Source organism: Castanea sativa, chromosome 3, assembly GCF_040712315.1.
Source record: "Castanea sativa cultivar Marrone di Chiusa Pesio chromosome 3, ASM4071231v1".
NCBI lineage: Eukaryota > Viridiplantae > Streptophyta > Magnoliopsida > Fagales > Fagaceae > Castanea > Castanea sativa.
Window position 1 is genome coordinate 24,632,409 of NC_134015.1, and position 72,089 is coordinate 24,704,497.

A 72,089-nucleotide genomic window follows, 5' to 3' on the forward strand; every position below is an offset into this window, starting at 1 on the left:
TTATAACATTATTCTTTAATGCAACTTACATTTTCGAATTCAAAATATTTTTCTTTGGACACAAAGGCTTAGATCTGTGTAAAGAAGCTATTTATTTGGTTCATGAGAGTCCTATTGTGCTTAATAGCATGGTCATTTGAACCTTCCCCATGTATACTCTCTCCGTCCTAAAAAGATCTAAAGATGTGGCATGCTCTTTTCACAATTAATCTAGAGCATAATTGGTTCAAATTAACATAGAATTGAAAATATTTTTCTTCAAACACAAATAGGAATGGCGAAAATTGCCTGACCCGCGGGTACTCAACCTGACCTGACCCGACCATAATGGGTCTGGTAAAACCCAAACCGCTAAGTGAATGGGGTGGGTTTGGGTTTTAGAAACCCAACTAGAAACAGTTTCGGGTCGGGTGCGGGTATTGTGCATAGTCACCCCAAACCCAATCCGCATACATTTCTTTTTTTAAAAACCCCAACTATAAATACTAACTATTTCTAACCTTAATCCGAATCCTTCGTCACTCACTCTCAAGTCTAGCCACCTCCCTCTCCCTCAATCTCACTCCCACTTACTACTGCCACCCTTCTCCACCTCGTTGTCACCGGTCTTCCCTCCACCTCACCGATCCATCCTCCCTACCTCTCACTGTGTCGCTCACTCCTCCACCTCGTCGCTCCCTCCCTGCCTCTCACTACGCCTCTCACTCCTTCAACTTGCCGCTCCCTCCTCCTTGCCTCTCTCACTGCGCTACTTACTCCTTCACCTCACCACAGACGCTGCTCCATCCACTTTGCCTCCCTCACATCACCTTGATTGGAAAAATGAGGGATTTTTGTTGGGTTTTCCAGGTGTCATGTGGTTTTGTTTTTGGAGTTTTTGAGGGTCTAAAATAGTGGTATCTTTTAAGTTGTAAAAGGCAGATTTTGTTGTTTTGTGTCGGTGTAAAAGGAAAAAGGAAGAATTTTTATGTATTTGGGTTTGTGGTTGTTATGTATTATTTCATTTTCAAATGTATTTTGAAGTTTATGTATTTAGGATTTCTATATTTGGGTTTGTGATTTTGAAAGGGAAAATGAGAAATCTAAAATTCAATAATTGTAAACTTGTGTGATTTTTCTATCAAATGCTACTGATTTTTTTTTTTTTTAAATTGGGTCACAGTTCAAGCCCTTCATGGACTTAAGATTGAGCCTTAATGTGGCAAATCTGGGCGAAGCCCGTGGGGGCTAGATAGGGCGGGTTCAGGTTTCAAGGGTGGGTTCGGACATAAAGAAACCTACTCTGAACCCGACCCGTTTCCATTCTTAAACACAAAAGCCTAGATGTGTGTGAAGAACAAAATTATTTATATATATTTAAGATAGCAATTATTTTTTGAAGTAGTATCAAACCATCTATTAAAATTTAGAATAGTTATTTAACATATGACTATCTATTTAGTATGATAATGTCAACAGTATTAAAATTTAATAAGTGTGAGACATATCAGCAAAAAATAACTAATCCATCAACTCCTAGGATATGTGCCCTTTAAATCCTATTACATGATGTTATGTATGACATTATGTTATGATTAATAAAGTTGTTTTATTATTATCTAAAATAATGGTAGCATGAATATTTGGACATTATCAGATAGTCCATGAAATGTATAGTATGTGATTTATGTGATTTAGTCATGGAAGATATAAATCACAAGTTCTTTATAAATTCAGAATTTTAGTTCGTAGTCGGCGATGAAATTGAGCATTTCATCTGCGAAGACTATAACATATCAACTAAGATGATTTATCTTGATCATGGAAGTGGAGACCTCTAGTTGATATATTGATATGTTTTAAGAGTTAAGATATATTGAACTAGACCACTGTGAGATTAATTATTCTACCAATGACTGTCAAATGAATAATAAATCTCACGACTTCTATTTACATGAACTCTTAATCTTGAGAAAATAATGAACTTGATCATAAAGTGCAGGTTGCTTTGATATATCAAGAATGGGATCTAAAGTCACAATCAAAATATCAGTATGTTGGGCAGCCACATTTAATGTTGATGGAACATATATTCTCAAGATGGAATTCATAATCTCTTAACGGAGATATAAAATATTCCCTTGAGATTAGTTTAATGGGTTTGGTTATTCAGAATATTAGATCTAACTACTTTAATAAGGAGTAACTAAAGTAGATATTTATGAAATTGGATTTCATAAATATATGATAAATAACTTAAAGGATTAAACCGGGTACTCAAGGATTAAGATGTAATAATCTTCAAAGTGGCAGTCAATATTCATGACTTTGTATTACTACGAATATTTTTATGAAGTGGTTACATGTATAATAAAGTCTTGGGATATAATTTATTAATAAGACCTAGAATTATATTTATATAGTGGTATTAAATATAATTAATGGTAACTTTAAACTTGTCAAGGGTTGACAGAAAAGCCTAAGGCCCATTGAAGCTAGAGTTTTATTTGTTTCCTTTTGGTCCTACTCCAAGCCATATATAAAGCCCAATTGGAATGGCCTAAATGGCTAGTCCAATTAGATTATTAGTTAGATATAAGGAAAGAAATATACAGAATTTCATAAGATTTTTAAGAAATGAAATGGTGTGTATGTGAGTGTAAGCCATTCTATTATTCTCCCTTGAACATATACGTGTAAACTGATTGAGAGACAACACTTCTTGGGTGGAAGTGGAATTAGAGTGAAGATTAAAAGTGTTACCGAGTACTTATAATCTTTGGTTTTGAATTTCACTGTACCAAGGTACTCTCTCTTGTTCTTGAATTCTGAAATTTACATAGTACATGTTAACAATTGTGAATGAAGTAGATCCGTTAATTTTCCGCTATGTATGTTTTGTATTCAATACAAACTATATTTTTCCAACAATTGGTATTAGAGCAATCTTCAATTTCAAATTTGTATAACATGTTTTATGAGTTTTGGAATCAAAGATAGTAATTTCATGTTGTTAGAAGATTATACAATCAATTTTCTACATGATTATTGAAATAATTGTTTGATGAAAAATGATATTGATGTTATGATGTTGTTTAAGTTTGATATTATGTGTGTTAGATTGAACTTTAAGGTTATAGCATCAATGGAATTCAGTTTTTGATCTCAAACTCAATCTATTATGTTCATATGATAGAAGTTTAGTCATGAAAACCGTTGAAAACTGCTTCAGAAAATTTCTTGAAAATTCAAGTTTCACGTGTTTCAATCGATCAAGTGAGACGGAACCTTCTGTCCAATTCGATTAACTCTCAATTGCTAGTCGATTGATCGAATGTTCTTTTTCGATTGATCAAGCAGCGATTGAGTACCAATCGAGCCAGGCAGAAAGTTTGGTACGAATTTTTTTTTTTAATTTTTTCGATCGATCGAGAAATACATTCGATCAATCGAAAGCTACGAATTTTGAATTTTTCTAAGTGTTTTCACACTTTCAAAGTGCAAGGCTATATGTGATGAGATTACACATGTTTTCCAAATAAAAACCTTTCTTTCAAGGGTTGACTCTCACAGCCTCCATTATCGGTTTATAGTAGTGTGATTAAGCACCTCGCCTTGGCGTAATGCGTTGCTCCCAACGGATGGTGTTTAATTCATGGCACTTCAGATTAAACTTCTTAATGATGAATGATATGTGTTTTTACATTAAGAACAACCACGCTACCATGGAGTTACTTAATGACTTACATAGATTTCAGGCAATGGTGTACACTAGACTAAGTTTAATATTAACCTCCCTACGGAGCTATGTCATTATTACTTAGAGGCTAAAGGAAATATGGCATGTTATTAGTATTTGATAAGAGTTATCATAATAGCACTAATAATGAGTATAGTTCTCAATCAGTCATAGTATTTATAATTTACTTGCTACTAAGGAATTTTAAACATGGGATTGGGTTGTCATTGCATATTTTATGTTATGGTTTTATTGAGGTTCCATATCATATGTTTATATGCTAAATTGATAATTTTCGGTTTACTTATTATGTTCATGTTTGTTATTTTCAGATTTAAATCATAGCATCTTTTAGCCCACTTGTTGCTATTCTTAATCAAAACAAATTGACTAGATACAACTATGTTGACTGAAAAAGAATTTTAGACATTGTTCTTACTACTAAAAAGTACAAGTATGTGCGTAGTCAACCTTTTCCTAACTTTCTATCATTAGATACCCCTCTTGAGGAAAAACAGTGATATGATCATTGGCAGAAATCCAATGATATGGTCAAGTGCTATATCCTAGCATCTATTTCAAATGTTCTACAGCATCAAATGCAAGATGTAGAACTAACTTCGGACATAATGCAAAGTCTGAAAGAGATGTTTGGTGAGTAAGTTCATTCTGCTAGGCAAGAAATTATGAGGCAAATTTATAATACTAAAATGGCTGAAGGTACTTTAGTATTATCTTAGGATGATCTCTCATCTGAATACACTAGAGGTTTTAGGTGCTGAAATTGATGGAGAATCCCAAGCGGATATGATACTCCAATCACTGTCAGAATCATTCAAGGAATTCAAAATTAATTATAACATAAACAAAAAGATTTATACATTATCTGAATTAATGAATGAGTTGGTGGTGGCGGAAGGCATTCTTGGTACATCCAGTGTTGATGCTAATATGGTTGAAGCTTCTACTTCTTAACCTAAGTCGAAATGCAAGGGTAGAAAGAAGAAGAAGAAGGACTTCACTAAGCTAGATGGTAAACAAATTGCCTTAGGAGTTGCCAACAAGGGAAAGAAAAAGGATTACGCCAAAGGAAAATGTTTTCATTGTGAAGAGAAAGGTCATTGGAAGAGGAATTGTTCAATATTCAGAGCTGCCAAGAATAAGGGTACGAAAAATTCATTCCTTCTTGAAATATGTTTAGTACAAAATTCCACGGGTTTTTGGTGTGTGGATTCAGGTTGTACTAATCATATCTGCAATTCTTTGTAAGGGTTCCAGGAGACCAAAAAGCTGAATGAGGGAGAATTGTTTCTTACTTTGGCTAATGGGAGCAAAATTCCAGTTATAGCTGTTGGAGTGTTTAATTTATGCTTTGATTCTAGAGTTTTAATATTGGAAGATTGTTTGTATGTATCTAATGTTCATAGGAATTTAATTTCTGCAACTTATTTAGGTAAACAGGGATGTTGTGTTATCCTGAAAGACAATGTTGTAATAAAGAAGGATAAAGTGTTTATCTGTTCTGGCAATATTGTTGATGGCCTTTATATTTTAACTCTTGATAAGCATGAATTATACAATTATGAATTAGATAATAATTCACACGTAAAATCATTAAAGAGAAAGTTTCCTTCTACTAGTGATGCATATCTTTGGCATTTACGTTTGGGTCATATTAATTTAAATAGGATCCAAAGACTGGTTAAATATGGGCTTTTAGAACCCTTAGATTTTGATGAATTTCCAATCTGCGAATCTTGCTTGGAAGGTAAAATGACTAAAACACCTTTTAATGCAAAAGGAAATAGAGACAAAGATTTGCTAGAACTAGTACATTCAAATGTATGTGGTCCTATGTCGACCTAAGCGAGAGGTGGTTGTGAGTATTTCATTACTTTCACTGATGATTACTCTAGATTTGATTATGTATACCTAATGAAACGGAAGTCCGAAACTTTTAAAAAGTTCAAAGAGTATAGGGCTAAAGTTGAGAATCAATTAGGTAAACGCATAAAGGCCATTTGATCTGATCGTGGTGGCGAATACCTTCTTGGGAATTTCAAGGATTACTTAACTAAAAATGGATCTCAATTGACAACACCTAGAACACCAAAACAAAATGGTGTAGCAGAAAGAAGGAATATGACTCTTTTAGATATGATTAGATCTATGATGAGTTATTCGACTCTACCAATTTCTTTTTGGGGGTATGCCTTGAATATAGCAATACATCTTTTAAACTTAGTTCCATCAAAATCTATTCCCAAAACACCCATAGAATTGTGGAGTGGGCGTAAGCGTAGTATGAGATATCTCCACATTTGGAGTTGTCCAGCACATGTGCTAAAAGGGAAGCTTGATAAATTGGAATCAAAATCAAAAGTATGTTTGCTTGTGGGTTATCCAAAAGAAACTAGGGGTTATTTATTCTATAATCGTAATGATAACAAAGCATTTGTTAGTACAAATGACAAATTTTTGGAAAATGACTATATGAATAATTTTACTCCTAAAAGTAGAGTTGTTTTGGCTGAAATGAATGAACTTATAATTGAACAATCGTTGGATGAAACTAAGAATGATGTGGTTGTATCAGATACAACACAAGATATTACTGATGAAATGACTAGTACACAAGAGCCTCATCGTAGTGGGAGGATTGTTAGGCCACCTATAAGATTTATAAGTCTAGGAGAAACTTATGAAGCTATCCCAAAAGAGGCTGAATTTTATCCTTACACTTATGAAGAGGCAATAAAAGATATAGATGCACATCATTGGGTCAAAGCTATGAAATCTGAATTGGATTCTATATATTCCAATCAAGTATGGGATCTAATAAAGGCGTCTAATGGCATAGAACCTGTTGGTTGCAAATGGGTTTACAAGAGGAAGAGATGGATAGATGGAAAGGTTGAAACCTTTAAAGCAAGGCTAGTAGCAAAAGGGTATACACAAAAAGAAGGTATTAACTATGAGGAAACTTTTTCGGCAGTAGCCATGCTTAAATCTATTAGAATTCTCTTATTCATTACTGCTCATTATGATTATGAGATTTGGCAAATGGATGTCAAGACTGCATCTCTTAATGACAATCTTAAAAAAGAAATCTATGTGATGCAACTGAAAGGTTTCATAGCAAAGAACCAAGAGCATATGGTATGCAAGATGAAAAAGTCCATTTATGGACTTAAGTAAGCATCTAGATCATGGAACATCAGATTTGATCAAGCAATCCAATCATTTTATTTTGAATAAAATCTTGATGAACCATGTGTGTACAAAAGACATCGAGATAAAGTAGTAATGTTCCTAGTGCTTTAAGTTGATGATATTCTACTTATTGGAAAAGATGTAGGGGTAATGTTATCAGTAAAGATTTGGTTGTCAAGTCAATTTAATATGAAGGACTTAGGCGAAACTAAATTTATTCTAGGAATCAAGCTTTGGTGAGATCTAAAGAATAGAATGTTAGGCTTGCTACAAGCTGGATATATAGATAAGGTTCTAAAACGGTTTAGCATGCAAAACTCCAAGAAAGGGTTACTTCCTTTCAGACATGGAGTTCCTTTATCTGATGACTAAAGGCCTAAGACCCTTGAGGAAGAAGATATGATAAGACAAGTTCTCTATGCTTCTGCAGTGGGAAGTCTCATGTATGTCATGCTATGTACTAGGCCAGATATCTGTTATTCAGTTGACATGGTCAGCCGCTATCAATCAAATTCAGGACTTAAACATTGGCAAGCTATAAAGAATATTCTCAAGTATCTAAAGAGAATGAGAGACTGTATGCTTGTTTATCGATGTGAAGATTTGATACCTATTGGTTATATAGATTAAGATTTTCAATCAAATCTAGATTTTAGAAAGAAAATACCACATCATTCGAGATATTGTTGCACAATAGTAGAGCGGTTGCACAATCCAAGTATCCAAGGAATCACAAGAAAGGAAAGCACATAGAAAGAAAGTACCACATCATTCGAGACATTATTGCTCAAGGAGATGTAGTAGTAGCAAAGATTGATAGTACAAGTAATTTAGATTAGTGCAGAATAGTCTTTAGGACAAGTGGGAGATTGTTAGGATATATGCCCTTTAAATCCTATTGTATGATACTATGTATGACATTATGTTATGATTAATAAAATTATTTTATTATTATCTGAAATAAAGGTAACATGAATATTTGGACATTATCATTGTAGAGAGGGAAAATTCCCGACCTATCACAAGATGACACATCATACTACCAAGTCCACAAAATACAACCAATTACAAAGCGCCACGTACTGCTGCTAGGTTTTGCCATCACTATTCAGAAAACCAATAGAAATTTGCCAAGTGTCATTAAAATAAAGGCATGAAACGCATCAGCATGCGTAAGCGATGACACAAGAAGCCCTACACGTGTAAGCGATGACACAAGCAATCCAGCATGTGTAAGCGATGACATAAGCAAACCAATCAGGCTGTGACATGTGTCACCAATCAGACTCCGCCACGTGTCGCTCACCCACCCCCAAACTCCTATAAATAGAAGCCTTCCTAAGACATTTGGCCGGACGGAGGAAAAGAGATCTTGAGTTCAGAAATCCAGAAGCTCTGCCGGAATCAAACCTCGAATCCTCCAAGAATTTCAAGAACTTCAACCTCGAATACAGACAACATTCGAAGCAAAATCATCCAAACTACTCGTCTAGGTCTCAAAGGTCATTAGAATCAAGCTCAAAAGCCTCAAGGAACCTCAACACACCATAAATCAACGAAGCTCTATGGAATCAAGCCTCTAAAGCACCGAAGAACTTCCACCACAAACCTTCAAATACGAAGAACACATGAAGAACACGAAGAACACACGAAGAACACGAAGAACAAAGAATTTCTAACAAGATTATAGCCAGAGATTAGTTGTGATTCCGTTTCAAAGATCTTTGATCCATTCCTCAGCCAAATTGAAGGATATCTTGTGTTCAAATCAAAATCACATTATCACAATTCCAATCAACAAATCTTTCAAGGAGATTGAATCAGAGGATCACTCTTTTGTAATTGCAGAGAATTGTACCACATATTCATCAATACAAATTCGCATTTGTGAAACTATTTTACTTGTTTGATTTATTTCGAACTAAGAATTTAGTCGTCTACAAATTCTGGCATGCCCAGTGGGACATCTCTGCCTCTCATCTCTTTCTCCTTCAAAAGAAAAGAAATTCGATTTGCTACTAACTTCGATGGCCTCTAACAAGAATGCTCAAAAATTGGTGATGGATGCTTCCGTTGCGGATGATTATGTCGGCCCAATCACTCGTAGTCGATCCAAAGCTCTTGATCAACCGCAACCCCAATCAACCAAAGAAAGCAAGCTTCATAATACCATCTCTCTGGACTTTCTTGCAAAAAGGAAAGCTACCGCTAAGGATTCATTTGTCTCAAAAGATTTTGAGATCAATGATGAATCATCCACAACAAAGACCTTTTCTATCAACTCTTCACCCGTGATGAGAAACTTAAGGAACAAAATGCCTTTGACTCATCCTGTCTCATCGTTTTCTCCATCATATCTAGAGGTCATGCCAGTAATGATGACCAACACCTCTACTATGGAAGAAAAGATGGCTGAAATGGAACAAAGGATCACTCTTCTCACAAAAGCACTTGAAGATAAGGATGTTCAAATTGCAACCCTGATGAACAAACTAGAATTCCAAGATTCGGGTGAATCAAATCTTGACCTTGAGCACCCTCTTGGCTTTACCTTGAAGGGAGAAAACGCTAAAGGTGATAAGGGAAAAGGAGGTGAAGGCACTTCTCAACAAGGATATTCCACCTCAATGGCCTCGATATCTGTCCAACAACTGCAGGACATGATAATGAACACCATACGAGCACAATATGGAGGTTCTTCTACACATTCTCTCATATATTCAAAACCTTATACGAAGCGCATTGACAATATGATAATGCCAAATGGGTATCAACCCCCCAAGTTCTTGCAATTCGATGGCAAGGGAAACCCTAAGCAACACGTTGCTCACTTTGTAGAACCTGTGAGAACGCAGGGACTCAAGGAGGCCTCTTTGTAAAGCAGTTTGTTCGTTCATTGAAAGGGAATGCCTTTGATTGGTATACGGACTTAGAACCTGAGTCAATTAATAGTTGGGAACAGTTGAAAAGGGAGTTCCTTAACCGGTTTTACAGCACGCGCCGCATGGTAAGCATGATGGAGCTTACCAATACTAAGCAGTGGAAAGACGAGCCCGTTATTGACTATATCAATCGGTGGCATTCTTTGAGTCTAGATTGTAAGGATAGACTGTCTGAAATATCTGCTGTAGAAATGTGCATCCAAGGCATGCATTGGGGACTTCTGTACATCCTGCAAGGGATAAAGCCCCGAACATTCGAAGAATTGGCAACTTATGCGCATGACATGGAAGTATCTCTTGCCATGGAAATATGAAACCTCCCGTACCTGAAGAAAAGAAAGAAAGACGGGAAATAAAGAAAAATGACAGGAATACGAAAAGTAATGTCAAAGACTCCATGAATATCAACCCTGCCCCAGTCAAAATTTCAACAGGAAATGTGAAGGCTAATGAGAAGAGGCCTGAGGGAGGCCAATGACGCAAGACGCGTCGCTCATCACTCAAGGAATGGGAATAAAAGGTGTATCCTTTCCTTGACGCTGATATGCCCGAAATGCTAGAACAACTGCTCAACTTGAAATTAATTGAATTGCCAGAATGCAAAAGACCGAAAGAGGTAGGAAAGGTTAATGACCCAAACTATTGTAAGTATCATCGCATCATAAGTCATCCAATCCAAAAATGCTTTGTTCTTAAAGAACTCATCATGAAGCTAGCCAAGGAAAGGAAAATCGACTTAGATGTTAGTGATGTTGCTCAGTCAAACCTTGTAACATTTGCTTGCGGGTCGCCTAGTTGCATGTCTCCAACTACTAAGCAGGGGGCAAATACCACGTTCATCCGATTTGGTTCTTTGGAACCTATTCAAGTTCAGCTCTCACAAAAAGCATCTGATTATAACTCAAATGATGATAAAAAGTCAACAGTGGATGAGGAAAAGGGTTGGACGTTGGTTACTCGTAAAAGATGGAAGAAGAGACGAGCATTCCCTCTTTATTTGATCACCCAAGAGTCCAGAAGAGCACAAAGCCAAATTCAGCCGCAGTCAAGAAGAAAGAATGATAAAAGGAAAGAAAGACTAAGAACGGAAATGTATGATGATTAGACACAAACCCAAAAATTTTGAAGTCTTGTCACATTGGAAGAATTCTTCCCCATAAAATTCTTTCAAAACAAGTCAGCGGAGGCTATTCACACGGTCTCTCGTTGTGAAGTTGATGAAAAACAAAAAGGTGTTAACCATGGTAGTTCAAATGAGACTTTGTCATCTTTAGAACAACTCAAATCTCAAGTTGATGAAGTTGAACCCTCGCAATCCTCCACCTCACCAAAAGAAGGGATCACCCAAGCTCTTGAAGAGCCAAAGATTTACACTCCTTGTACTAATACACTTCAACAAACACAGGAATGTTGCGCGTGCTCTCTAGACTTAACTTTCACTGACAAGGATCTATTGTTAGGCTCTAAGCCTCACAATCGTCCACTTTATGTCTCTGGTTGTGCTCGTGAACAAAAGATTGATTGCATTCTCATTGATGGAGGTTCAACTATTAATATACTACCGAAAATGACAATGAGACGACTTAGTCTTGCTATGGAGGAATTATCGCACAGTCGCTTGGTCATACAAGGTTTTAACCAAGGAGGACAACGCGCCATCGGCATGATCCACTTGGAGCTAATCATTGGAGAATTGACAAGCAACGTTTTGTTCCATGTCATTAATGCCAAGACAACCTACAACATGTTCTTAGGACGTCCATGGATCCATGGGAACAGAATAGTGCCGTAAACTTTGCACCAATGTTTCAAGTATCTTCAAAGTGGAATAAAGAAAGTCGATGCTGACTTGAAGCCTTTTTTCGAGACTGAAGCTCACTTTGCTGACGCGAAGTTTTATGTAGAAGATGATATCCCTAATGAAGTTCTCCCAGTTGAAATCCTATCCATGAAAAGTAAGCAGGGTGAAAAGAAGCATGTTAAATTCATCACTAGAAAGGATATTCCTTCCCCAAAGGAAGATCCAGGATATGGGAATAGCCAGTCTAGTGAATCTACTAGCAATTCAGAGAGAGCGGAAAGTTCTACGCCTTCCAATAACCCTCCATTCCTTTGTTATGTACCATTATCATGCCGCAAGAACAGACAATCACCATTCGCGGAATGACTTCAATCTACAATGGACATACGAAGACCTCCTACAAAGCTCACGATGAAGGATGTAGCCATATTGAAAGAAAATCATGTTATGCCTTTAACTTCATCCACAAATCCTTTGCCCTCGAAGCCACTAAATGGATTCGTGAGGTCTTCACAAAGTCTGACAGAGCATGGTATTCTACCAAGTAAACGGACGAAAGAATGGTTTGACCCAAAGGCATATAGGCTATTAGCCAAAGCAGGCTACGATTTCTCAAAACAAAACAGCCTAGGGAAACTAATTCTAGAAGCCACCGGAGAAAAGATGCACGGCCTTAGTAAAACACAAGGGAAAATGTGGCTTGAAGGGCATGAAATTCCTATCCCAAATATCGGAATAGGTTATACTCCAGAACCACCGACTCAAATATGGATCAATAAAAGAAGCAATGCTTCAAGTTCCCAATATGTAACAGTAAAGGTTGACGAAAGTTTGAATCAAAGAAAAGATCACTCTTCATCACGCATCTCAGTATTCGATCGCATTAAGGCTTCATCGTCACGAATTACAGTGTTCGACAGGTTAAATACGACTTGTTTAACGCAAAGTCAGGACACTTTTGCATGTGGATCAGTCTTTAATCAATTGGGGGCAACGAAAAGGCCCATTGATAGTTGCTCTCAAAGCTCAATAAACTTTGAGGTTCAAAAGGAGGAGAAAGCTAATGATGACATCCGCAGTAGTATTCCTTCACGCATGAAGCGTAACTTTATCTTAGATATTAGCACTGAAGAAGCTCTCAAAGTCAAAAGGTGAACGATTGTACACACAAGTCAGTCACTCGTCCACAATAAGCAAATTGAAAAGGTATCATCCTCGTTTCATATTACAGTAGAAGAAGATACACTGTCAGATATTGAAGCCACCAAGGATGAGGTCGATGAAGCTCCCCTAGCCTTGGAAGATGGAGTACAGGCTACGATGAACTTAAAGAGATCAATTTAGGAACTACTGAAGAACCTCGACCAATTTTCATCAATGCCCTTCTCACTCTTGAAGAAGAAAAAGGATACCTCTAGCTCCTAGTAAAGTATAAAGATGTGTTTGCTTGGACTTATAAAGAAATGTTTGGGCTCAATCCAAGTATTGCTTTACACCATTTGGCAGTAAAGAAGGGCGTGCGCCCAGTAAAACAAGCTCGAAGACGCTTTTGGTCGGAGCTTATCCATCAAATAAAAACTAAGGTCAATAAGCTGATTGAGGCAGGCTTCATTCGTGAAGTACAATATCCGGAGTGAATCACCAATATCATCCCTGTCAAAAAGAAGAATGGGAAAATCCGGGTGTGCGTTGACTTCAGTGATCTGAACAATGCATGCCCCAAGGATGATTTTCTGTTACCTATCACTGAGATCATGGTTGACGCCACTACTGGTCATGAAGCCTTATCTTTCATGGATGGCTCTTCTGGTTATAACCAAATTCGAATGAATCCTAAGGATGAAGAGTTCACAGCTTTTCGTACCCCTAAAGGCATTTACTGTTACAAAGTAATGCCTTTTGGATTAAAGAACACTGGTGCTACTTATCAACGAGCCATGCAAAAGATCTTTGATAATGTACTTCATAAGTACGTGGAGTGTTATGTCGATGATCTGGTGGTTAAAACAAAAAGGAGGGAAGACCATCTAGTAGATTTGCGATCTGTGTTCAACTGCTTAAGAAAGAATCAGCTTAAAATGAACCCTCGCAAATGCGCTTTCGGCGTAACATCCGGGAAATTTCTTGGTTTCATTGTGAGGCATCGTGGTATTGAAATTGACCAGTCCAAAATTGAAGCTATCCAAAAAATGCCAGAGCCCAAGAACCTGCGAGAACTTAAAGGCTTGCAAGGAAAACTAGCTTACATACGACGATTTATTTCAAACTTGGCAGGTTGATGTCAACCTTTCAATAGATTGATGAAGAAGGATGCACACTTTAAATGGGATGAGGCTTGTAGCAATGCTTTTGCGCGCATCAAAAGATACTTGCTTAATCCTCCAGTTTTAGGTGCTCCTATCCCTGGAAAGCCTTTAGTGCTGTACATCACGGCACAAGAAAGGTCTCTAAGTGCTCTTATGGCACAAGAAAATAAAGAAGGGAAAGAAAAAGCCATTTATTATTTAAGTCGAACTCTCAATGGAGCTGAATTAAATTATTCTCCTATTGAAAAGATGTGCCTCGCTCTTTTCTTTGCCATAGACAAACTGGAGCACTACATGCAAGCACATACGGTCCGTTTGATAGCAAAGGTGGACCCAATTAAATATGTCCTCTCCAAGCCAATGGTTTCGGGTCGCATAGCTCGATGGGCAGTCTTGCTGCAACAATACGACCTTGCATATGTTCCGCAAAAAGCTATCAAAGGACAAGTATTGGCAAATTTCTTAGCTGATCACCCAGTTCCATCTGATTGGGAGTTCTCTGATGATTTCTTGGACAAAGACGTGTTTTACATTGAAGTAATGCCACCATGGATGATGTTTTTCGATAGGGCTGCACGTCAAGAAGGAGTGGGGGGCAGGTGTAGTGTTTGTTTCTCCACAACGACAAATACTTCTCTATTTGTTCTCATTAAGCGAACTTTGCTCTAACAATGTAGCCGAATATCAAGCATTGATCATTGGTCTACAAATGGCCATTGAGATCGGCATATCGCAACTCGAGATCTTTGGGGATTCCAAATTAATTATCAACCAAATCTTGGAGCAGTATGATGTCAAGAAAGAAGACATTGTCCCTTATTGCAAATATGCAAAGAAGTTGCTCTCAAATTTTGAGACAATCACATTGGAGCATATACCAAGGAAGGAGAATAGACAGGCTGATGCTTTAGCCAATTTGGCTACTGCCTTAGCATTATCCCAAGAAGAGACAGCCAAAATTGTTATTTCCCAAAGGTGGGTGGTGCCTTTCGTGGTTGAAGAAGAGGAAGAAGAGGAGCAAGCCAACGTCATTTCTGTATGCCTTGTCGAAAAGGAAGATTGGCGACAAACGACCATTGAATACCTTCAACATGGAAGACTCCCAGATGATGTACGCCACAAGACTGAAGTTCGGCAAAAGGCTGCTCGATTCATTTACTATAAAGAAACTCCCTTCCGCCGTTCATTTGATGGTTTGTTTCTCCATTGCTTAGGAGAGGAAAAGGCTAAACAAGCCTTAGAGGAGGCTTATTCTAGAATATGTGGTGCACACCAATCAGGTCCTAAGTTACACTACAAGATCAAGCGAATGGGTTACTATTGGCCTACGATGGTGCAAGATTCCATGGAGTATGCTAAGAAGTGCGAAGCTTGTCAATATCATGCAAACTTCATCCATCAGCCACCAGAACCTCTACACCCAACTGTAGCTTCTTAGCCTTTTGATGCATAGGGGCTTGACGCAATAGGACCATTACCAAAATCATCTGGTGGCCATTTGTACATCTTGGCTGCAATTGATTACTTCTCAAAATGGGCAGAAGCTGTGCCTCTTAAGGAAGTGAAGAAAGAAACGGTGGTCAATTTTATCCGAACTCACTTGATCTATCGGTATGGTGTCCTTCGGTATATCATAACCGATAATGGCAAACTATTTCAGAATAGGTTGATGACGGAGCTGTGAAAGAAATTTGCATTCAAACAGTACAATTCTTCTATATACAATGCCCCAACGAATGGATTAGCCAAAGCCTTTAACAAAACTCTTGGCAGTTTGTTAAAGAAAGTGGTATCCAAAACTAAGCGAGACTGGCATGAAAAAATTGGAGAAGCATTATGGGCATATCGAACAACATTTCGAACGCCTACTCAAGCGACCCCATATTCTCTCGTTTATGGAGTAGAAGCTGTCCTTCCCTTAGAACGCCAGATCCCATCACTACGGATCGCCATTCAAGAAGGGTTAACTAAAGAGGAAAATGTCAAGCTTAGGTTACAAGAGCTAGAGGCACTGGATGAGAAAAGGCTCGAGGCCCAACAACGCCTTGAGTGCTATCAAGCTCGTTTGTCAAGCGCATTCAATAAAAGAGTTAAACCACGATCATTCCAAGTTGGTGTCTTAGTCCTCGCCATTCGAAGACCTATCATCATGACTCATCGTACAGGCAGTAAGTTCACCTCAAAATAGGATGGACCTTATGTTATGCAAGAAGTCTACACTAATGGAGCTTAGAAGTTGATTGATCAAGAGGGTGTAAGGATCAGCCCCATCAATGGAAAGTTCCTCAAACGCTTCTATGCTTGAAAATCGAGAACTGCTCCTCAGTAAGATTTTAAACTGCCTACTACAGCACTACAAAGGTACATGATGTCTTTCCATTACCTTTGAAAGTATACAAATAAGGAGAAATTAATCCCACTCTATGTCACCATTTGCGAGTATGGCGTAGTGGCTGGATGCCCATGTCACCCTTGAGACCAAGGTCTCGGGTTCGATTAGAGGTGATACCCACTATTGCGCAATTGGTACCCATGAAATGCCATGGGGTGTAGGGCGAGGATTACACACATGAGCCCTCCCTTTTTTGTAAAAAGAAACAACAACAACAACAAAAATCATATAAAAAAAATTAATTAACAAAATATATATATATATATATATATTGAACTACGTAATGACTTGATCCCTCTCGAGGGTACGTAGGCAACTTAGTATCTTTTGCTAAGTTCAGTCACTCACTAAAAAAAAAGTTTAAAAAAAAAACAAAAACAAAAAGAAATTCATCAAAACCAAAAAAAAAAAAAATCATCAAAAAAATTTTGGTTGAACTACGAAATGACTCAATCCCTTTCCGGGGTACGTAGGCAACTTAGTACTTTTCACAAAGTTCAATCACATAAAAGAAAAAAAAAAGGATTGCCAGTCTAGCTTGAGGAGTTTTTCAAAGATCGTTGTAGTAGAAAATGAAGACTTCTGTATGGCATTCCTCATCTTCTATGGACATTCTCCAACGTGTATGAAGTATGCTTTGCATCACTTATCTCCGGGGGGCATCTTCTTGTACCTTACAAGTCTAAGCTACATCATCTCCCTTCTGAGTGGTGTTGTTTCACATCATGTCTCTGAAATCTAGACAACGTCACCTTCCTCCAACATCTGAAGTTGGTATTGCATCATCTCTCCTCTAAAGGGCATGTTCGTGCAATGTCAAAATCATGGCGGCATTCTTCTCACATCTTCAAGGTTTTATTGGCATCTCTTTGCATCCTCAAAGTCTTAATAGGAGCTTCTTGAAACTTCAAACTTCATTATAAAGGCCAATATTAGTGCAACTTTGATGCAAATGAAGTGTTGACGTAGCTTCATGGCAAAGATGAATGTTGGCATGGCTTCTGTGCAAATGAAGTGTTGACGTAGCTTCATGGCAAAGATGAATGTTGGCATGGCTTCGATGCGAATGAAGTATTGACGTAGCTTCAGGGCAAAAATGAATGTCGGCACAGCTTCGATGTGAATGAAATGTTGACGTAACTTCATGGTAAAAATGAATGTTGGCACAGCTTCGATGCGAATGAAGTGTTAACGTGACTGCATGACAAAGATGGATGTCGGCACGACTTCAATGCAAATGAACTGTTGGCATGACTTCATGGCTAAAATGAATGTTGGCACGACAAAGATGGATGTTGGCACGGTCTCAGTACAAATGAAGTGTTGTTGTGGCTTCATGGCAACAGTAAATATCGGCATGGCTTCAATGCGAATAAAGTGTCGAGGTAACTTCATGGCAAAGATAAGTGGTGACTTGATTTCGATGCAAAGAAAAATATGGATGCAGCTTCAATACAAGGACGAATGCTGGCGCGGCTTCATGGTAAAGACTCTTGATGTGGCTACGTTGCAAAGATTCTTGATATGGCTGCGTTGCAAAGACAAGTGTTGATACAGCTTAAATTGCCAACACCAAAGCTAGTACGACTTCAAAGACGAGTACTGGTGATAGCATTATTGCCTAGCTGAATATCCTTATGGAAACGTCATTTCAAAGATGAATATCACTAAAAGATTGTTGATGCAAGAAAAGAATGTAGCAACATGAAAGCATATGTCAGTGCAAGAACTATGCTATCAATGAAATACAAAGCCACCAAATGAAGGCAAACACTTCTATGAGAACGTCAACGTAAAGTTTAATGTCAAAACCCAAAGATCAAGAAAACAGTGCTGCAAAACAAAAACAAGCAACAAAAAATTTGTCAGGAAAAAAGATCTCATAGCACGTAAAATAAAAAAATAAAAAAAATTGAAAGGAAGAGAAGAAAACTAAAGGTTGAGCATGTGCCTCAGTGATATAGGCAATAGCATGCCTTTATATAGAAAACTTCTGAGATAACAAACAAGAAAAATGAAAAAAAGTTGGCAAGCCATTAAATGCTGCCACCAAACAGATATTATTTGAAGTCAGATTTTGCAACTCAAAGGCACTTAAAGTCAAAAAAAAAAAAAAATACTGCACTTCGTACCCATAAGAAGATCACGCTGTCAGAAAGAATTTATTGCATTAGACTTGCAATGAAGTTCTAGTCTACATATTGTTCAAGAGTAATGCTACCGTCACAAATTATTTTACAACATTTTTTTGATGTGGTCAACCTTTTGTTGGTTTGTATCTAAGCCTACAATTAATATCACTTTTTATATACCAACAACTACCCACCACATTAGCAGTTTGTAAAATTATTTGTATCTCTAGCATTATTTACTGTTCAAACTAACTGTGTTACCAACCTTGAAAACTCGAGATGTCAAACACTGTCAGAACCGAGAAGACTAAAATGGCAACCAATCCAACAATGCCCGCCGTCTCCTCTTCTGAATTTCTAAATCCTCTGACAAGATGTTACAAAAATCAACCCACAAAAATCCTCTGAGGACTTCGAACAAACAAGAAGATAGCAACGAAGTCCAAAAATGCATGCTGGCTTCTCTTCCAAATTTCTAAATCCTCTGACAAGATGACACAAAAATCAACCCACAAGAGTCTTCTACAGCCTTCGATCCACCAAACCTGAAAATTTCAGGCCCAGATACCCAGCCACGCGCTGCCACACATGGCCGCAAATTCTCAGTGACCCGCGGGTTTCTCATTCAAATCTGCGCAAATATGAGAACAATTTTACAAAACTGATGCCACCATTAGAGCTATTGGCCTTCGATCTACAAAACCTGAAATTTTTAGGTCAAAAAAGCAACCACGCGCCACCACGCGCCGCCACAAGCTCGCAATGACCACCGGTTTAGTCCCTCAAAACTGTGCAAATCTGTGCACAATTTCACAAAATTGACCATACAAGGGTCTTCTACAGCCTTACAACTACAAAACCTGAAAATTTCAAGCCCAAAATCACAGTCACGCGCCGCCACGCGCCGCCACGCGCCACCAGAATCTCCGACGAACGTTTCCTCAACTGACACGCGCTTCCACGCGCCACCCTCACATTACACGCACCGGCTCATCTCCCACGCGCTTCACACGTGTCACACGCGCTAGGTGCAGCGTATGACGTCACTGATGACGTCATCATACATGAACCGGTTTGACCCGGACCGAACTGGAAACCTGACCTAGATCCGAACCACCTAAAAAAAAATGCTTTGACAAGTTGGAACTTTGACTTTGACCAAAAAGTCAAAATTTTCAAAACGGGCCTGTCCCACTCAATTTTTCACGTACTTTCCAATTTTGGGATTTGTTTCTTCAACCAAGACTTAAAAATTTCACAACAGTCCAATTTCTAAAAAGTTGACTTTTGCATAAATCTTGACCAAAAGTCAAAATTTTTGAGATGGACTTGTCTTGCTCAATTTTTCATACACGTTCCAATTTTGGGGTCTATTTATTCATTTGAAAATCTAAAATTGCTCAAATAATGTGATTTTACAGCTATTGACTTTGATGTAAACTTTGACCGAAAATCAAGATGTTCGAGCAAAGCTTGTCCTATTAGGTTTTCACAAAGATTTTGATTTTGAAATATGCGTATTTGTTTTGGACTTAGAAACCACCAATCTGACCCACTTTTTTGAAGTACTAGCGGTGTCCAAAATTTAAGCTCTCAAGATCATAATTTGAGATCCATCCATTTGGTCTGGATTCCCTTAAGATTATTCTCCAGACTTGATCAAGGCTCCCCTTTCAAAGAACAGATGAACTCTCGCAAGTATGTCTCAAAATTGAAATTACATTGGGTCACTACTTTAGCCTACCATTTCCGTCGGTGCCTACCAGTCTCCAACCTACCATTCTCATTCGGCACCTATTGTTCTCGTCCACCATGCTCACCAAAAAGTCTCGTTCACCGTTCTCAACTACCCAACTACCGTTCTTCATCTCTTAGCTATAAATAGAAGGGTCGGATTCATTAAAGCCCATCAAGAAAAAAAAACACATTGAATCATGAAATGAAGATTTGCTTCTTTCAAATTTTCAAATCCTCCTTCTCACGGCCATTTCTCACTTTAGCCTCATCATTCTCAACACCTAGCAACCAAAATTGCTTCATAATCAGTTTGAAATCAACCCTCTCATGGTTCAGTAGAAACCCTTCTCACAACATTATCGTTGTTTTAGGATTCAAACAAATTTTGTTTTCTTACTTAATGACCACATTTGTTCATAAAGTTACTCATAACATGGTCTACATTGCGGTTCCAAGCTTCCTTGGACTTGGTTGGCCAGGAAATCCAAGTCCAGCAGAGACACCTGTTCCTAAGATCAGGGCTTCCGTAGTCTCTCTCCAACTGTTTGGTCTCCCATCAGAAGTACTGGTTCAGAACAAACAGCAACTTGGCTGGTTTCCAAAACCAGGATCACAAGTTAGCTCCACCTTTCACTTTGTTGTGCTTTCCCAACAAGTTGCATTAGGTGAAGGTGGTAAAAAGTGCTGGCGTATCCTACAAATTGTCTCCCATCCAACACTTACGATGACCTCCAAGGTACCAGCTCATTAGAAATTAGCCTTTGGTATCGGCAAATGGTCGCCAAAGCCTCATTCCATGTTTCCACCAGCGTGGAGCCCAAAGGTAATCGTTGTGGGTACCTCAAAACACACTTTTTGGAATTACTCCAACTTAAGATTAGCTTGAAAAATTTCAAAAAATATTCTTCTGAAATTACTTCAACTTAATGTCCGTCAGCATGGTCCAGTTACACAGGCGCATTCAACGACTTGCTGTCAGACCTCATTCAGCATGCAGGGTCAGTGCCATGGTGTCATGTGTTTCACTCATTCACTTCATCAGCACACCTAGAATCCCTTCTGAAATTACTTCAACTTAATGTCCGTTAGCATGGTCCAGTTACACAAGCGCATTCAACGACTTGCTGTCGGACCTTATTTAGCATGCAGGGTCAGTACCATGGTGTCATATGTTTCACTCATTCACTTCATTTTCATTTCTATCTTCTTCACCATCAACATCAACACACCCAAAATACTCTTCTAAAATTACCTCAACTTAACCCGAGTGTTGCAATAACACATGCGCATTCAACCACACTCCCATATGTTCTCTTCGTAATTCCAAGTATACCCTTCAGATATAACTTCACCAAAAGTTCTTAAAAATAGGAGGCTAGCTCTAGAGCTCTGCATGCTGTACCCAGCCAACATTCTCACCTTTTCTCCATCTTCAACACCCTGTGATCGCCACCAACAATCCAAAATACTCTTCTGAAATTACCTTAGCTTAACCTCTACCGAAATGTTTCAATCTTGTAAGTACATCTAACTTCTTGCAAATAACTTTCAGCCTCACCAACCCACTCCAAGTACCATTAAACACTCTTTTGAAATTACTTCGACTTAACCTCTACTGAGAAAGCTCGGTGACGTTAGTACATTCAAGTACTCGCAGACCCCTTCTCGATCTCATCAAAGCCTTCCATATGGGTGGGTTTACTCTTCTGAAATTACTTCATCCTGTTAAAAGCTCCACCACCTTCAGCTATTTCACTAGAAGAGTCAAGTATAAAAATCCATTTTTTCAAGACTCATTCACTCACCATACTCCAAAATTGTGTGCATGAACGAGTCTTGACGGGGCATTTGTAGAGAAGGAAATTCCCGACCTATCACAAGCTGACACATCATACTACCAAGTCCACAAAATACAACCAATTACAAAGCGCCATGTACTGCTGCTAGGTTTTGCCATCACTATTCAGAAAACCAATAGAAATTTGCCAAGTGTCATTGAAATAAAGGCATGAAACGCATCAGCATGCGTAAGCAATGACACAAGAAGCCCTACACGTGTAAGCAATGACACAAGCAATCCAGCATGTGTAAGCGATGACATAAGCAGACCAATCAAGCTGTGACATGTGTCACCAATCAGACTCCGCCACGTGTCGCTCACCCACCCCCAAACTCCTATAAATAGAAGCCTTCCTAAGACATTTGGCCAGACGGAGGAAAAGAGATCTTGAGTTCAGAAATCCAAAAGCTTTGCCGGAATTAAACCCCGAAGCCTCCAAGAATTTCAAGAACTTCAACCTCGAATACAGACAACATTCGAAGCAAAATCATTCAAACTACTCGTCCAGGTCTCAAAGGTCACTAGAATCAAGCTCAAAAGCCTCCAGGAACCTCAACACACCATAAATCAACGAAGCTCTACGGAATCAAGCCTCTAAAGCACCGAAGAACTTCCACCACAAACCTTCAAACACGAAGAACACACGAAAAACACGAAGAACAAAGAATTTCTAACAAGCTCATAGCCAGAGATTAGTTGTAATTTCGTTTCAAAGATCTTCGATCCATTCCTCAGCCAAATTGAAGGATATCATGTGTTCAAATCAAAATCACATTATCACAATTCCAATTAACAAATCTTTCAAGGAGATTGAATCAGATGATCACTCTTTTGTAATTACAGGGAATTGTACCACATATTCATCAATACAAATTCGCATTTGTGAAACTATTTTACTTGTTTGATTTATTTCGAACTAAGAATTTTGTCGTCTACAATCATATAATCCATGAGATGCATAATATGTGATTTATGTGATTTGGTCACAGAAGATATAAATCACAAGTTCTTTGTAAACTCAGAATTTTAGTTCGTAATTGGTGATGAAATTGGACATTTTATCTGCGAAGACTATAACATATCAATTAAGATGATTTATCTTGATCATGGAAGTGGAGACTTCTAGTTGATATGTTGATATGTTTTAAGAGTTAAGATATATTGAACTAGACCGCTGTGAAATTTATTATTCTACCAACGACTGTTAAATGAATAATAAATCTCATAATTTCTATTTACATGAACTATTAATCCTAAGAGAACAATGAACCTGATCATGAAGTGTAGATTGCTTTGATATATCAGGAGTGAGATCTAAAGTCACGATCAAAACCTCAATATGTTGGACAGCCACATTTAATGTTGATAGAATATATATTCTCAAAATGGAATTCATAATCTCTTAATGGAGATATAAAATATTCTCTTAAGATATGTTTAGTGGGTTTAATTATTCAGAATGTTAAGCCTAACTACTTTATTAAGAATTTACTAAAGTATATATTTATGAAATTGGATTTCATAAATATATGATGATTAACTTAGAGGATTAAACCGGGTACTCAAGGATTAAGACGTAGTAATCTTCAAAGTGGTAGTCAACATTCATAACTTTGTATTACTACGAATATTTTTATGAAGGAGTTGCATGTATAATAATGTCTTTGGATATAATTTATTAATAAGGCCTATAGTGCAATTATATTTATATAGTGGTATTAAATATAATTAATGGTAATTTTGAATTTGTCAAGAGTTGACAAAAAAGCTCAAGTCCAATTAGAGCTAGAGTCTTATTTGTTCCTTTTTGGTCCCACTCTAAGCCACATATTAAAGCCCAAGTGGAATGGTCCAAAAGGCTAATCCAATTAGATAATCAGTTAAATACAATGAGAGAAACATACAAAATTTCATAAGGTTTTTAAGGAATGAAATGGTGTGTATATGAGTGTACGCCACTCTATTATTCTCCCTTGAACACATACATGTAAACTGATTGAGAGACCACACTTCTTGAGCAGAAGTGGAATTGGAGTGAAGATTAAAAGTGTTCCCGAGTACTTATAATCTTTGGTTTTAAATTTTACTGCACCAAGGTACTTTCCCTTGTTCTTGAATTCTGAAATTTACATAGTACATGTTAACAATTACAAATGAAGTAAATCCGTTAATTTTCCACTGCGTATATTTTGTATGTGATACAAACTATGTTTTTCCAACACTAATAATTGAAAGACATGTGTTAGTAGGTAGTTATTTTTGCACGCATGTCTCTCGTTTATTTGATATGGACAACGTAGTATTATTTGATACAAAATACTTTTTCATTTCTTAGAACCTATTTACTAAAGACAGTATTTACTTGCAAAAAAAATCTACAAAGAATGATAACAAATGTCGTCATTTTCCAACAATAAATAATTAAGTGTTGATAAAACATTGTGACAATATTTAAATTTTCATAATAAATAATGACATATGCTGCAATTGAAACTCTTCATTAAATTAAATACCTACTATAATTTGCAATGAATATTTTGGTGTTCATACTTTTTTCTTTATCATTTTATTTTATGAGCTTAATTACAATGCTTAGATAACTCAATTTTTAATGAACACCTTTTTAAAAAGAAAACAAATAAAAAAAGAACTAAATAACAAAAGGCATATGTCATTGAAGTTTCTATTATATAAAATTATAAATCTAGAATATTTAAACCACTAATAAATTATTGTTCTCTAGGTAACAAATTGAATACCATACATCACTATTTTTACTTTTTAAGTATAACTAACACATAAAACACAAAATACAAAAAGAAAATTTTTGGGACATTAAAATTTAGTGAGGCATTTTAGATATTGCACTATGAAATATTCTAGGAATCACAAGATTTTGTTAGGGTTTAACTAAGAGAATAACAACATGGACTATATACTTGTTTACAAAATATAAATGAGGAAATTATTCAATTCTAAAGTTGGGAAGATGAAACTGCCCCAAACATAAAAGGGGAAAGTACTTTTTTCCATAATATTTTTTTTTTGTTGGTAAAACTGTGTTTTTTACCTTAAATAATGTGTTAAAAAAATCTACTCAAGAAAAATGTTCGTAAAACTATGAATTTTGGCTCAACAAATTGGCTAAACCAAAAACTGTGTTTTACTTAAAATGGTGTATTAAAAAAATACAAAACAAAATACAAATATTCAACCCAAGAAAACTGTATATGAAACAATGAATTTTGACACAACAATAATTGACTAATAAAAAAAAATTTGAAACACAAAGAATGACACAATATTTTTTAATAATACCTTTATAACTTTGTTATATTTTACTTTGACTTGTAAAGAATTGACACCTCAACAGTTGTGAAAATATTGTGACAGCAACAAGATATCTTAAAATTTTCACAAGAGAAATACTATATTCACAATATTTTTATTACAAATCATAAGTAATAGGTTGTTACGTGTTGTTATTGGAGGGAAAAAAAATAGTTTTATTGGTAAGTTTAAATTAGAATAACAATTTACCACCTAAAATTTGTTATGAAAATGTTGTGGATGTAACACTTTGTTTTTTCACAATACCTTCATTTTTAGTTAATATTAGTTCCAGTATAATATTTTATTATTTTATTTTAAGATATAAGGATTTAACACATCAACAATTATAAAAATATTGTAATAATTTGTTGTGTTAATATTTTATAATTATTATACAACCAAGTTCAACGCAAGTACTGTAGCGCAAGTACCGTAAAAAAAATAAAAAATAGAAGAAGTCAAGTGTAGGTGTGAGTCTATGAGCCATAAATCAATCAATGAAGGGATAGTATTTCATGTGCTAGACGCATAAGACCAACCTCTCATAAGTAGATGAGCCTTATACGTGTGGGACTCACCTGCCTGTAAGAGGCAGATCTCATGCACTTAGTGCATGAAAGATTTTTCCTTCAATGAGATACCTCTAAATGTGTAACAATAGAGAAAGTGGGAATTGAACAAACTAAAGTACTGTAGTGCTATATCAATTGACTCTTTTGTATAGATATAGATAGATATATATATACATAGAAACTACTCAAGCTCAAGCTCAAGCCCAAGCCCATTTTTGTTTAATGTTTTTTCTTTTCATATTATAAAGTAATAAAAATGAGGGATATTAAGCTTTTTATCATATATTTATTAATTATTTTTTATGGTAGCTTTCTATCATAATTTTGACATCTAGATGTTTTCCCGCAATACCTCCCATACAATATCATCACTGCATTAGAGGTTAATCACAAAATTCGAGATTAATTAGCATGTTCCCTCTAAAATCAAAATATATTCTAAATTTTAATTAAATAAAAGTAATAATTCAAACTATAAGTCTATGAATAACTAAAAGGGATGAGAAAATAGCTTCTCACCTTGATCATGAGGCCTCAATAGAAAATGGATTGTACTTAGCTCAATTGGTTGATTAAGTCTATTATTGTTAAATGGAATTCAATTTCATCTACATTAAAAATTAATTAATATCATAACCTAATACCTAATAGCGAAAAATAATTACCATGGAACAAACGTGTTATAGCCCAATAGGTTTTAAATATTACTGATTCAATAAAATAAAAAAGTCTTGGTGAGGGGACCAACATTACTTTGGGGCCAGGGCTGGGCTGGTGGTGGTAAAGAAACGTAAGGCTACACTTTGTTAAAAACTCGGCCCACATTATCTTATAATTTAATCCTAAGCCCAGGGTCATAATCGTAAATAAGAAAAAAAATACAACCCTAAACCCTAGCCGCCTCGCCTCGCCTCGCCCCACACTGTCATCCGCTTTTATAATCCTAACAACTCTCCTATCCTTTCATCTCCACAATACAATACTCTCTGTCTCTATCTTTCTCTGATGCAAATCCTCTGTAAATTTTATCAATTTTTCTCTTTGTCTATTTTTTTGTTATTAAATATTTGTGTAAATATAGGTACTTTTAGATTGTTGCAATGAAATTTTGGAGGTGGGTCTTTTTGATTTTTGCCTTCTTGTTGTTTTTGGGGATGATGATAAATGTGCAATCCCAGCTCATTATGAGACCTTTTGTAGGTCTAGGAATAGTCTTTATCCACATTTTATCTGACCCTTATATGTTTTCTTCTTCTTCTTTAATTTTCTTAATTTTAATCTATTTTGTGGGATTTTATATTTATATAGGGAGGTTTGTGTTTTTATTTGAGTTTCCACTTTGTGATTTTTTGATACCCTGAATTGTTCCCTATGATGTTTCTGTATGAACCATGCTAATGCTGATAATTCTGTGATTGATCCTTTCTCTATTCATTTAACTGAGGGAATTATTTCAATTCTGTTTTGTTGGTTTCTGTCTGGAAGTTTCTTTTGAATTTGCGTATTCTGCTAGTATGTATTTTTAGTGAAAAAGTACTTGTATTAATTATTTTATGAAAAATATATGTAAGTAATGCTTCTTCTCTTTTGCTTTGGTTTTTGATAAATTTTAAAACACTTTGTTAAATTCTATCAGTTTATATATTAATCTAAGTTTGGTTATTGTGTTCAGATGAATGCTGAACATTAAGGATTTTGAACCCATTGTCCTTTTAACCAATTCGATTAGTTCTAAATCAGATTTGGGTAAAACTATGAAACAATGTGTGGAACTAGAGGAAACAGCTTGGTTGAACCAAATCAGATTTGGGTATTCCAAGCTCCCATTGTGGCTTCCATCAGTCAAATGTGTGAAACTATGAAACAATGCAGTAAAACTAGAGGAAACAAGTTGATTCTGAAATCTGAGTGGACTAGATTTACATTTTGAAACATGGCATGATGCTTGATACCTCGTTGAATAAATAAATCAGAGGAACCCATAAAGTATCCATTGGGGGAGTGGGTGAAGTGGTTTCCGTTGCTCAATGACAGATTTCCCTTTACTCAGAAAGCAGAATATCTTCCCCCGACATTAATAAGACAGAAATCTAATACTTGTATGCCACTTTGTTTGGTTTACAAGTTTGGCTCTTCTGTTATATTGTTTAGTAACTTTTCACACACACGAACACTTATATTAATATACACTTATTATTTTAGTGCTGAATTTCTGTTTTGTAAAAAAAAAAGTAATTTTTATTTTCTTAGAAAAAAAAAATAAAGTATCAAATTTATTTTTTTGGTTGAGAGTATCAAATTTATTTTTGTATATAACTGCAATATCATTTAATAGTTTTGCTTTTCTGGATGAGGATATGGGCTTGTTAGCTTATTAGGCCTAAGACTATTTGCTAGTGCATTATAACCTTTCTTATAATGTTGACATCTTTTGAAAAGAAAGTTTGGCCCACTACAGGAATTGAAAGGAAAATTAGCCCATGTTCTTAAAGCCATAACATGCTATGGAATCAAACAACAGGAATATTCTAAGACAAGCTTTTATAGAGTACAAGTTAGAGCAGCACGTACGTGCTTGACGTGGAACAAAAGTAGTGATCAATTTTAGATTTTATTTATATCAAAAATCAAAGGTATAAATTATTTGATTTTTAAAGTATATAGAGATTTAGATGAATCAAAAAAAATATTAATTTTAAGAATTTTAATAATTATGTCATTAAAAATTAGTCTCATTTGTATAAAAATTTTGATTACACACCAAGTTAAGATAGTTATTTAATATATAAATATCTATTTCACTATAATAGTTTTTTAGTTTCTATTAGATATATTATAATTTTGAAATTTTAAACCTATACATGTTCTTTAGATAACAAAAAAAAAATCTTATGTTGTGAGCTACAAGACAAAGATATGCATGTTCACTATTATTAAGCAATGCAGAGGTCTCAAAACTTGTAATCTTTAAGCTTTATGCCACTCCTACTATATTCTTATGCCATTTGCAAACTCATGTGTGTCTCCTCCCTAGTATAAGCCCAAGGTCATCATCTATACTCCATTTGAGCCAACCTTTGCCTGAAGCAAACCTTGGCCAATTTATTAGATAATGAGGATTCCAAGACATTATCCTTAAGTCTAAAATGTTGAAATTTTGAGTTGAATAAAAAAAAGACAGGCAAATTAAAGAGATGTTTGCACAAATTTTATTTATGGGGAGTATATAATGTAAATTCTAGCTGTATAGCTCAATTAGCGTTTTCTTGTATTCTCAACAAAGATTTTCAAGGTTCCAATTCCCTACTCCCATTTATTGAATTACTTAAAATTAAAGACTATTCCAGCATACAAAATTCTATTATTTGCTTTGATTTCAAACTACCTATTACTTCAGAAAGCACTAATTTATAAAACGAGGCTCAAATGGAACCCCCATACGTGGGAGCCAATTAGTTCCATTTATGAACCTATTTACAGTGTATTCTTGGACATCATTAGGGTTGTTGACAATGTTGTGACCAGGCCATGTAATCCTACCTTTGGTATCTGCCCTAGGGCCTCGGTTCCCATATTCCACATAATGCAATGTAGACAAGGCAACATCATTATTGAACTTTAGCCATCCTTCGGGGTCAATGAGGTCACCAAGAAAGCACTCCATGACTATTGTTTGAGAATAGTCCATCCAAGGCCTTCCTAAGAATGTCTTGACCTCCATTGTATAGGGCTCCAATTCCTTGTCTGCAATAATAGAACAGTTGTGTAGCACTGTTCCAGTCTTCTTTGGCTCCCCTCGACCTTGGGCTGTTATTACATTAACTTGGCCATTGATTGGTTTCCTCACATAAATCATGCAATTTTGAAAAACAACATTGGCATCTCCAAAAATGAAATCCACTGTACCATATATCTCACTCTCTCTAAAAAATTGTTGCCCATATGCAGTAAGTAAAGTGTCTTGATATCCTTTGATAGAGCATTGGTAGACCGCTATGTTATCCCCTGCAGTCCTCAAAGCCACAGCTTGGCCACCTTCTGATCCAGCCGAATTCACAATAGATATGCCTTTGATGAGTACATCATTGGCACTAATATCTAAACAAAGAACCACAAGGAAAATGAGCCTTGAAAGAAAAATTAATTAACATGAACCTATATAAATAAATAAAAATAAAGGTCCGACTAATCTATTTTAGGAAATTTTTCATGAAAAATAAAACAAATGATCAAATCAATTAATTACTTTTTTTCATTTTTTCATAAAAATTTTTCAAAATTAATTTACTAACATATGCCCAAGACATACATTAGTAAAACCCAAAAAATTATACCATGATTATACATTAAATGTAAAGGTTAAAATTGATGGTCTGCCTAGTCAACCTTGTTTCACAAATCAAGCAACTTTTCTTCATTTGATATTTAGGAAAATGACATGACCATCCGCAGCCATCCTGTGGGCGGTATCATCTTTATATTTAGGAAAATTACATGTTCACACTTCTTTATTTTGAAACCTTACAATTTTAAAGTCAATATTTTTAATATCACCACATCCCCTTGGTGCGATGGTCACCCCACAAGTATAAGTACTTGTGGGGTGTGAGGGGTAAGAGTCAAAAAAAATTAGGCTAGAGTAGAGTTAGGGTTCAAGTCTCCAGGAGGGAGTTTCACATACATATATACTTAGATTAGGCTAGAGTAGAATTCTATCTTGTATAAAAAAAAAATCAATATTTTTAATTAATTGAGATAAAAAAAAAATCAATTACATATTTAAACCGTCAATGTGAATATGTACACATCATTTTAAAAAAGAGAAATGATATGTCCACAACATTTTCACAACAAATTCTAAGTAGCAAATTGTTACCGGTTGTTATTGTTGAGTTAAAAAGGTAATCTCAATGCTAAATTCAAATTTGAACCAATAACAACTAACCACCTGTAATTTGTTGTGAAAATATTGTAAAAATGTTGTTAACTTCTCTTTTAAAAAATATAAAATAGATAGTTCCATATGCAAACACTACCATAATAAATATCTATTAATAATTACCATAATTATATATTTAATGGTTCCATATAAAAAAAAATCATAATAAACACCTATTAATTATTATCATAACTATCAAATTTGAAATTTATAAACAAAATGAGAGAGAGAGAGAGAGAGAGAGAGAGAGAGAGAGAGATTTAATGAAATTTCCCATGCATTACATGGCTTATTGAAATATATATAAAATTGAGAATGTTTGACTTTTGGTAGACCTTTTAATATGTGTCTCATGAGCTTTAAATATAACATTTTATTTTCAATTTATTGATAAACATATTATATATATATATATATATATATATATACACAAACATGCACATTTGGTACTATATATTTTTTAATTGAATTTAAATTCTATTATTTATTTAAACATTCCATTAGACTATTGTCACATCATATGTTCTTGAAATGGTCAAATATATAGTTTCATATAGATATATAATAATAATAATAATAAATACTTATTAATGACTCTTGGTTGGCTTCATAACATTGTGTCATACGAGCTTGTGAGGCTTTACAATTTTAAACATTATTATTTTAATATATAATTTTTTAACTAAATATAAATTTTAGTTTATATTTATATCTTCTTTTTTTTTTTTTGAGAAACACAATTTATATCTTCTATTTGAATCCTCAAACATTATATTTTCTTTAAATGATATAATATATGCTTCCATATACAGACAACACCATAGTAAGTATAATACTAGACTATATACCTTCCTATTCAAAACAGTAATAATAAATATTTATTAATAACTATAATAATTATCAAATTTTGTATTTAAACAACAAAAAAAAAATTAGATTATATTTTCTTATGCGTTGCACACTTTCCAACTAGTTTTAACAACTAAGCAAATAATTTTTTTTTTTATATAAGCTAACTTATATACTTAAAACCACTTTTTATCTCACATTTTAACAAATAAGTCTGAATTTGATAAAAATGGGGTGTAAAACTCATATTTTATACCATCCAATAAAAGATTGTCACATTAGCATTTTATATAAAATTCAAAATATCCTACCACACCTAATAATATCTTAATAAACTTTCAATTTGATTAGATTTATATATGGGTATTAAAATTGATTGGGTGTACTTATTCTTAAATATGTGATAAGATAATGTGATATGTTGGGATTAGAGGGATGAAATGTAGATTTTACACCACATCCTTACAGAATTTAATCTCTTCAGCAAATAAGTTACTTAAAAATAAAAAATAAAAATAATAATCTACTATATGTTTAAGAAGCTAGAGATCGAACAGCTCTTATATGTTTTGTTCGATCTTAATGAATTGACTAGCAATGAGGCGTAAAAGGTGACAAATAAAAATAATCTACAAGTACTATCCTAACAATTTGGTTAAGCCTTACATGCACATCCTAAAACATCAAGAGATGGCATCAAGGAAAACTCATACAAATTGCAACAAAATAGTGGCTAATTTCCAAGTTTCAGAGCTTGGGCTTTTGAAGAGGTGAATGATCTAGTGGGGAAGCAAATTACATGTTTAAAAATATGCTTAATGCAATAATACTTAAAAAAAATAAATAAATAAATAAATAAAAAGTGCTACCGATGCAAGGTCCAAGTGAGATTTGCAATCAAATTTTGAAAAAGAAAAAAATAAAAAGGAGAACTTTAATTACCCAGCGTAGCTGAATCTTGTGTTTCAAATCCAGAAGCATAACTCTTAGAAAATGCAATCATTGTCTTCTCCTTGCCATCTCCAATGAACACTAAGTTGGACATATTCATTCCAATATAAATTGATTCATTGTAAGTTCCTTTCTTGATGAAAATAACATACTCATGTTTTCTATTCATCCGTATATTCTTCACAGCCGCAGTAATAGTTTGATAGTCACCACTACCATCAATGGCAACTGTCACATTTGGAGTGTAAGATAGAAGCAAACCGAAGAACGAAAAGACTGTGCAAGAAAAGATTAAGACTCTTAAAGTATAACTCTTAAATGCCATGATCTTGAATAGCAATTATAAGATTATCATATGAAAGAGACTATTATTTATGGGTACTGTTAACGGGTGCAGCACCAGTTAATGTGATAAAAATTCAAATAAAATATTCATGCTTTTTTTAGGAATATGGAAAAGGTTGGATATGTATTAAGCGTGTGTCAGTTTAAATGGTGAAAGTCAAATCATTTTGCAACTGGACCAAAAGGCCCTTGACACCAAAATTTAAAAAGCGTGTTTTTTATCTCTAACCCTCAGCCTTATTATGAACTCCCAAATTTATCCCTACTCTATAACCACAAAATACACACAGAAAAGGCATATAGAGAAAATCATAGCAACTTCTGGGTATGGACAAGGAACTTCATCAGACTATCACTGATCTCACTTAACATCAGATTTGAATTTTCTAACACTGTTGGGTCAAGATGACGGGAGTAGCTTTGATGCATCCATGTAGCTTCAATTCCAATTTGGTTTTGGGGCTACAAAGTGAGAGAGGAGTTGGTCTTGGGTGAAATTGAGAAAAATTAACTCTTAATGCTTTTCAATTAGCAGGTTAAAGGATGGATGAGAAATTTGAGAGAGTGAGTTCTTTAAAGATGTGTGTGCGTGAAAGGAAAATGGAGAAATGCAGAAGAATGAAGATAAAGGTGTGGAGGAAAGGAGATAAAGGAGATGAAGACAGTGGATACTTGTGAAGAAATGGATGGATGAGAAAAAAAGAGGAAAAAAAGAAAAGAAAACAAAGGGTCATACGTGGGTGGGGGTCGGATAAGGGTATAAAAAAAACCTTTTATTTAATTAAAAAAATATAATTGAATATAATGATTGATGGACTATGATAGATATATATTTGTTAGAGCATCCACAACAATAGAGTTATTTTTCTAGTTATTTGTTACGGAGGAAAGCAGATAGAGGAATGAAGAAAGTGGATATTTGTGAAGAAATGGATGGATGAGAAAAAGAGAGGAAAAAAAGAAAAGAAAACAAAGGGTCATACATGGGTGGGGGTAGGATAAGGGTATAAAAAAAACCTTTTATTTAATTAAAAAATATAATTGAATATAATGATTGATGGACTATGATAGATATATATTTGTTAGAGCATCCATAACAATAGAGTTATTTTTTTAGTTATTTGGTGTGGAGGAAAGCAGATAAAGAAAATGAAGAAAGTGGATATTTGTGAAGAAATGGATGGATGAGAAAAAGAGAGGAAAAAAAGAAAAGAAAACAAAGGGTCATACGTTGGTGGGGGTTGGATAAGGGTATAAAAAAAGCCTTTTATTTAATTAAAAAATATAATTGAATATAATGATTGATGGACTATGATAGATATATATTTGTTAGAGCATTCACAACAATAGAGTTATTTTTTTAGTTATTTGGTGTGGAGGAAAACAGATAAAGGAAATGAAGAAAGTGGATATTTGTGAAGAAATAGATGGATGAGAAAAAGATAGGAAAAAAAGATTTAAAAAAAAAAAAAAAACAAAGGGTCATACGTGGGTGGGGGTTGGATAAGGGTATAAAAAAAAACCTTTTATTTAATTAAAAAATATAATTGAATATAATGATTGATGGACTATGATAAATACATATTTGTTAAAGCATCCACAACAATAGAGTTATTTTTTTAGTTATTTGGCACCACAAAAAGCTATTTTATCTATTTTATTTATTCATTTTACAAAACATCCAATAGTAATGGATCTATTTTAAATTTTAACACAATAAAATAATATAAATATTACAATAAAATAATATATCTACTACAATAAAATAATATATCACACTACTAAAAAAAACACCACAAACCAATCAATGGTTTTCATCTTTGAGAAGTAAATTGCGTAAGAAAAAGAAAGTGAAATAAAAAGAAATGTGTTAAAAGTACGTTAAAGGAGCATTTTTGTCCTATAATTACTGAAAAAACCAAGATACACATTTTACACAAAACAAGGCAAATAGTTTCTCAAAAAAAAAAAAAAAAAAAGCTGAAAAGTAAATTTTTGCCCATTTCCTATGCAGTGGGACCCAGGGGCTAGTTCATTAAAAAGTGCTGGCCGGCACCCGTTAATAAAACCGTTTATTATTTATAACGCATATATGATGTGTTAATAAACTACTTCACCTCGAGCTTTAGAATTCTTTCCATTTGCTCTAGATTAGATCAGGGTCATTTTATGGCTAATATGTAATGAAAATTTGACAACTTTAAGTTATATTTTAGAGAATATAAATAATTATGTATGCTTCATATAATTTTATAAACTTGCTGCTAAATAATTGCAAATCTACAAAACTTGAAAGATTAAGGTACAGAACCGATCGTTCTATTAAAAGATTTCATCTTTTAGTAAAATCCTTAATGCAGAAAAGCTAATGGCACGTCACTCCCCAGAATTCAACAAACCCAAGTACTCATTATTATACCTTATACATCTAGAGAAACTTATAACTAAAAACTTCACAAGCTTATACCCAGAAAGTAGAAAATTATATGTTTTAAAATGAGTAGAAAGACATAAAGAGAGGAACTGGCTTTGGAATGAAGTATAGGAAACTTACTTACGAGGGATAGTTTGAGAAAACTCACTAGTAAGCTATTTATAGGCAGATGGAGCACCTGAATCACTAATCATTCAATAGGTGTGTATATATATAAACTTCTCTTATTTTGTCAAGTAATCACCGAGTGCTTCTAGAGTTTGGTGATATAGTACTCCCTAGTCCCACCTCTTTCGTTAATAATGAATTTCATTAATTAAACTTATAGGAGGATCCACCAAATATGAGAAAAATAAAGACTACTTCATCATGTTCTGAAAGCATCCAATAATTTTCTTTTTTTATCTTGCAATTTAATAATTATTAGGATGCACACAATTAAAGAGTCACTTTATTATATGGGTTATGAAATATGAATACCTTGTCAATAATGTTACTTTTTTTTATGAGAGTTATCAATAATATCACTGGTATTATATTTACATCTTTTATTTTGGACTAGAGGATCTGAATCCTTTTATTTTTCCCTTATTGACTTGTATTTATTATTAAATGCCACAACTACACACGAAATGATGCCAGTTGCCACGCAATTTAAAATTACATATACCAAATAAGATAAGAAAACTAATCATAATTGATTTCAAATGGCAAACATTAGATTTATTAAAGCTAAATCTTTTACATTGTTTAATTTTTGTCAAATGAAATAAGAGATGATTTTTAGTTAGCTCAATTAATAAAAAAATTTTGTTGTTGAATAAGGTATTTGGGTTGTCTTGCCTATCTTAAAAGAAAATACATTAAAGTCTTAATCTGATGATAAATAATTATTCTTATGGAACAAGCATCATAAGTTTTAAATAATATCGTATTTATTAATAAAAAAATATGAGAGAGAGGGATTATTTTTTCACCTCTCAACGTTCTAACACATATCTATTTTGCGTCATGCTCATATAAATGTTGTCTCGCACTGGTTTATCCCTATACCAAATACATAACAATCAAACCTGGTATTATTAGTGGCAGTAGGTGTTTAGCTTATGCTTAATTTTCTTAGAGTTGTGTTACTATATGCAAAGCAAATGTGATTCATCGAAAAAGCAAAAAAAGACAATATTTAAATATGGTCATTTACTCTTTTCAGGCTTACTCCACACACACACATATATGACCACATACTTTAACACAATTTAGACATGTGACAAATAGTGATTGATTTATTTTTCATTAAATTTCAGTGGTGGATCTATGTCTAAGTAATGTTTTCTAATCATACATTAATAAGAGTCTGTTTGGATACTGTTTATTTTGCTGAAACTGAAAACTTATTATTGAAAGTACTGTAAATAAAAGTAAAAATTAGTTAAAATAGTAAAGTATGGTCTATGAATAGTACCAAAAAGTGCAGTGAGGCCATGAATAGCAGCAAAAATAAGTTGTGAAATAATTTTCATTTATAATTTGTATTCAAACGGGTGCTAAATGTGTGAATTGTGTCAAAATGTATGAGCAAATGTGTCCATAGAAGAACTATATTTATATATGATAATCAAGAGTACTAGTAAATGTCTAGAGTCAACATGATTGGTGGCTTAGTGGCTAGATCCTTGGGCCACCGACACTCTGTTTTGTAAGCATCTTACGTTCAAGTAATTTCTCTTCCACTAGAAATGTATTGGTACTCCTTATATTTCATCAAAATGGGGTCTTAGTCCAAGAGTAGCTAAGGGTTACTAAATTACGCGTAAATAAGAAAGTCACACTAATTGCTCCTCCAACTAATATTATGGTGTTTTTAAAAGAAATGTTTACCATTCAAATTCTCTTTCTCTATTATGAATTTACAAATAAGATTAAAAATAAAAAAGAAAGAAGGGGCGGTTACGAGTAAATGATGGCCATTACACTATACCGGACATCATTGAATTTCGGGTTGGAGTTGGACCAAATATTAATTAGATGAGCGTTTCAGACATCTAAGAAACAGAATAGATTAAATTGTGCAGGAATCTCAGGTTGGAGTTGGACTAGATAATAATGAGACAAGCTTTTTTTTTTTGTTTGGGGGGGGGGGGCGCGCTAGAGTGTTGGGTATGGATTAATAAATATACCACGAATTCCAAAAATTATTAAGCCAATTAGGAGGACTGCTGATGTGGTTCTCCTTAATTTCTCTTAATAAAATATTGTTATTTATGCAAATATGACATTATTTAGTAATTTTTATTTTTTATTCTTTGTAATGATTAAGAAGCTTAAATATACATTTGTATAGATGACATTGTCTCATTAATCGGGAAGGACCACAGCAACACTTAGCAGTCTTTCGTATAAACATGGTTTTAAAAACCGGTACGATGAAAGAACCGGAAAAGGAGCTAATTATTGGTTTTAAGTCGGACCGGGGTCCAACCGATGGTCGAACCAGTAACGTCATAAATAATTTAATTATTATTTATTTAAATTATAAAAATAATTAATAATTTTTTTTAAAGAAGTATATAACATCTTTTTAAAGAATTTAACATAATAACATTACAAAACAATCATCCTTAACATAATAAACTTTCAACAAAACCAAATAAATAAGTTCATTAGTCATTACATTTACATCCAAATGGCAAATAGCAAATAAGTTCATTACATCCAAATAGCAAATAAGTTTTAAAGTTTCAAACAAACAACTAATAAGTTTTAAGACCCAAGCCTCATTTGTTATGAAGAAAATTGAAATCAATATCATCATGTGGTCCAAATGCTCCACCACTGGCATCCTCATCCTCATCCTCATCCTCATACTCATCCTCATCTTCTTCATCTTCAATAAGAAAGGATGATTTTTATCTCTAAATCCGGGAGGAGCATCATCTTCATCACCAAATGATTCCAAATTGATGTCATCATCATCCTCAATCACTTCATTGTCCATATCTATACAAATTCTAAAACCAAAGAACAATAAATGAAATAACGACTCTAATAATTATTTCTCATAAATCATAAATAGTCTAATTAAAATATGCAACTAGGTAAATAATTGTTATTAGCTAACCTCTTTGTACATGGCTAGAAGACCCTTCTTCGATTGGATGAGCTCCCTCTTCATATAATGCATTCTCTATCTCCTCATGATCCAGAAATGGAGGTTCCTCATCTTCCACTACCCAAAATTCAATTTTATCGATACTTGCATAATCAATAGGATCAAAATTAAACTTCTTCCTTTTGACTCTATATCATAAGATGAACATAATGAATAATTGATAACCAAATCACTTATATTTCACAATCACAAAGAACCCACTTGACCAAATTAATGAATCACTTATATTTTCCCACAAAAACGTTGAAACGAAGAGATTATAATATATATACCTTTCTTTCAATCAGTAGTTATAATGAACATACACAAGATCATTAAGTCGTTGATGCTCCAATCTATTTCTTCTTTTGCTATGTATTTGTTTAAAAACACTCCAATTCTGCTCACATCCCGAGGAGGCAACTGTTTGGCTAAGGATCCGAATTGCAAACTTTTGTAAAGTTGGGGCACAAGATTAAAACAACTTCCACCACTCATCTAAGTTCCATATACAACACAAAATAAAGATACAATGAATCAATAAACATACTTATCCCAAAAATATAAAAAAAGAACTATGATCTTTAAAACATATTTTCATTTTATTTTTAGCTAAAGTAAACAATATCTTACCCGGCTGAGATGTCTTGGCTGATTCTTGAGCAAGTTGAGTTCCAAAAGTTTGTTCACGCTCTCGAAATAGCCTTAATTCCTTCACCAACTTCAATCGGCCAACTGAAACTTTTGATTCAATAACATCTGTTACAACAGATTGTGTCTCTAGCCTCTTATTAAGAGTAGATGAGTCATATTGGAATGCAGGATTCAACCAATAAGCAGCAAGATGAATATCTCTATAGAATTGATTATCCTAACGATCCTTGATAATATTAACATAAGGCTCCCATAGTCTCTTCTTATCCTTGAAATTTTTTTTGATTCCATCATTACTCTATACATGCGATCATATACATAACCCATTGCTGGTTTTTCATCAGGATCAATAATACGTAATAAACGAATCAATGGTGACATAATATGCACAATTACATGACAATCATTCCAAAATTAATTGTCAAGAATGATTTTCACCACTGCCCTTGCTTTCTTATCCTTTGCATATCTTAATTCAATATAAAATTTGCTAGTCACTAATGCTTGTAAGTCATGCTTATGTTCCTTAAGACTCTCTAAAGCAATGAAAGTAGTAGCAAACCTAGTTGGCCCTAGACACACAATTTCCGTCCAATTTTTTCTAGTCCTCAACCAAGCTTGCAAAGCCTCATGATTATAGATGAACAGTGTGATCTTGGATGCATGCTTTGCAAGTTTAGCTACATGGTCCATCTTCCCAATCTCCTTAAAAATTAGGTTTAGGCAATGTGCTGCACAAGATGACCAACTAATGTTCCTATATTTTCCACACAAAATGCTTTCAGTAGCTACATAATTTGCAACATTGTTAGTGACCAAATGTACTATATTTGCAAGACCAACCCAATTAACAATTTCATCAAACAAGTTACTCAAATTATTATCATCCTTAACCAAGTCAGAAGCATCAACAGAACGTATAAAAACAATTCCTTTAAGACAATAGACAAGGAAATTAATCAATGTTTTATGCCCAGTATTAGTCCACCCATCAACCATTATTGTACAACCAATGTCAGCCCAATATAAACAATAAGAATCAACAATCAATTGGACTTCTCTTTTTGCTTCTCTCAACAAAGGCACTCGAAGGGCATGATAATTTGGGCCTTCATATCCTGTACCATAAGAAGCTACAGCATTGAGCATAGGTTGATAATAACTAGAATTCACAGCATTAGTTGGAATGCAAGCATCATACATCCATCTTGCTACAGCCATATCAACTCTCAACTTCTTTTTTTTGCCAGCAAGAACACTTTTAATAGAAGGTTAAGCTCACGGTGTTGTTCTAGGAGCGAAGTAATTACCCATGTTACCAGCCTTTCTCTTGCCAAGATTGGATCTTGGTGGAAAATTACTAGGAGCACAACTTCTATTTCCCCTACCTAACCCCCTACCTCTAGGAGTAATTTCTTGGACATCTTCAAATTCTGGTGAGTCCTCTAATGGCGAATAATTAGATGCTTCTTGATCATTTTTTGTTTGTTCTTTAGATTTAGCAATTTCCTTCAAATTCTCAACCATTTGAAACCTAACATCATAAGGTACACCCATACATGCAGCCACATCACCTTTAATTCCAACTAGATGTCTTTTCATCCTAGTGATATAAAACCAAAATGCCACATATATAGCAATTGCCATGTGGTTTCATCCTATAATACGTGCAACTAGATGTCTTTTCTCCACATATTCATGAGATAACCACACACAAAAAAAAAATAGCATCTCATCTTTAAGAAAGATGCCAACACTGTCATGCTCTGCATTCAATGTAATATAGTTTCTCTTCAATGAATTGTGTACTAATAGTTTTAAACATACACTAATAGTCTCTCTCTCTCTCTCTCTCTCTCTCTCTCTCTCTCTCTCTCTCTATATATATATATATATATATATATATATATATAATAACTAATAACCGAAACGTTTGACTTTTTGTTAACCATGTTTTATTGCGCCACATGGCTATATAAACTTATGTCACGTATACATTTAAAAACATGAACAGTTATGAATTTTCATTTTTCTATAGAAACCTTTTCGGTTAATAAGCATATTTCCATTCAATAGATACCTTTTCGGCCAATAGACACATTTTCGATCAATAGGTAAATTTTTACTTTTTTCTAACCACTTTTTATTGCATCACACGACTACATAAATTAATCTATATCTATATATAATATAAAGCCAACATGGCAATTGAAATTTATGCCACGTATACATTTAAAAACTTTAAACAATTATGCCTTTCCATTTTGCCTGTTAAGTTTCAGTATCTACTCATCATTTCACATAAGATGAATATATTAAAATAACAAAAAAATTTATTTTATTTGCGTAGCATTAGTAGATTTGAAACATTTGTTTAATGGTTGAATAATAAACAAACACCCCTTCAAAAAAAATAATAAACAAACGGAAACCATAACATACCTGTTGGGTTTTTTTGTGTTGAGTGGTTGCCACATTTCGCACGTCCTCTTCAAATATTAACAAAATAATAAACAAACGGAAACCATAACATACCTGTTGGGTTTTTTTGTGTTGAGTGGTTGCCACATTTCGCACGTCCTCTTCAAATATTAACAAAATGCAATAATGGACAATGATTTTAGTAATGTATGATGGTAGAGTAATGGAGAAAAGTTTTGAGTTCAAATCTGATGAATTTTATTTTGGTTGGTGGCCTCCTTGGTTCCTTTGCACGTCCTTAATGGCTTAGATTGCTTTTCGGTTTGTTTCCAAATTGAAGAAAATGAACGCAAGGAGATGGAAGAAATGGTTACCGTAAGTAATTGCTAGAATTAATAGTTTAAATTTATGGGAGATCGAAGGAATATAGAAGAGTTTGAAAACTAGGAGAGTAGTCAAAATTTTTAGGCAATGTTTTATGAATTTTATTAATTCCTGGACCTTTTCACTATTTAACAAAAAAAAAATCCGATTTACAAATAACATTTTCATTCAATAGACACATTTTCAGTTAATAGACACATTTTCATTGAATAAACACATTTTTGGTCAATAGACACATTTTCGTTCTATATGCACCTTTCGGTCAATAGGTACATTTTCATTCAATAAGCACATTTTTGGTTAATAAGCACATTTTTGTTCAATAGGTGTCTTTTCGATTAATTGACATTTTTTTTATTCAATAGACACATTTTCAACCAATAAACACATTTTTAGTCAATAGAAACCTTTAATATATATTCAGTATTATATATACAACACAAACTAAATTAGAAACACAACATTATGTCTCTTATTCCTTCTGATCCCATAGTTGTTTCTCGTGCATCGCACGAGTTAGCGACTAGTATATATATATACCAAAGCCTCTGAAGCATGGTTGTCAAAATTGCCATTCAGATCGTAAAATCGCACGATTTTACGATCCCACCTCACCAAAAAATTTAAAATCGTAGTAGAATCGCAAAAAATGGTAGAATCGTATGGGATCCTACCAATCCTACCATTTGGCTTGATTTTTTATTTTTTTTAAGTGGGATTCATTTGGATAAGATAATCCACCTAAACCCACAAGCCCAATGGGTTATCAGAAGCCCAATAATAAATTGAAGTCCCAAATTTACCCCTATGTCAACATAAAATCTCAAAAAAAAACCTATGGTACTTAAGTTTAACCTTTTCAATAACAAAACTTAAAATATTTAGAAACACTAAGCTCCAGCACCTCTGTCCCACGCCTTCTCAGTCCTCTGTCAAAAACCTAGCACCTCTCAGCCCTCTCAATGGTGAGCCATTGTTGCCTTTAAGCTTTCTTAAGTTTAACGTTTTAAAAAACAAAACCTAAAATATTTAGAAACATTTAGATTAAAAGAACCTTAAAATGAAAATTCTCTTTTGGATTTCATATTTGTAATTAGCTAGTTTATCTTAGATTGAGAATTCTCTTTTGGATTACATATTGTAAATTTGTAGTTAGCTAGTTTTTATATGCTGACTAGCCTTAGCTTATTTTGGATTTGGAACTTAGAATTTGGAAAATCTTTTTTTTATACGTGTAGATAATATTTTGGTACTTAGTTACTAATTAAACATGTACTGAACTTTTCAGATAAATTATGTCAAATGTTAAATATATTTTGTTTCGTTAGAATGACATAAGGACGATGTAGTACGTGCAAATTACATTTTATGATGCTTTTTTTTTTTTATAATGGATGGATTCATATTTTAAGTGATTATATAACATACAAAGTCACAATCAATAGGTTTTTTTGCTTAAAATTTGAAAATAGGTAGGATTTTAGGATCCACGATTCGATCATATGATCCACGATCTTACTTGCCTCCCACGATCCTACATAGGATCCCGATTTTGACAACCTTACTTTGAAGCTCTCACAATTTTCTACGTCAGCACAATATTTAAATAAAATTATCATTTTATTTGAATAAAATTATTATTTTTTAGTCCAAACTTAACCAAAAGTAAAACTCTATCTCTTTAACAAGTCCAACTTAAACTCAAACTCATCATTATCATTTATTTAAAACAATATTATTTATATTTAATCCAAACTTAACAAGAAGTGAAACTTTATCTCTCTAACAAGTTCAACTTAAACTCAAACTTAAACATTGACAATATATATATAAAACCACCTCTCCACAATTTTACACAACAGCGTTATTTTTTATAAAAAAAAAATCACTCTTAAAAAAACTCTCCCGAAGAAACAAAACCCGATAATAAAATTAAACTGAAGCCTTTGAATCTCTCACAATTTTTCACGTTAGCACAATATATAAATAAAATTATCATTTTATTACAATATTTAAATAAAATTAGCATTTTATTTAAATAAAATTATTTTTATTTAGTCCAAACTTAACAAGGAATAAAACTCTATCTCTCTAAAATTTTTATTTAGTCCAAACTTAATAAGGAATAAAACTCTATCTCTCTAATAAGTCCAACTTAAACTTAATCTCATAATTATTATTTTTTTATACAAAATTATTTTTGTTTAATCAAAACTTAATAAGGAGTGAAACTCTATCTCTCTAATAAGTCTAACTTAAATTTAAACTCAAACTCAAACGTTGATAATCTATATTTTTTGAAAAAAATTCTGATAGGACTCAAAAAAATTTATGTAGAATTTGTTTATATTGTTATTATTAATAAAATTTCAATTCAACATATATGGATATTTGTTTATATATATATATATATAACCGAAACCTCTGAATCTTTTACAATTTTTCACGTCAGTAAAATATTTAAATAAAATTAGCATTTTATTTAAATAAAATTATTTTTACTTAATCCAAACTTAACAAGGAATAAAATTCTATCTTTCTAACAAGTCCAACTTAAATTCAAACTCATCATTATTATTTTTTTATACAAAATTATTTTTGTTTAATCAAAACTTAATAAGGAGTGAAATTATATCTCTTTAATAAATCAAACTTAAACTCAAAGTCAAAAATTCTAATAGGACTCAAAAAAAAAAGACTCAAGTTGAAAGAAAAAGAAAAAAAAAAAAAAAAAGACTCACGTTAGATTAAGAAAAAAAGAGAAAGAGAGAGAGAGAGAATCCTGTTAGGACTCTCTCTCCTCTCCTCAAAGTCCTAACAATTACCACCTCAAAATCCTAAACTTAACTTCACTTTAGGATTTTTTTTTTTTTTTTTTTTTTTTGAAAAGGACTCACGTAACAAAACAACAACAAAAAAAGTTAGGATTAAGAAAAAAAAAAAAAAAGAGAAGGACTTCTGTTAGGAGTCTCTTTTCCCTCCTCAAAACCTTAGCAAGTACCACCTTAAAACCCTAAACTTAACTTCACTTTAGGATTAAAAAAAAAACAGAGATTAACGTAAAAAAAATTAAAAATAAAAACACAAGCAATCTAATTCAACTTTCTTCTTTGATTAATGAAATTTATGTCGAATTTGTTAATATTGTTATTATTGAATTTTATCTTTTATGTCAAATTTTTTATTTGCTTTCATATGCGCTTGAGATTTTTTTTTCTATTTTATTCTTTTGTTATCTTTAGAATTGATTTTCTTTTGAGTATTTGAGTTAATCTCCATATTTAGATTGACTTTGTTTTCGAGGGTTTGGTTTTTGAGTTGCAATTTCTACTAATTTTTTTTTATTATACATGGCTGATAAAGCATCTCTATTTTTTTGAGAAAAATAAAAAATGCAACCTATGTCTTCTGCCTAGGGAACAATAAATTTTTATTTGATATGTTATATATAAATTTGTTGAATTTGGTTAGGTTTTGAAGTAGAATTTGGGGATTCTATAAATTTTGAAGTTTTAAGTTTTAGGGTTTTTGGTATTTGCATCTCAGTAGGTTGATCTTAATTCTTCACTTTAAATGCTTTTTATTTAGATTCATGTGATTTTTTTTTTTTTTTATTAAAAACTACGATTTTTGGTTGATTAATTATTTGTTCGGATTAATTTCAATTAATTATTTGTTTGGATTCAACATAAAATATAATGGAATTAGGTATTATTATTTTGATGTTGTTCCATGTTTTGAATTGTCTATATTGTCATTGCTATGAGAAGTCATATTGCTACTCAAATTTGAAACTTGGTGTGTCCTCCTCATATCATGGTCTTTGTTTATATATTTGTAGTTTATATTAGTTTTGAGTGTGTGTGTGTATATATAATTATTGGAAGTTTTGCAATATTAATTTAAGAATTATAAATTACTTTGTAGGTTTTGGTAACTATGCACTTACAACTTAATAACGTTCAATATTAGACAACACTTCTAAACTATGGAAAAGTATGGAAGTTAAATATTTATTCATTTTTTTTAGAGTCAATAGCTTTTCGGTGCATTGCACTGGTTAACAACTAATATATATAATATACATATAAGTTTTATTTTAAAGATATGATATATCACCAAAAAGTCTTGTGTCTCAACTAATTGGTACTTCATAGAGTTTTCAACAAAAAAAAATTCAAGATCCATAATACTTAAGAATGACTAAAGGATATATGCCATAATTAAGGCAAAAAATATTAGAGATATTTTAAATTTTATTAAGTAAATTTTACAAACCAACAGCTCACTAATCACAAAAGGCACTACTTTAAACATTTATAAATTATGTTATTATCATGGCAACAATTAAATATATTGCTACATCAACTTGTAAAAGTTTTTAGTACAATCTATTGATTTTTATTGATTTCGCTAAAAACTTTTACAAGTTTTAGTATTTTTCTTGTTTATATGGTTCAAATTAATCTGGTATATCATAGTAATAATGCTCCATTTGTTTCAACATTTACTTTCTTTCTTTTTTTGAAAATAAGTCATTTTTTAAAAGCATTTTCTAGAAAACTAACGTTTTTTCCCTATGTTTAGTAACAAAGTTGAGTTGAAAAATGATTTATGGTATTTGTTATGTACAAAAAATTATTAACATTTCTTATTTAATTTAAAATGTGTATAACATGCATATTGTACAAACAACTAATGTAATTGATATAAATTGAAAAATCAAGTATGAGCTTGGCTTTCCAACTAAAATTTAAAAATAAATGCTTGTTATTCTAATGTTGCAATAATTTGTAAAATTTAAGATGATTTTAATATCATTAATTACGGGTCTATTTAGATACCGCTTATTTTGCTGAAAACTAAAAACTTATTACTAAAAACACTGTAACAAAATATTTTTTAAATAGCAAAACACTGTTCACACTGTGCCGTGTGTCTGTGTTTTTCTTCATTTGTTTGCAACAGTTCTGTGGGTCCCATGCTTAAAACACGTGAACAATGCCTAACACTGCAAAATGCATTACCCAAACGCACGTTACAACTTAGTTTCACAATTACACTGTCATATCTACTCAAAGAGTAATTCTTAGGTACTCCTAAAGTATAAAGAATTGTGCTCTCTTCTTTCATATTTATGATGGGGTCCACTCATTAAATTCATGGTAGGATCCACCATGAAAGAAGCATCATTTTTCAGTGCTTTAAGGTTACCTAAGAATTTTTCCTACCCAGGAGGCTAGCATTAACGCTAATAGTCATATTAGGACAATTTGGATGATCAACAACAATGCCCAAGAAGTTTAATAGACACTTCTCATTATTTTCAATGAAGATGTTAAGGATTTAAATCCTCATTTCATATTGTAACTATCAAATTATCATAAATAAATTAAAATTTCAGTAGCAATGTTGCTAAGAATTTTGTATCTTATTAACAGAGTTTGCTCTCTTTTATTGAGAAAATTAGAGTTCAAACTCCCCTCCCCCATTGTTACAACTATTATATTATTAAAAATAATAATAACAATGTAAGGTCGCAATCCGTGCCTAGGCCCAACAAGAAAAAGGGTATAAGCCCAAAAAGCCCAAGATTACAAAACAACAAGGATGAATGAGTTTATATGATGAAGCTTATCCTTGGACCCAAGCTGAGGGCCAAATGCTTATCTTTCTCCTCTCTTAAAGATTAATTACAAGTTTCTAGTCTACAGTGCTTTTCTCTTTCTATCTCTCGATCTCCCATTTTTCTCCGAGGCCTCCCTCCTTCTTATACCTCCTCCCTTTCATTCTTCTTCTCCACGTGTAGATCTAGGCGGCTAACATGGATACTTGTCCCATCACACCTTCCTAAAGTCTTTAGGTAATAGCTGTAAGGCTGAAAATCACTGTTCAGATATCACTTCCCCATTAATGCGGCTAGAAACTTAGGAACAGAGCATTCAATGCGGTGGTAGCAGCTTTTTCTAAGATATTTTCCATCCATTCTTCCTCTCTATGCCGTTGTGAAACATATCTTCATTCACAAGACCTTCTAAAATATCATTCTAGTCAACACAGCATACCATCTGACCTTCACTTCACTTAGCCGAGGATATACCCCTCCTCAGACTACTTCCTCTAACGTCCTTCACAATAGTTTACTCGTGGGCTTTTAAGTTTGATAGTCTTATTACTATCAATCCGTCATTGAACAGGTAAGCATCCTTGGACACATCCAATGGCCCTAAAACGCATTTTAGGGCTTTTATCCCCCAAAAAAACATATGCGTGACCACACTACATTGGGTGAAATATGAGAATTGTTAAAGTATTAGGTTAAATTGTATTATTTTATGTATTGGCCCAAAAGGGTTCATGGTACAACAAATTGATAATATCAAAGATGTATTTGTCAAGAGCTGGCCTTTGCAGACATAGGCTATTAGGCCAAATCATGTAATATTTGTATGTATTTCCTCTTTTATGCTTCCACTTGTTACAATTCTCTCCAAAATATCCTATTTCTCCTTTAATTTTAATAGGAATCAAGACACTAGTCAGAAAAGAAGGAAAGGCCCAAAAGCCCGCCTACTACACCAACAAGGTGTTATGAGGAGTCGAAGGAGGATACCCCCCAATAGGGAAGTTGACCTTTTTGTTAGTGACAGCAGCAAGGAAGCTCAGATCTTACTTCCAAGCTTATGTCATCAACGTCCTGATAGATCATCCACTCAAGAAGGCCATAAAAAGCTAGAAGCGGCTGGACAATTAATCCAATGGGCAGTTGAATTCAATGAGTTTGACATAAAATATTAGCCAAGAGAAGCAATAAAAACCCAAGCGCTTGCAAATTTCATTGCAGAGTTCACTCCAGCCCATGACCAGCAAAATGAAGGAGAGAAGACAAAATGGTGGATCATTCATATGGATAGTTCATCTACTCAGTTTGCAAGAAGAGTCAGTGTAATTTTACAATCACCTGAAGGAGATCATATAGAGTATGCAATACGTCTACAATTCCAGACGACCAACAACGAAGCTGAGTATGAAGCCCTCTTCTAAGGTTTGGAGTTGGCTAAGTCACTAGAAGTAGAATCAATAATCGTCCAGGGAGATTCATAGCTAATTATAGGCTAGGTGAATGGAACATATAAAGCCAAGGAGGAACGAATGAAAATGTATTTAAGCAAAACTTAAGCATTGCATCAAAAGTTTCACAACAACTAAGTTTAAACAGATCCCAAGAGAGGAGAACATGGAAGTAGATAGCTTGGCCAAAGCCGCCTTTGCAAATGGCATCATGAATGAGCAGGTTAAAGTTTAGTACATTCCAAGCATTAACGTCCCCGAAGTACAACAGATCGACGGAGAAGCCAACCGAACTACACTAATTGTATCTTATTTCAAGGACAACATACTCCCTAAGGATAAAGAAGATGCTTGAAAGTTAAGGATTAGAACAACTAAGTTTGTTCTTATTGTTGGAAAAACTGGTTTTGCATTTCATACAAAACACATAGCGGAAGCAACAAATAAGGATTTACTTCATTCATGAGAAATAACATGTAACCTTGAATTTTAGAACAAAGAATAGAAGCGTACCTTGATGCAGTGAAATTCAAAACCAAGATTTGAGAATACCTTTAATTTTCATCTCAATTCCATATGGTACCCAAGAAGTGTGGTCTCTTAATCAGTCTTTATGTACGTTGATTCTCAAAGAAAAATTCTTCTTCTTCTCATTGTAGAGAAAAAATGTATTCTTTTCTTTTCATCATACGTAAATTCTAACTACCTTGGTAGTTACTTTATTTAATAAGTCTTATTAAATAAAAACTGATTATCTAATTAAGCTAGCCTTTTGGGCCTACCCAATTGAGCTTTAGTTTGTGACTTGAGATGGGACCAAAAGGAATAAATATGACTCTAGCTTCAATAGGCCTTGGGCTTATTTGTCAATTCTTGACAAGTCTAAAGTTAACATTAATTATATTTAATACCACTATATAAATATAATTGCGCTCTAGGCCTTATTAATAAATTATATCACAAGATTCTAATGATAGCATTTGACCCCTCCATGAAATATCCATAGTGAACCAAGTCATAATGAACTGTCACTTTATAAACAACTATTTTATTCTTGAGTACCTGGTCTAATCTTTCAGTTATTCATTTTTTTTTAAATCAAATTTCAATAAATATAAGCTTTAGTAACTCCTCACTAAAGTGGGCGCCCTGAATAAATAGTTCTCATTAAATTTATTTCAAGGGGATATTTCGTGTCTCTATTAAAAGAGATTATGGATTCCATCTTGAGAATATGTATTCCCTCAACATTACGTATCGTTACCCAACATACTAAAATTTTGACCGTGAATATTAGATCTCACTCCTGATATATCAAAGTAACCTATATTTCATGATCAAGTCCACTACCCTCTCAGGATTGAGAGTTTATGAAATTAGAAGTCGTGAAATTAATTATTCAGGTGACAGTTGTTGATTAAATAATTAATCTCACAACGGTCCCGTTCAATATGTCTTAACTCTTAAGACACATCAACACATCAACTAGAAGTCTCTACTTCTATGATCAAGACAAATCATCTTAGTTGATGCGTTATAGTCTTCACAGATGAAACACCCAATTTCATCATCGACTATGAACTACGTTTTGAGTTTACAAGGAACTTATGATTTATATCTTCTGTGATTAAATCACATAAACCACATATAATGCATCTCAAGGACTAGGATAATGTCTCATTAGTTCATTTATAAATAGTCTCATATAATTAAACAATTTAATTATTTATGACATGCCAATAAATTAGATTTTAGGGTATAAACTCCAACACTTTTGGACAAAGTGCTATACAAGAGGAGTTTCTCTCAACCCTACTTGAGATGCTTAACTCCAGACGAATCAAACTATGTTATGAGGAATGTTTATGAATGAGCATGTGGAAATCATTCAAGAGTAAGATCCCTCATCCACAAGTTTGTTCATGAAGGTTGTTACTAGTAATCCATGCAAGTAGATTCCAAAGCATATGTTAAAGCATGTGACAAATGTTCAGCAATGTGCCTAGACGCCCGTAGAAGTACCCTACCCGGATAATGGCCTCTTAGCCATTTGCCCAATGGGGACTTGATATTCTTGGTCCTTTTCCAACAGGATCTAGAAAAATGAAGTTCCTAGTAGTAGGAATTGATTACTTCACTAAATGGGTGGAAGAGAAACCTTTGGCAAAGATCACAAAGCAAAATGTTATAAGCTTTGTCTAGAAGAATATCGTATGCCGGTTTGGGATTCTTAGGGTGCTTGTGTCAGATAATGGATGACAATTCGACAACACGCCTTTCAGGGAATTCTATGAGCAACTGGGAATCAAGAATCCTTACTCCTTACTCTCCCACCTGTAAGTCAATGGACAGGCAAAAGTTGCAAATTGATTTTTGTTGAAGATCGTCAAGACTCGGCTTGAGGAGGCAAAAAGGATATGGTCAGACAAATTGCCTAGTGTCCTTTGGGCGTACAGGACAACAGTGAGGACACCTACTAGAAACTCCTTTAAGCTTGCTTATGGAAATGATGCATTAATACCTGTTGAAGTTGGTTTGACTAGTTATAGAGTGGCCCACTATAAGGATGAGGAAAATGAGAAAGAACTCCGTCTAAGCCTCGATCTTATTGATGAGGTGAGGATGGATGCAGAACAGAGGGTGGCACGCTACAAGAACCTGATGACTAAACACCATGATGCAATGGTAAAGCCTATGCAGTTCAACATTGGAGACCTCGTCCTAAAAAGGGTGTCCTTGGCAAATAAGAATTTAGCTCACGGGAAATTGGGACCCAACTAGGAAGGGCCATATAAAGTCATCAACTGCAAAAGATGAGGATCGTACTACCTAAAAGCCTTGGATGGACAAAAACTAAAGCATCCATGGAACATGGAGCACTTGAGGAAGTACTATCAGTGAAGACTCGTCGAGAAGGTCAGCATGGACAACCTTAACCCCAATAGATTATTGGTTACCACTTATAGTCTATCTATGTTATCTTTCAGCATTTATGTTTTCTAGTAGCATTTTATGTTTTCTAGTATTTGAATTCCCTAAAACGCACTAGGTAGTGCAATGTCTATGAACAATGTTATGAACAAAGTCCTTCGTCTGTATATAAAGCAGTTTGAATTCCCTTAAAAACACTAGCTACTAGCATGTGTAGTGTCTATGGACAATGTTATGTTGTGTACAAAGTTCTTCGTCTGTATATATAATAGTTTGAATTTTCCAGTTAAGTGTTTTTAATTCTCTAACAAAATCCAAACCCATGAAAAAGCTAAAAAGTTATGGACGTATAAAATCTCTAGACAAAGACAAGTATCGTCACAAGCCATCCTTAGACAAGGAAAAGGCAAATCATCACGCTGGTGAAATAAAACCTTAAGGTAAAAAATAAAAAAGGGAAGAAACAAACACCTCCCACATATACTTGTTGGTAAATTATAGATGAAGCAAAGCATGCATGCATTGAATAGACGATATTCATGAGTGACAAATGGTCAAAGTCCCTATATATAAGCGAAGTTCAAACCATGGACAAGCAAAACACTTAAACATTTCAAACAATCCCCAAATCAGTGAATTCAAAACCATGGACAAGCAAGCATTTAAATATTAAAGTTCAAAAAAAGCAGTAAAAAGGGGGGGGGGGGATAAAGATAGGTCACCAACCATGGATGAGAATGTATTTATAAATTAACTTGTTCATAAAAGAGTAGATGACCACCGTCCAAAAACCCTTAAATGTATTTAAGCCAAAAAAGGAAAATGTATAAAACATGTGTCCATAACTATGGACGAGGAGATTGTACTTGCATAAATTAAAATGTGGTCCAAAACAAGGGACCCTAGCAATACAAATAAAAACAAATTTTTGTTTACAATAAAAGCTACTTAGATAAACCACTGGGGGCAACGTCCCCGAACTTTGAACCTTCCTTTGTTGGAAGAGGAGTAGAGGCATTGTCTTCAATGTTCATGTCCTTTGAGCTAGCCTAAAGCAAAGAACTTTCAGCTGTGATGGGGAGTTTGAAGGAATTGAAGTCCACCCCAGGAAAGGCTTCGATGGTGTCCTGACAAAAGTCCTCAAAGCCTACAGCATAGTTCTTGTCCAGCAGTTCAGTAAACTCATTGGACATCTTGAATTCTCCAATGGCCTCATCCTTAGCTTTGCTCAAAGAAGAAGTAAGCTCATTGTTTTTCTTTTGGAGATGATCTAGATGAGTTTCCATCTCGACAATATTTGCCTTTAATTCCTTAATCATATTCTTCAACCCCTTCACTTCGTCCACTAACTTCATCTTCTCCCCATCCTTGCGATTTGCCTCCTTCCCCATGTCATGAACCATTGTCTCTAACCTGATCCTCTCCTTGTCTAACTCTGTAGCTTGCTTGGACGCCACTATGAACTTAGACATGACCTACATTGAAATGTATGGACATGAGATGAAAGGAAAAATAAAGCTTAAACTTTTTATAAGTGATTATGGACAAAAGAAAAAACCTTGAAGAGATCATGAACAGTGGACCATTCAAACTCCTTCATGAACATGTCATAGCAAATAGTGACGTCCTTATCTGTCACTGCCTGTTGGAACCTATCCCAAGCAAGGCTCTCACTTCTCAAGAGAGTCAATGGATGACTCTTAAGAGACACAGCAGTAGATGCATTTAAGGATGGGTTTGTATCAAGGATAGGAGTATTGGCTTTGGGAGTCATGGATGGCTAAGTGGAAACAGCAGGAGAAACGGAGGGCTCTAGCTCAACGACGAGAGACTTTGACGGGGTGAAAGAACCAAGTTTAGGATTCTTACTGCCTTGACAACTGGGAAGATTTCCAATATCAATCGTCTTGGATACAATCTACCTCTTCTCCGAATTCGATGGTCGAGATTGAATAAGAGCATCTACCTCTGTTTGGATGGCTTCATCACCACTTACATGGCCCTTTCCATTGCTCTCCTTCATGGTTGCCATTCCTATAAAAGAAAAGGGGAAAGTGAATCGTTAGAGTTTAGACGAATTAAATGAGAACGAACAAAAAAAAATTAAAAATAACGTACATCAATGAGTAGTAAGTTTGTGAGCTAGTGCTACTTTTGTAGGAGCAGATCTGAGTCCCCAAGCTGATAGACGATGGAAGTGTGTCACTAGAGAATGGAAGGTTCTATTAGCAAAGGAGCATGCTTGCTGGACGCAGTTTAAATAAAATTTGCTTAACTAAGAGTTAGATGAAGATAACAAAATAGTCAAGATAATACAAAAAGTAAGCAACATACCTTGAGAGCATCGATGACCCATCTCATTAGTGTAAGGAGGGAATGTATCCTTACCTACCTGAGCAGGGTTTCTAGCCCAACACCCAAAGACGAAGAAGAACTTCGTCCTCCACCTCCTATTAGACGAGGGAAGTGACCTAATTAACCTATAGTTAGAACCCCTAGCTGAGAATTGGTAGAAGCCTAAGGATTGGCTTATTTACAAGGGCTTATAACAATACAAGAACTCGTCCACATTAAGAGGATGGTTCTCGTCGAAAGCCTCCTTCCATAGTACTTGCGTAGCCATTATGGTCCTCCATCCATTGGCTGGTTTGGTCCTATACCCAACCTATGAAGAAGTTCTCTAGCAAAGGCATTCAAAAGCAACCTAAGGCCTCCTAATAGGTAAGCCTCGTATATACTGACCCTAGGAGAATTTGGGGTACAACACCATTTACTAGGGGTGGCAAGACTAGGATTAACTTCGTCAAAAATTTTGTATTTGTTTCTAAGTGTATAAAGCCTCTTCTTGTCTATTTTGGATGGAATGTCCATGGAATAACTATATATAATCTCCCCCTCTTCACAAAGGGGAGGGATGGATGGTTGAACACTTGTGGACGGGCTAGCAGATAACCTAGAAGCGACCCTTCTCCTCATCTCCTCTCATTAAGGATCTCTAGGGGAATTCCGAGAACTCCAGATGAGTATTGCTCATCTGTGGAGTCACTCTGACTATCACTACTCTCACTACTACTACCACTACTGTTACTCTCATCATAGTACTCGTCTATCTCTCTCTCTCATCCCTATCACTAAATGAGGACATTACAATCTTGTCCATTTGTAAAGAATTCTAAAGAAGAAAGCCTACAAACGAAGAGAAGAGAAAACCTGATGCTAGATGGAGAGGACTAAGGATGGAATAGGACTCCTAGACGAAGCGCGAGGGACGAATTGAGGTGAGAAGGTTAGAAGAGAAAATACGAGAAAGTGAGAGGGTAGGAGAGGTATTGGCCTATTTATAGGCGACATGGTGGGACACTGAAGCGACACGAACCAACCAAGAAGTGCCACATGGCAATTTTCTTAAAGAGCGAAACGATGTGAAGTGTAGACCATTAAGATTGAACCAAATGGCAGTATCGAGAATGTTTGATCCCAAGTTTCCTTAAGATGCCACATGGAAAGCTTATCAACAAATGAAAAATTGCCACGTGTAAAAAAAAATAACAACAATAATAATTTCAATAGTAGTATGGACGACACAAGGACAAGGGGGCAACTGATGGTGGTTGGAATTAAATTTCATTCATCCATAATGGTCGTCCATAACCAAACCACGTCCAAACTAGTTCATAAGAAAGGGAGTTGTATAAAAGGTAATGCAAGTAATGAATAGGATCCATCCAAAAACATTATGATTGTCCATAGTAATCTAGCATGGACGACCAAATGACACTTAGTAAATTTTAGAGGATTTTCTTCAAACACCAAATAGTCGAACCATATTCAATCATTCCAGGAAGTGGGGAGGATTCCCTGAAATCCACTCCACTTTCCCCACTGATCCCACATGTCTCTCATGATGGTAGTGGATTCGAACAAGTAGACCCACTAAAAATTCTCTATAAAAAGGACCTAACCCCATCAGCCCAAGGTACGTTTTGACTATTCATTCACTCACTATTCTTGTTTTCTAGAGAGAAAACTGATTTAACTATCAGAGGGTCTATGGTCAGTTCACCCCGGTCATCTTCGATAGTCACCTTATTCCTTCCAGGTCATCCAATTGTTGTAGAAGTCTGGAGCATTCAACCTACTAATTTATATGCATCATCAGATTGTATGATTGTATTTATGATTAGGACCATGTAAATTTCCATTTACGTTTTATGAAATGTAATTTTACAATTATGCATGCAAGAAAATGAAGTATTTATTTTATTGTAATTTTCTTATTTTTCCTCAACTTAAAATAAGTAGCAACTCCAATTGTACAGCTCTCAATCTAGGGGGTGCAATGTTCATAGTTAGGTCGACATTTTAAGAGACAATTAAACACGATGTTATCTATTCACGTGAGTTTGGTCCATATAAAACCAAAAAATATTGGGTCAAGGTTGCAATCCCTCACAGTTACTAACCCATTATCAAAAAAAATATCTATAACTTATACATTTTTAAACATTTATCAACAAATAAAAAGAAAAATAAGGAAATTTGTAGGAAAATGCAAATAATTAAATTAGAATTTATTTAGGACCAAATACAATTAACTAAATTCAATCATTTTCTAAGTTCGATAAATCATCTTAAACAACACACCTATCCTTGTTGGGATTTTTGCTCGTATTACAAAAAAGAAATGCTATATACACTGTGTTTTCACTTCAAATCTTAAATGACAAATTGTTATTGGTAATAATCTGAGTCAACTAATGGCATTTATTTTTTATCCACCAATAACAATTTACCACCTAAAATTAGTTCTATAAATATTGTATATATACATACACACACACACACACACATATATATATATATAGCATTTTTCATTACAAAAGGCCCAAAGTTCTTTACTTTTTTTAAACAGAAATACAAATGCATCTCGAATTCCATGTGCTTCATGGTCAAACGTTTTCAATCAAATAATTCACTAATTACGTCTCTTTACTTTCTTTTTTGACAAAATGTGAAAAAAAATCCATAAGTTCTAAAAATATATGGTGTGCCAATAAAAAAAAAAACTCTTTTCTAGTTGAATACAATAATAACCATACCCATTAGAAAACAAGTATTGTATCCCATAAAAAAAAAAAAAAAAGTAATATAAAAAACATTATTATATCTAAAATGTTATAGGGGCCTTTCTGTTGACGGGGCGGCCCAAGCTTATGGGCCAACGAGTACGAAGAGAAAAACAAACACAAAGCCCATGAGTGTTAGAATTTTACAACAAACTTCAGTTTATAATAAACACACTCATAAGACTTTTTTTTTTTTTTTTTTAATATCACTCATAAGACTTTATAGTGGAATTAAGCCAACAAGAAAAAATAAAATTGAATTCAGCAAATTCAGATATTTGAACCCATTGAGCAAGTAATAGTATAACTTTTGAGTGATGCATTCTCATGGGAATGATACTTATTTTTCAGTGCTAGAAGTAGAGGTATTCCAATCCAAGTAGGTCATCCTGATGAGAAGCTGAGATATAGGCCTCTAAATAATAAAGTGTAGTCTACCATGTGCAATTTTTTTTTTTTAATTCTTTCTTTCCTTTTCTCTCTCCTCTCACATGTCAAGTCTCTCATTTGTGTTTTTTTTTAAGGTCAAGTCTTTTACTTTGTGGATGTGTCTTTTTTTTTTTTAATAAAAGCTTAATTTTATTTTAGGTTATTTTAATAGTGATGTATTAAGTAAGAGATGAGATGAGAAATGTATTGTCAAATGCTATATTAAAATAAATAAAGTAACTTTTTTATGTGTTAGAATATAATTTTTTTTAGAACAACCGATGCTAATGCTCCACTGGGTGCTTAGGGATTGGTGGTGATGAAAGCCGTAAGATCATGGTTGTCAAAATCGCAATCTGGATCGTAAAATCGCACGATTTTACGATCCCACCTCACCAAAAAGTTTAAAACCGTAGCATGATCGCAAAAATATTAGGATCGTAGGTAGGATCGTATAGGATCATAGGATCGTATGAGATCCTACCGATCCTACCATTTGGCTTGAATTTTTTTTTTTTTTTTTAAGTGGGATTCATTTGAGTAAACCTATACCCACAAGCCCAATGGGTTTTAGAAGCCTAATAATAAATTGAAGTCCCAAATTTACCCCTATGTCAACATAAAATCTCAAAAAAAACCTATAGTATAAGTTTAACGTTTTCAAAAAGAAAACCTAAACTATTTAGAAACACAAAGCTCCAGCACGCACCTCTGTCCCGCGCCTCCTCAGCCCTTTGTCAAAAACCCAGCACCTCTCAGCCCTGTTAATGGTGAGCCATCACTGCCTTTAAGCTTTCTTAACTTAACTTTAACGTTTTTGAAAAAAAAAAAAAAAAAAAAAAAAAAAAAAAAACCCCAGTCAAAAACCCAGCTCCTTAATCCTACGCCTCCTCACTCCTCTGTCAAAAACCCAACACCTCTCAACCCTCTCAATGATGTTGCCATGAGCCATCGCTGCCTTTAAGCTTTTTGGTAATTTGTTTTGGTAGTTAGTACTTAGTAGTTTTTCATTTATTTGTACTTTGATAGTTTGATTCCATATTGTTGTGTTGTGTATATGATTTTGACAAAGCTTTTAAGGTTTTTATTTTTCTATTTTGTTAACTAAATTAAGTAAAATTTAAAAAATTATGAAATAGGATCTTCATTATTTAATTAGCTAGTTAACCTTAGATTGAAAATTCTCTTTTGGATTACATATTGTAAAATTGTAGTTAGCTAGGTTTTATATGCTAACTAGCCTAACTTATTTTGGATTTGGAACTTAGAATTTGGAAAACATTTTCCATATGTGTAGATAATATTTTGGGTACTTAGTTGCTAATTAAACACGTACTGAACTTTCTAGATACATTATGTCAAAAGTTAAATATATTTTGCTTCGTTAGAATGACATAAGAACGATGTAGTGCGTGCAAAATACATTTTATGATGCAATTTTTTTTTAAATGGATAGATTCATATTTTAAGTGATTATATAACATACAAAGTCACTATCAATAGGTTTTTTGCTGAAAATCTGAAAATAAGTAGGATCTTGCGATCCGCGATCCACGATCCGATCCTACGATCTCCGATCCTACCTACCTTCCACGATCCTACGTAGGATCCCGATTTTGACAACCTTGCGTAAGATGGTTTATGCAGCCATCAATAAAGACAAAGCATGTATAGCAACAGTAGCAAGAAACCACAAAGGAGATATGACTTTTTCATAAAAAGAGTTGACGGACAACCATGACCCCCTAATAGCGGAAGCAAAAGCAGCTCTACTTGCAGCATCCAAAGCAATCAAAATGGGTCTCAAATTTGTAATTTGTGAGGGGCAATGCATTGAATGTCATCCTCATGTTTCAATATAGTTTGGCTACTCCTCATTGGTCTATAAAAAATATTATTTTTAGAATCATACTAATTGATTTGTAAATCCTTTCTCAAAAAAAAAAAAAAAATTGATTTGTAAATCACACATTTCGGTCAGGAAGCTAATTTTTTTCCCCATGATATATAGCTAAATGAACCCTTTTGTTTAAGCGTGTGGGAAAAGAGTTGATACTTTCAACTTTTCTTCATGTAGTGAAACTTGTTCGAGTTTCCTTATTTCTTTCTCGCTTTTAAAGACAACAATAAAACTCTCATGCAAGTTTTTCTCTACTTAATTTGCTATCACTTTTTTTTTTAAGGATTAAGAGATTTGGATGGTTCTAATTTATTAAATTAGGGGGTTCAACTTAAGCCTGTTTTCAATTGTGTTTTTAATTATTGAATTCAAATAGTTTGAAAACATTGTTGGCTAAAGCTTGAGAGAAAAAGGAAAATAGAAAAAAAGAAAAAACAAAAAGAAAAGAAAATGAAAGAACTTAGGGCCCGTTTGGCATACGTGTTTAAAAACTGAAAATTATTGTTTGAAAATACAAACCAAACACCCCCTTAACATTGGGAGCAAATGCTTTGCAATGTTGACCTTTCTTTGCCTAGTTCTGCTCTTAGTTATGACTTATGACTTGTATGTTGCTTTTTATTGAGTAACAAGTCTTGAAGGCCTCCCATAAAAAAAAACAAAAAAAAAAGTTTTGAAGGTCTGATTTATTTTATTTTATTTATTTATTAAAGAACAATAAAGAGGAACATGGATACATTGAAACATGAGTCTAAATCTTCTATCTTATTTTTCCTGCTCTATTGTATACTTCACAAATAAAAACATGTCACATATCCATCGATTGTATTAAATGCTAAATTTATGCCTTCTATTATTTTAATTTCCTAAAATAAAAGGCATAATTTCCGAATAGAATGCATAAATTTAGCATGTAATAAAATAGATAGACATGTGGCATGTTTTTATTTGTAAAGTATACAATAGAGCAATAAGAGTGAGACAGAGGATTTGGACTCCTAAAACATAATGTAAAGAAGTATTCAAAAACGTCCTGAAGGTAAAAGAAATAACATAATATAAGTGTATTACCTCATCTCATCCTCCTTCTTCTATATGTGTGTGTTTCTCAACAACAACAAAAAAAAAAAAAAGAGGAAAAATGTCTTTATTATTATTATTAGCAAATCCAAATTCATATACAATATTTATTATATTATAACTTCTGTAAATTTATAACTAAGATACAAGCTACAAATGTCAAAGAGCACACAATTTTGTTTTTTTAAGTTGAGAGGATGAAAAAGTAGGAATATAAAAACAAATCATATTTTTTATGGTATGTATTTAGTAAAGGAGATGAAATAGTAAAAGGATAGATAGTAAATTGTTATTAAACTCTTATTTTTAAATACCATTTTTTTTTCTTTAGGAAAAAAAAGAAAAAAAGAGTCCAAGTAAAAAACTTCATCCACTTTGATGAGTCCATAAAAACCATTAAGGTTGTTCATCTTAATGGACGATCATTGCGTCATAAGTAGGCCATCAAAGATAGATGAGTAACCACCCAACACATTCAATAACGACCATCAAAGGTCTTAAACTCTCTCATCAAGATAAAGAACGTTACAATTAGGGTAATACTCACTCTCATTTATGTCCAACAGCAACCTAAGTCACCTATAAAAGGGACAATCTGTCCATTTTCTAAGGTATGTCAAAAACCACTACAAATTACTATTAATAGTAAGAAAGATATAGGCCGATACTAACTTAAGCATCGGAGACTCCCCCACCGGGCACAATCCGGTGGTCTCTTCGATCAACACTTTTTATCTTGCAGGTCCTACAAGGTCGTCTAAAACTCCAGATTAAACGAGTGATCCAATTGACGATTTTGGCATCATCAGTTTGGCACCGTCTGTGGGGAAGATTTGCCATTAAGCCCTTCCTACAACAAAGGGTTACTCTTTTCAATTTGGAGTAATGGACACTAAAGTGCAATACCAAATAACCCAAAATATCACTCCAATCAAGGAATCCTCCCATCTGAATCTCTAATACACTACTGGAGCACCTTTGTCTTTTTGCTGGTGGAGGACACATGTAAAGAAAAAATCCTTCTCATAAATGAATGGTAAATGGATGCATTCCATGGGCTAACCCACTAATCCGTCCATTGAGTACAATCGCTCAGGTACGTTTGATGGCTTGATTCTCCTTATAGTAATATTTTTATTTGGTAGAAACGTATTGCCTAAGATCTTAAAGTCTTACCGTTTAGGTGACTCCAAATAAGGCATAAACTTTTCTCGGAAACAATACGTTATAGCTATCAAATTGTGTATTTACAATTTGGTATTGCATAACTTAATTTTAGGTAAGTCTTCTAGAAAATTTGCTTAAAAAGGAATGGTTCCAATTAAGCCAAGCACCTATTAAAGAGGTCAACTATAGAGATAATAGATACATGCATAACAATTCAAATTCTTTTAGAAACTTACCATAATTGTCGCTACACCAAAAATAGTGAATGATTTCACGAGAATAGTTTTATTCTCATATTACTTGTTTCAAATAGTCATAGAAATCACAAGAGATACACTTATCCAAAAGAGGGTTTAAATATTTGTACAACTATGAAGTTTAAGAATCTACAACCTATACACGAAACACACTATAAATATATAGTAAAAGAAAGAGGAATAAAAAATATTCATGGCCAAATACCGGCAAAGTATTATGACCTTGAATCCAATTTATGGCCATTAGAAAGGGTTTTATTACCTTTCCTAATATTGTAATAGACCGTTTGTGTCTTCAATTGATATTCTGATAACATCCTAGTTGATATTCAAGCATTATGGCTTTTCATATCACTACTTTTCTTTCCTAATACATCTTGCTAAGATAGGAAAGATGGAAGCCAAGGATTATTGCTTTGCCAAAGATAATAAATCTTAACTTTCTGCATTTGAAAAAAGTAAAACTGAAATTTATTATCTTAATATAATTATAGCGTGTCATAATTCTGAGCACTAAAAAGGTGTATTGGTATCTTATTGCCTGTCTAAATAATTTAAAAAAAAAAACTACTTTAGGTATTAAACGTGAAGTTATTCAATTTCGATTTTTGAAGTTAAAGAATTTCTGGATAAAGAAAGTTAGTGAATACTCCTATATGTTGTTACTTTCTACAATTAGTTTCCTAATGGAAATTAATTTTATAAATGCTCCTTAGAGCAGTCAATTAAATGTATAAAATGTTATGTTTTTAGTTCCAGAGTGGTCAATATCATTAGATATAAGATGATTTAAAAAATATGATAATGACATTATTTTTGGGTCAAAGGATCCAGTTATATAAGGAATGTAAGTTTGTAAAATTTCATAATTCAAAAATCATTGGAATTTATGCCAATATACGTAAAGATATTATTTAGTATCAGTACATTTCTTCTTGAAATAAATTCCATCATCGTTACTAAGATATGAAATTTTATATCTTGAAATGTTCCACCATAGAATGAACAAAGTTTACTATTCAAACTTTTCCATGTATAATTACATGTTTCTTTGACTTTGAGAATGGAGAATTTGAATTGTTCCATTTATACATCCCCCCATATGGTTTCATGAAAACTTTAGTGGTATCTATATGCTTGACAATATAGCTCTAAATCTAACACTTTATGCAGTAAGAGCACACTATAGTACAACAACTAGACTAGCTACTGTACATATATTCTTTAAGTTCATAGGATTAAGAATGAGAACTCGTTAAGAGACCCTGCCAAGAAAAAGATCAAAGTTTTGTCCCTCAATACTTTAAAGAAGCATATAATCAGTAGCTTTAGTATTCATATATCAGAGTATACTTCTTTATGATTCACATTTAGTTCACTTCGTCAAAAGATATCTATTATAGTTCAACATGCAATTTGCCTATTTGGATATTGTCATTCCTAACAAAATGCAACAAGCATTATTGAGGTGACTCATTTTGAGTACACAATTAAAGCTAAGAATAAGCCCCAAGAAAGAAATATACGGGTTCAAACCATGACAGTTCATTCCTTTGGTTATCATCAAACAAATGACTACAGCCTTCATGTTTAAACGAGGGCAAACCCTTTGGTCGTCTTCAGATACCAAGGACAACAACGATAAAAGAACTTAGGATGACCTTCGTCCTTTGAGAAATGAAATATAGCCTTGGAGCGACCTCGACGAATTACAACAATGTGGCCTAGCTCTCATCCCTTCAAATGAATGAAGCAAGAGAGATCTAGGCCTTCAACATGAAATATCATGTTAAGCTTAACAAAAAAGATCTCAAAGGAGGAGAACTCGTCAAGGAGACTCCAATAGTAAAAAGATCGATGTACGTATCAAAATAATGTCATGATCTAAGGTCTCTTATTTAGGTAACTTATTCATTTATTTCTTTTTAAAATGCATATGCATCTGACATGAAAACATTGATAGCACCCGCTTTTACTTTGGTGCCTACTTCAAATCCAACAAATAAGAGCTCTATAAGTAAGAGTTCAATGACGGAGAGTTCGTCAAGAAGACTACAACAATGAAAAGATCAAGGTATGCACAAAATAGTATCGAGATTTAAGGTCTTCTATTGAGGTAACTCATTTCTTTCTTTCTTTTTAATTATCCATGCAAAAGATTATTTCATTGAAGCCAAATAAATATCAAGCTTGCATAATTATTACAAATGTGTATGTAGAACATGCTGAAAATATTGCTATAAAATTGTTACAACTATCACAATCAATATGACTATATTATTTGTGGCATATGTTTCATCGTCATGAATTTGAGAAGTTTTTTTAAGTTTCCTAAACTTAAAATGCTAGATTATCATGTTCACAATATGCTCATCAATTTAAGTCTCAATAAATTTCCGCTATCTCCATCAACTCACCAAAATCTTCTTAAATTGCTTTAAAAATCATATACAGTGCAAGCACCTAATAAAGACCAGTTTAAAGAAGCATATAGTCAAATAGCTTCAATTTTTATACTTCTCTATGATTCATATAGAATGCACTTCATCTTGTATAGCATGCAATTGCACATTCGTACATTGTCATGCAACTAGCATTATTGAAGTGACTTAAGCATACAATTAAAGAAGAAGGAAGAGAAAATTGCTATTACAAACGGCAATGACCATAGTCATCAAAGCACGCGAAAAAAAAAAAAAAAAAAAAAAAGGTTCCAATCGTGATAGACCATTTCTCTAGTCGTCAAAAAACGAGAATTGTACTTTTCACGTTTGAACGGGGGCAAAAACGTGGCCTAGTTTTTACGCCTTCAAAAAAAAATTGAAGCAAAAGAGATCTAGGCCTTAGACATGAAGTATCATGCCGGGCTTTATAAAAAAAAGAAAAAAAAAATCTTGAAAAAAGAAGAGCTTGTCATCCTAAAAAGGGAAGAATTTGTCAAGAAGATCCTAGCAATAAAAAGATCGATATATATGACAAAATGATATCGTCATTTAAGGTAACACATTTGTCTCTGTCTCTTTTATATTCGTCTATAAAAATTTACACCTAGTAAAGTTTCATGCAAAAATGTATGCATTACTAGACAGATCACAAAAGAGGTAAAACTCTAGGATTACAAGGAAATAAGAAAAAGGGTCACCTAGGCTATTGGTATATATGAATTGTTCTAAAATTCTTGTTTAACCAAGTCTTGGCAAGTGCATGTGCTACTTAATGCAGATATCAACATGGCCTCAAGAAGGTCCAAAACGACATAGCATCAAGGAATCATTCCAGCAACAAGTGACAAGATTCCTTAAATGGGTGTAAGTCACCAAAAAATGGCTAAGTGATAAGATTCTGTCAAGACGGATGTAAATCACTGACGAAGCCTAAGTGACAAGATTCCTTAAATGGGTGTAAGTCACCAAAAAATGGCTAAGTGATAAGATTCTGCCAAGACGGATGTAAATCACTAACGAAGCCTAAGTGACAAGATTCCTTAAATGGGTGTAAGTCACCAAAAAATGGCTAAGTGATAAGATTCTGCCACGACGGATGTAAATCACTGACGAAGCCTAAGTGACAAGATTCCTTAAATGGATGTAAGTCACCAAAAAATGGCTAAGTGATAAGATTCTGCCAAGACGGATGTAAATCACTAACGAAGCCTAAGTGATAAGATTCCATAGATGGATGTAAGTCACCAAAAAATGGCTAAGTGATAAGATTCTGCCAAGACGGATGTAAATCACTGACAAAGCCTAAGTGACAAGATTCCTTAAATGGATGTAAGTCACCAAAAAATGGCTAAGTGATAAGATTCTGCTGAGATGGATGTAAATCACTAACGAAGCCTAAGTGACAAGATTCCTTAGATGGATGTAAGTCACCAAAAAATGGCTAAGTGATAAGATTCTGCCAAGACGGATGTAAATCACTGACAAAGCCTAAGTGACAAGATTCCTTAAATGGATGTAAGTCACCAAAAAGTGGCCAAGTGATAAGATTCTGCTGAGATGGATGTAAATCACTAACGAAGCCTAAGTGACAAGATTCCTTAGATGGATGTAAGTCACCAAAAAATGGCTAAGTGATAAGATTCTGCCAAGACGGATGTAAATCGCTCACGAAATCTAAATGACAAAGCTTTGTAACTGGATGTAAGTCACCTAAAAGTGGCCAAGTGACTAAATACCCTTAGACGAGTGTAAGTAAACAAGGATTCTCACACAAACGCAAGTCACACATAGATCAAGAATATTAAACGTGCCAACCAGAGAATGAATGAAAGAAGAAGCATCAAAGTGATAAAAAATGGTCGTCCAGAGAAATTAGCTTGCTTTTTAGCAGTGATAAAAAGTGGTCGCCCAAAGAAATTAGCTTGCTCTTCAGTAGTGATAAAAAATGATCGTTCAAAGAAATTAACTTGCTCTTCAGTAGTGATAAAAAATGATCGTTCAAAGAAATTAGCTCACTTTCAAGATCAAGCTACGATCCCTCGAACGTCCAAAAAGACCTTCAAAAGGTAGATACTAAGAAGTCGTCACAAAAATACTACCATTCTTAAAGAAGAAAGTAGTTAATGATAAAGAAGTCAGAATCTAAACCAGTCAAGAACATTCCCTAAGTCTGACCAGCATAAAGCAAAATCAGACTTGGGAATGGGGGGCAACTGATGAGTCCATAAAAACCATTAAGGTTGTTCATCTTAATGGACGATCATTGCGTCATAAGTAGGCCATCAAAGATAGATGAGTAACCACCCAACACATTCAATAACGACCATCAAAGGTCTTAAACTCTCTCATCAAGATAAAGAACGTTACAATTAGGGTAATACTCACCCTCATTTATGTCCAACAGCAACCTAAGTCACCTATAAAAGGGACAATCTGTCCATTTTCTAAGGTATGTCAAAAACCACTACAAATTACTATTTATAGTAAGAAAGATATAGGCCGATACTAACTTAAGCATCGGAGACTCCCCCACCGGGCACAATCCGGTGGTCTCTTCGATCAACACTCTTTATCTTGCAGGTCCTACAAGGTCGTCTAAAACTCCGGAATAAACGAGTGATCAATTGACGATTTTGGCATCATCACACTTTATTTTATTTCCTCTTCCTTTTCACTTTTAACAAAATAATTCATTGTCCTTATCTGATATCTCTACCCTATCTTCCATCCTAAGCTTTTCTTTTTTTCCCTCCAACCAAACATGGTTTACCTTTCAACTAGTCATGCTAAAAAGTCAAGTGAATGATACACGTTCAAACAAACTCGACCCCACACGGACTCTCACTTTTCGGAACTTCCCATCCCAGCAGCTCCCACCACTTTACCCACGTAGCTTCCTGGTAAGTTCCAAAAAGAAAACAAGAGGGACTGTTCAGTAAAATCAAAGAGTAATTACATTCTTTTTTGACCAAAAATTATATCTCATTTTATGGTTTACTCCTATTTATTGAAATGTATAATTTATCCCCCAAATCTATAACTCTGCTTCAATATCCTCCTCCTATCTTGTACTTTGATGTTAAACATAACAAAATCAAGTATCGAATAACTAATTTACCTCTCTTTAAAAATAGAAACTAAAAAATATATTGATATTTTAATGCTGAATTCCGCTAAACTTAAAGAGTAAAACACATAGTCAAGTTTTAAGTATTGCAAAGTTTCCACCGCACATTTTTAGTGCGATGGTCATTCTATAAGTATAAATGCTTATAGAGTGTGGAGGGCAAAAACAGAGGTTTTAGTCTCCAAGAGGGAGTTTCACACATATATATACACATAGATTATGTTAGAATAGAATCTCTATCTTGTATAATAAAAAAAAGTGTTGCAAAGTTTTTTTTTTTTTTGAGAGTTTTAATTTATAACATGTTCTTGATAATAACTTTTTATTATTAGACTTAAATATCAATCGGTTTTTAGTGTAGGCAGGGATTGAACTCTCGATCTCTTGTGCATTTTTTTTTTTTTAGAGAGTTTCAACCTATGGTGTCCACTCCTGATAATAACTCTTTATCATCAGACCAAGACACCAATCAGTTTTTGGTGTAGGCGATGATTGAACCCCACGTCTCTTATACAACCATCAAGGATTTTACCAATTATTGGTGATGAATGTGCATTTCAATAGATCATTGGCCAAATTTTAAAATGAAAATATGAGTGTAATTTCCCCTAATATCAACTCCAACAAATCCATATGGCAAATTCCCATCGTTAAAAACAGAAAACCAATCTCACTGAACAAACCGCATCATAGCACACAGCAAAGTAAACCAAATATTCCTTTATAAAATCCCAACCCCTCCACACACTCCAAGTGCACACAAAGTACAAGTACAAAACCCATAACCAAGGGACCAAGAAACTCTCTCATTCTTTGTTCCATAAAAAATAGTTTAAAAAAAAAATACAAAATCCAAATCGAACTCCGATTTTGTGTTTTCGTGATGGTGAGGAAATCGAAAGAGAATGGGTCGGACTCGGTGGCACCGTTTCTGACCAAATGCTACGAGATGGTGGACGATGAGGCCACTGACTCGATCATATCGTGGACTCAGCCGGAGTCATGCAACAGCTTTGTCATCTGGGACATGACCGAGTTCTCTGTCAAATTGCTTCCTTTGTACTTTAAGCACAACAATTTCTCTAGCTTCATGAGGCAACTCAACATCTATGTAAGTTTTTCTTTTCCTCTGCTTTATTGGGTTTTTATCAGAGTTGTGGTTAACTCGGTTAGACAAGACAGGGTTTTTGTTTTGTGGGTGGTTTTGTACCTGGGTTTTGTTTTTGTTGTGGGTTTTTGAATTGTCATTTAATGTTTGTGTTTGTGAAATTCTGTTTTCATTTTTACTAGGTTGGTTGGTAATTCCTTGTTTGCATTGGGTTTTTTTTAATCAAATTTTAATTTTTGTTCAAAAATAAGGATATTTTAAATGTGATGTTATAAATTGAATATGGGGATAGTTTAGTTGTTTTGAATTTAGGTGAAGTTGGATTGAAAGGAGACATGTAGTTTAGTTTAGTCATTACTAGTATCTCTTTGTAATTGTAGAATTCAATTCCCATATTCAATCTAGAAATAAGGATTTTTTTATCAAATTTTTGTTCAAAAATAAGGATATTATAAATGTGATTTTATAAATTGAATATGGGGATAGTTTAGTTGTTTTGAATTTTGGTGAACTTGGATTGAAAGGAGACGATGTTTGCTGTTTAGTCATTACTAGTATCTCTTTGTAATTGTAGAATTCAATTCCCATATTCAATTTAGAAGTGGTTTTTTTTTATAAATAAATATTGGAACTGAATTGTTGAGATTCAGATGAGCTTGGATTGAAAGGAAATAACATCTGTTTAGTGATTTTTTCTTTTTATAGTTGTAGAATTTCAAGGGAGGGCTCAATTTTTGACTAAGTTGCTGTCATCTTTGAATTACTATCATTTATGCTGCAATGTAAATTTTGATGTACAATTGAGATGGGGCGATCAACCTAATCTAGAGGTGACTAGTCCAACCTTAAGTAAAAAAAGGTAGTTTCTGTGCAATATTGTTACTTCTCCCTTGCAAATTCCAATTATTGGTTTTAAGGTGGAAGATAATTTTGTTGATTGCGTTCTAGAGAATGCAATTATACTTAGATGGAAGATGATTTTGTGAAGGCCTAGCATGCATGATCACCCTAGGGGTTTGTGGATCCTTTGTTTTCCTTTGTTTGGGGTCTCATGGGGCTTACCTTTAGTTGGTATGTCAGATGCTTTTTCTTGGCTACGGAAATTTCTGGTTTGTTTTCCATTTTTCTTATATTATGTATGATCATTTTTGTTAACTGTATGAAGAAAATGGCGTCTTCACCATTATCTTGAAGTACCCATTCATTATGCTATGAGTCATGTTTGTCTAGGACTTTCTCTTGCTTGCTTGGGTTGTGTCTAAATTGGGGGGTCTTAATAAGTTTAATACAATTTTGCATCACACTATTATAGTTCTTTCATTTTAGAGCTTATAGATTTGGCTGTTCCAAATGGTTTCTAAAGGTTCCGTCAAACTTGACCTAGGGATTCAAGCATTTCAACTTAAGAAACCAAATCCTTCATTTAATGAATGCATAATCTAAGATGTGTTTGAATATGGGAGTTTCAGAATGCGGGTATGAGGTCAGTTTCATTCACCAAGAGATAGAAGATGATAGAGAACCAACTAATGTGACTAGCCTTCATCTGGTCATGACAATTCTTAAAGAATTGTAAAACTCCTATGTAAAAGGATGCATGTCTGAAATCTAATTGGGAAATTTTAAGAATGATATCTAGGGTTGCTCAACCCAACCAAGACCCCTTTTTTCAGTTGATGGCCTGTTGCCAAATGGCAAGTAAGTCTCTTAAGCCTTTCTTAAAGGATAAGTACCAAGAGGTATTGTTCAAACTGCTTCAATCATATCTGCATCAAATTTCCTTTTAGGGGGAAATATGATACTAGGACCTGATCCACCAACCATCTGAAATGATGGCAAACAGGGCCTATAGTTGTGATCAACACTACATCATCATGGCCCCAAACAGTTCAACCTGAATCAACCCAGTTAGGAACAGTTGCATCCAAGTGAAATTTTATTCAGTAGTGTGTCTTAATGATAAAATCAGATATAAAATTCTTGCATCAAGGAAACCCTTTAGACCCGACCTGACTGATTGATTTTCAAATCTTAAGCCTTTTACGTGTCTGCATTTGATCCGCTCTTTAGATTTCTCACCTCCCCTTGACTGACGTATAGCCACATTATCTCCACACCTATCCATATTTGATTCAATCTCTCTCTCTCTCTCTCTCTCTCTCTCTCTCTCTCTCTCTCTCTCTCTCTCCCTGTGAGAAATCAAATCCAACCCATAACCTGTTGAAGCAAGATTATCAAAAAGCCCTCCTGCATTAAAACGACAACACTGGCAACCAGATCAGTCGGCAGTTGTGGTGCATGCGTCTCCTATGAGCAGCAACTTGTCTCTTTAGTTTACAATTGACCACCTCCATTTAATTTACTGCCCTATCTCTCTCTCTCTTGCTCTCTCTCTCTCTCTCTCTCTCTATATATATATATATATATATGTGGGGCTTTTTTATTATTTATTTATTATAATTGTTGGTGTGATTGTTTAGACTTTAGAGTTAGGCAGCGGTAATTGGGTATGGTGGTGGAGGTGGGGTTTGGGGCTGTGTGGTGTGGGTGTGGCAGAGGTGCAGTTTGGGGCGCTTTGTGTTTTAAGTTGGTTTGGTGTTCAATGCGTGTTGAGGGTTGCAAAACTGAATTGTGTGGTGTGTGTTGGCAATAATCTGATCTAACCCACCCGCCCATCCAAAGGTGAAGGGCAGTAAGACCCGAAAATTGTTGGTCAGCAGTGGGCATCACTTTCCAACACCTTGTAGGATTGAACTAAATCAAGGGTTGACCATCAACCCAAGCCCCACCGACCTCTGAGTACCTTGAATTGTATTAGAACTTTTCTATATATGAAAGTAAGTGAAGGCCCACATAGCACTAGAGCTACTTCCAATACGCATCAGATGTTTGTTGAATTAATTAAACCATAAATTTTAAATATGGTGGACTCTCTGCATTAGTCTCAGAATAAAGAATCTGGAAGTTCTCCTCATGGAAATCTTCTGTGGTTACATTATGTGCATAAGATTGTTCATAAAATAATTGGAACCTTCTATGTAATATATACTAAATTTTAATGCCTTTTTCACTTATCAAGAGCATTACAGATGCAGGACAACCAGAATGATTCAACAATAAATTTTAAAGACAGTAAAATAAAGGATAGAAACCCCTAGTAACACCTAGGCTTGCTTGAAGTCAGCATTGAGCACTAGGAGTCAACACCTAGGGTCAGCTAGAGTCGGCCCCAGACCAAAAACCAAAATTAATTTTTATTCATTTAAAAGGAATACAATAGTTGCTTATATAGGAAAATTAAACCCTGATTTTAATTGGCATTGGAAACCCTAATTACC

General features: G+C 34.1%; 4 protein-coding genes and 2 non-coding genes across 8 annotated transcripts in view; 4 read left to right on the forward strand and 2 right to left on the reverse strand.

The window, feature by feature from the left end:
• The first annotated feature begins 14,229 nt into the window (after nt 1–14,229).
• LOC142628735 (uncharacterized) lies at nt 14,230–15,664 on the forward strand. Its single transcript, XM_075802778.1, has 3 exons — nt 14,230–14,575; nt 14,658–15,313; nt 15,434–15,664. The coding sequence occupies exons 1-3, from the start codon at nt 14,230–14,232 to the stop codon at nt 15,662–15,664; spliced, it is 1,233 nt and encodes a 410-aa protein (XP_075658893.1).
• Nucleotides 15,665–27,133: 11,469 nt separating this feature from the next.
• Nucleotides 27,134–27,228, forward strand: LOC142630075 (small nucleolar RNA snoR69Y). The gene has a single exon (XR_012843192.1). It is a non-coding gene; the product is annotated as a small nucleolar RNA snoR69Y (small nucleolar RNA).
• Nucleotides 27,229–27,350: 122 nt separating this feature from the next.
• LOC142630089 (small nucleolar RNA snoR53Y) lies at nt 27,351–27,436 on the forward strand. The gene has a single exon (XR_012843205.1). It is a non-coding gene; the product is annotated as a small nucleolar RNA snoR53Y (small nucleolar RNA).
• A 1,834-nt stretch (nt 27,437–29,270) lies between these two features.
• Nucleotides 29,271–33,789, reverse strand: LOC142627507 (pectinesterase-like). 2 transcript variants are annotated; one of them, XM_075801385.1, is made up of 2 exons: nt 32,717–33,789; nt 29,271–30,084 (listed from the first exon to the last, which is right to left on the reverse strand). In XM_075801385.1, exons 1-2 carry the CDS (start codon nt 33,048–33,050, stop codon nt 29,390–29,392), a joined length of 1,029 nt encoding a protein of 342 aa, XP_075657500.1. In that variant the 5' UTR covers nt 33,051–33,789; the 3' UTR covers nt 29,271–29,389. The 2 variants fall into 2 exon arrangements, with proteins under 2 accessions (XP_075657500.1, XP_075657501.1); XM_075801386.1 differs by having other exon boundaries at nt 29,271–30,024; nt 32,717–33,744.
• Nucleotides 33,790–39,720: 5,931 nt separating this feature from the next.
• On the reverse strand, nt 39,721–40,527 carry LOC142628736 (uncharacterized). Its single transcript, XM_075802779.1, has one exon. It carries the CDS (start codon nt 40,525–40,527, stop codon nt 39,721–39,723), a length of 807 nt encoding a protein of 268 aa, XP_075658894.1.
• A 27,860-nt stretch (nt 40,528–68,387) lies between these two features.
• LOC142629777 (heat stress transcription factor A-8) overlaps nt 68,388–72,089 on the forward strand; it is a 5,894-nt gene continuing 2,192 nt past the window's right edge. For both annotated transcript variants that reach the window (XR_012843115.1, XM_075803813.1), the window contains exon 1: nt 68,388–68,754. Coding sequence is in view for 1 of the 2 variants with exons in the window: in XM_075803813.1 (XP_075659928.1) it covers nt 68,527–68,754 (228 nt within the window). In the remaining variant the exon portion in view is untranslated. The remainder of the gene's footprint in view (nt 68,755–72,089) is intronic.

Coding starts and splice junctions, on each gene's coding strand:
- LOC142628735 (XM_075802778.1), top strand. CDS start 14,230: ATGTGCCTCGCTCTTTTCTTTGCCATAGACAAACTGGAGCACTACATG. Junction 14,576..14,657: donor ACGTCAAGAAGGAGTGGGGG/GCAGGTGTAGTG, acceptor CTAACAATGTAG/CCGAATATCAAGCATTGATC. Junction 15,314..15,433: donor GTTACTATTGGCCTACGATG/GTGCAAGATTCC, acceptor TTTGATGCATAG/GGGCTTGACGCAATAGGACC.
- LOC142627507 (XM_075801385.1), bottom strand. CDS start 33,050: ATGGCATTTAAGAGTTATACTTTAAGAGTCTTAATCTTTTCTTGCACA. Junction 30,085..32,716: donor ACAAGATTCAGCTACGCTGG/GTAATTAAAGTT, acceptor TTCTTTGTTTAG/ATATTAGTGCCAATGATGTA.
- LOC142628736 (XM_075802779.1), bottom strand. CDS start 40,527: ATGGCTGTAGCAAGATGGATGTATGATGCTTGCATTCCAACTAATGCT.